General features: G+C 42.5%; 1 long non-coding RNA gene and 1 pseudogene across 1 annotated transcript; both read right to left on the bottom strand.

Moving 5' to 3' along the window:
- Positions 1 to 14,460: 14,460 nt before the first annotated feature.
- LOC102903749 (glyceraldehyde-3-phosphate dehydrogenase pseudogene) lies at positions 14,461 to 21,432 on the bottom strand (annotated as a pseudogene).
- A 2,468-nt stretch (positions 21,433 to 23,900) lies between these two features.
- On the bottom strand, positions 23,901 to 48,811 carry LOC143269612 (uncharacterized). Its single transcript, XR_013046162.1, has 3 exons — positions 48,748 to 48,811; positions 31,341 to 31,435; positions 23,901 to 30,253 (listed from the first exon to the last, which is right to left on the bottom strand). It is a non-coding gene; the product is annotated as an uncharacterized LOC143269612 (long non-coding RNA).
- Between the last annotated feature and the right edge of the window lie 12,137 nt (positions 48,812 to 60,948).

Raw genomic sequence — 60,948 nt, 5'->3', positions numbered from 1 at the left:
TCTTCTGAGAGACCAAGGAAAACCTACAGAGGAAGGCTCCTAGGTAACAGGAGCATTGAAAATTCTATCTGTCTGTCTCTCTGTCTGTCTATCTATCTATCTATCTATCTATCTATCTATCTATCTATCTATCTATCTATCTATCATCCACCTACCCATCCATTCCTCCTTCCATCCATCCACCTACCTACCTACTTACCTTCTTACCTATCAATTTATCTGCCCCCTTCTGCCATTTATCTCTAACGTTCATTTGTTAGGATAATCTACGCTGGTTATAAACTTCAAGCATTATAGGAATATATGATATAGAAACTAATATTCCCATTTAACGCCCTCTATCCTTTCATATCTAATAACATGCACTTTTTACCAGCTTCTTTCTTCCTTTCTGCAACCAATATGTTCATCAAACTATAAGACACTCATGTACAAGTGTGAAAATGTCACAAGGAAATACACTGTATATTTACTGAGGAGGTGAAGACTGCCAAAATTATTACTGAATATTTTGCTTCAGTTTTATGTTATGTTGCTTCATTTATGTTTTCTAACTATTAAATTCTGTGGCTAAAACCTAGTTTAAAAATCTACAAATGCACTATTCTGCAACTCTTTAATTTTTACATTCAGTATAGCCTATTTTTCCTTTGTATATCTTTAACAATGAAGCTTAAGAATCTTGTTTTGACATGCTGATCATTATTATATGTCCTAAACAGCAAATATCATAGTAGAAATTTTAGAATAAATAGCAAAGAATAACTCCATGGTTGACAAGGAACTGGAAATTCTGAGACATGGCAGTCTGCCCATTGATTTCCACAAGCCAAGTAAGACATGAGATATGAATCTTCATGATTTTTTTCCTTACCAAAATTTGGTTAGTGCTCAGTGAATATACTGTCTTTGTTAAAAAATAAGATATCTTGCTGGAAATGGTGGCATACCACACCCTTAATTCCAGCACTCAGGAGGCAGAGGCTAGTGGATCACTGTGAGTTCTAGGATAGCTGCCTCCATTATATAGACTTTTCCACACTCACATTTCATGGAGAAAAGCCTTCCTCCCTCCCTCCCTCCCTCCCTCCCTCCCTCCCTCCCTCCCTCCCTCCCTCCCTCCCTCCCTTCCAAATGTGGCTACTAGTAAATCTGACCTTCTTCAGGTGTCTTTGTGGCTTGTGTTACAATTCTCTTGAACAGCTCACACCTAGCAACACCTCAGCTCTGTCCAGCCCTTATTCTGGGGTTACTTTAAACACCTCTCTATGGCATGTTTGTTACTCCAACCAGACTAAAAATGATATCATCAGTCATAGTAAAGGTGAGAGTTCTGTGCAGACTTGGGATGAGAAGTGTCTTGAATTCTGATCACTGGTAGGAATGCCTTCGGTGTGATCAAATCAAGGGTTTCCTGCAACACTGGACGGAGTAATGATTGCAAACTAATCACAGCATGCATATTGCACTTGGCTTTGCAGTAACAGCTTCCCACCAGCTGTTTCCTTTAGCAGTTGTTCATTTCAAGTAGGTACCAATGTGCTGGAGTGTGAGATGCTAGAACGTAATTTCAATTCTTTGCTTAAAATTGAGATTTGTCTTTTTTTTTTAACTTTTTTTTTTCCTCAAGGGCTCTTCAACATCTACACAGCTCTAAGGCTAATCTCATCGCACCCTTTCTGGTCTCTCTCTCTCTTTTTAAGGAAAAAGAAAGTCTTTTGAAGATTACATGCAGAATGGTACAAAATCTCAAGTTTAATTAAGCTTTCGCAAAAATATCCTTCAACCATTACATTTGTTTTTCGCTTTATTCCCTCATAGCCTGCAACTCTTCTGAAGAACACTTTCAAGTAGATATTCAATAGAGCCATTTAGAGTAGTCGTTACTGTAGATTAAATAACTATTCCCATCTGGCTCATGAAATATATAATCTGTACTCCTCTCTGGATAATAAATACAGTAAGTAACTACTTACCATCCCCGAGGCCATCACTTTTGTCTCTTCCTGTGAGTTTTTCTTTATTATCTATCAATGAGTCTTTGCATTAACTCGTTCTTTGCAAGAAACATACTCTGTGGGCTTATTGTTACAGGGAGTAGCTGACCTGGATTCCTTTCACCCCAGGAGGATTCGGGTGACTGGTACTGATGCTTGGTGTTTATTGAGTCCTTGTTATGTGGTAGGTGCAAGAAATAGGCACAATGTTTAATGATTCATAAGCATAATACCATACAAATTATTTCCCGGATTTTTTGAATGGCATTACTATTCCTGTAGAGTCTGAGAACTGGAGGTGCAGATTGCCAGAGACAACATGAGGGGAAATATGGAACTCTGGTCTGAATTTGTTTAACTCTAAGAACCAATATCTTCACTGTTAATTTGGGGGCATCACCCAGCTGTGAGTACTTCAAGACTTGTGCTGAGTGTGATCTACTGGTGTCTCTAGGATACCATATTGGGATGTTTGTTTAGATGTGTCTTCCCCTCTTGGAATCATTGCTTATATGTGTTTTATATTATAGACCAGTACAATGACATATGCATGAGATAGCTGCAAAAGGTTACACACATTGGAAATACACATTGAAGGTACCCCCCCACCCATATGTTATCCATCACCAACATCCTCCCAAATTTTGTCAGAGTCTTGGAAGAATGAATGACTATTCCTGCACAAACTGTAGTCCAGTAAGCGAATGGACACGATCCAGGGCACAGAGCTTTCCAACTGATAGAATGTCTTGATAAGAGACTACTTGGACCTTCTCTCTACCTTCACCTTAAGAAGAAGCTCCAGGATCACGAGGCTCTCTTTCTCTTGCTGTTAACAGACATCTTCTCACCTCTCATCCCAAGTGAATTGAAGGCGTCAGCACTCAGCTACTGCTGCCTGTTAATACTACCTATTTTCAGCCTGCTTTGAATCTCTGCCTCCTGTACTCTTGGTGTGTATGTCCCGGAACTGTCTGATGAATGGCTGCCCGTCACACCAATCATGCTGGTTCCAGGGAAGCCATGGAAGCCAAAGTGACTTTTACTGCCTTGGCCTTTAATTATTCCCCACAAAGGACACATAGTTATTGTCTGTACAACAGCCTATACTGAAGGTTGGTGTCTGAGGAGTATGGTCACTGCAGGGAATGATACTGTACAAAACAGTAGATATTAATCATCACCATACACCAAAGAAAAAGAGATGGCTTCCTTGAGGTCAGAATCAACAGTTTCTCCTCATTCATTTCCTTAAAAGTTGTGTCTGAACACAGGTGTGCCCTGTGCTCATAGGGATCAGAATGCCAGCAAACTCCAGAAGGCAGGGGAAATGTAATCCATCACAGGAGCGAGGATTCCCAGAGTGCGGATGACAAGATGACAAGGGTGGTCAGAGCAGTGATCGGGTCTTCCAGTGGTCTGCCACCACAGGGAATCAATCCAGACCAGAGCTGGTGACACAGGGTGCCAACTGCAGCAACTGGATACCAGCAAAGAGGATCCAAGAATAATGTTAGTGGCCCAGTTAGGAGAAACGAGGTCCCCAACCCCCTTCTCAAGAGTCTCTTCTTGAGCTGAGGCTGGAGATTCATGGTACAATGTTTGCCTAGCATGCACAAAACTGTGAGTAAAAAAGGAAAATCTCAGGGCTGCAGAGATGGCTCAATGCTTAAAGGGCACTTTGTAGCTAGAGTTTTCCTGCCTTGCCCAGAGTCAAGAAAAAATCTTTGTCACCTGCCAGTCCCACAGCCGCTCAGACCCAACCAAGGAAACACAGAGACTTATATTGCTTACAAACTGTATGGCCGTGGCAGGCTTCTTGCTAACTGTTCTTATAGCTTAAATTAATCCATTTCCATAAATCTATACCTTGCCACGTGGCTCGTGGCTTACCGGTGTCTTCACATGATCCTTGTCCTGGCTGCGGCTGGCAGTGACTCCTTCTGCCTTCCTGTTCTTTCTTTTCTCCTCTCTGTTAGTCCCGCCTATACTTCCTGCCTAGCCACTGGCCAATCAGTGTTTTACTTATTGACCAATCACAGCAACACATTTGCCATACAGACCATCCCACAGCAGCACTTGCTGCTCATATCACCGTAATAGACACCCTTTGGTAAGCTGGGGTCATTAAACTTCAGGAAGCTAAGAGTCATCCTGAGATTGGGTGACCAATTTGTAGGTCAAAATGTTGACGGTATAGGAAAAGATCAACTTTGTTTCTCTCAAGAAGGAAGGATGAGATAAAAGAGAACAGGCTCACATGTTTGTTCAAGCCACAGTTAGATCCGAAAACTCACTAAGGCCCTGCGATGCAGCCTCATTTGAGTGAGGGAGTTCTCCACATATGTTTTCATTTGATCTGTGTATCGGTGTGCTTGTAGAAGGGGGAACCACCCTGGGGAGAAGGGATATTGTTTCATATAAAGCTAACGAGCTGAAGGTTAGCATCACCATGCTACTACACAGACAGGACATGTATCATGAATGCAGAACACTACAAAGTTCAGTGTGAGGTTTGTGAGATGCATACATTTTACAGTCACCAATCCTACACATGATTTCGATTAACACTGATGGAAAAGCCCGTGGCCATTTGCCAGCCCTGGAGGGTCATGTAATAGGTTTGACTGAGAGCGAAATCATCGCCGAATTTGGCAGCTGGGAAGCCGCTCACTGCTCAGTACTTACTCTGCAGCCACTGCCGTCCGTGAACCAAGAAATAAATACGGGTTAGTGATGTGGAGAGCAGAAAAGAGCACAGAAGGACCGAGAATGGCTTTAATTTCCTCCGCACTTGCCCAAAAGTCAGCAAATGTTCTTGAGCTCCTTAAAAAGGGGCAAACGATGTGGGAGACTGATGTTGGCTGCTGATGCCGTTCAATTTGATTCTCCTTTACTGATTGAAAAAAGTCCCCAGAGTGAGCTATTCATGTGAAAGCCAAATGAAAAATTAATATAGCTTAAGGAATCAAATTAATTTCTTTCCGTCAGTGTTGCACTCACTCTTAACTCTTGACTGAGCCCTCTTCCCGCCGTGTCTCTCTTTTTTGCAGAGGGATCCCATTAAGCCATTTTATTTATTTATTTATTTATTTATTTATTTATTTATTTATTTATTTATTTATTATTTATTTATTTATTTATTTATTTTCCATCACAGGCAATTTATTTTGTTCTATTCATTCACAGTTAATACAGAAAATACTTGGAAACATTTCCATATAATGTTTGACACAGAAATCATCAAATAGAAGTATACAATGTTGACAGGAGGCAGTACATTTATAATTTATAACCCCAAATGTATTTATATATTAGAAATGGAAAGATCCACAAATGAAATTATGAAGGTTCACCAAAGTCATTTAATCTGTCAGTTTCTCATTCATTTTTATGTCTTAGTAATATTCTATTGTATGAATAAGCCACATTTTATTTCTCTCCAGTATTTGATAGCTATTTGAGTTGTTTTAACTTCTTTACTATTAGCAACATACTGCTATAAACTTTCATGTACATGTTTCATAGGTGCCCATTTTCAGTAGTTTGAGGATATATTCCTAAGGGTAGAATTGTTGAGTAACAGAGTAACAATGTTTTGCATTTTGACCAACCACCAAACTGTTTTGCCAAAGTGGCACACCATTTTACAATCTCACCAAATCCTTGTTTTTAAGGCTCTGATTTTTGTACAAAAGCATTCAATCATTCTGTCAGACCAAACCAGGAAAAGTAAGCTATAGTTCAGAGCTGTTCTATTCCATTTACTATGCAAAGCCATTCTTGGCGTTTGCAACTCTCAGCCCTTTTGAGTATTCTTGCAGTGTTCACCTTTTCCTCCACCACTTTTTTTTTCTTCTTTCTTTCTGGTTTATTTCTATCTATTACAAATGTATAAAAAATCCTCCATCAACGCTGCTGTTAGCAGCAGAACCTTGAGAAATATACCTTTGGTTTGCCTCAGAAAAGGAACACATATTGCACTGTAAAGTTTATAAAATTGGCGCAAAACATTGTGATAATGTTACAATACCAGTTTTAAGAGTTCAGTGACTAATGGGGAGCCGATGGGATACATGCAGAACTGTGAAAGCGATCTCACTTAGCCAGCTGTACACGTAGACTGTAAATCTACATTCAGATCATTTCTGAACTAAAACTATCAGCTCAGTTTATCTGTTGAGGTCAACCAGGAAACCCAAGAATATACCTTGATTTTTGCAAAAAACAAAATAGGGGGAGGGGTTTCTTCAGCATTTCAGTCCACGAGTAACAGTATCCTAACAGGCAAAGTGTTCTCTTGCTGTCAACATAGAATGAACTGCTGCTGGAGGTCAACTTGGGTTTTAATTTGCATTAGCACTTACATGCATAGTAGTCCAAGTTGTTGACCTCATGACTTTAAAAAGTAACTCTAAAAAAGTAAAATGGCCCTTCTTGGAATACTAAAGAAAGACATCCAGCCACAGTTGTAAAAAGTCTCATCAAAACAATATACCCTTTTATGAATTACGCCTCAATTAAAAAAAAAAAGTAGCCCCAAATAAGAAGCAGCTCTGAAAAAGAAAATATAACTTAAGATATTTGAAAAAAACAAGGTGAATACAGGTTCAAAAATAATTAAGATACATTTTCTTAAGGCTACCTAGAATTAGGCTTTAAAGAATTCTACCATTTCAAGTTTACCACTAGTTACTAGATACCTATTTACAAACAAGATGTTCACTTTTATTGTTCCTTTATCAAGAGAAAAATCTACCTTCAGACTATGAGGGTAGTGATGGGGAGGGACTAGAAAACAAGATTCAAAAAATCCCATGCAAATATCACATTTTTCAAATGGAAGAACTCCAAACTGCACTAGAAGTTCCAATCACTAAGACATTTTCCATTGAAATGATTTAAGTACAACTACATGGCACCAAGGTTTAGGCCTAATATAGGCCTGACAACCAAGTCCTTGTTTTCTGGAAGAAAGGCCTCAAAAGTCCCACTCAATTCCACATAACAATACTTCAAAGATCAATTAGGTTTTCCTTTCCTTAATATTTTTGTTTTTGACTTCTAATCTATTTATTTATTTTTAATGAGTTCTCTGTTCTCTCCTCCCTTGGCCACCTGTGCACAGAGCTGGTGCCGGTCCAGCTGTGGGCCTCCTTTTTCTTGGTCATGAGTTACATAAGTGTGGACATACAATACAATTTTGCCTGGGAAATGGGGCAGCGCGCGCGCGCGGGGGGGGGGGGGGGTGCGGTGAAGGTGGGGTGGGGATGTGTGGAGAAGTCTCCTCGGTGTTTTGAAGGAGTCAGGAAAGGCCGGCATGCAGTTGTAGCTCCATAGTCAACCACTATGGATCGTGGAAGGGATAAGAACCAAATGGAAAGATGCCCCCAGGAGCCTGTGAAGACGTCTAGTGCTGGGACGTAATAAATAGCTTTGTGGTGACCATTACAGCAGGTTTCTTACTCCTTGCAGCCGATGCACAACTGTTACCTTTGGCTCCCTGGCTGCACACGAGAGTCAGGCCCTACCCAACGCTCCCCAAGATGTAAAGATCTTACAGGAAAGCCAAGACTTCACAGCACCCCACTCAGTTACTGTTCTTGATAGAACTGGTCCTTAAATTTAAAAATAACTTCCTGTCCTACATTTCCTCCTTTGTTTTTCTTTCCATTTAACTTAATCTCAGCAATTATCTTGACAGGTTTAAAGTAAAGTACTTCATTCACGTAATAAAATTTGATTGACACTTTTAACGTGCGGAAGAGGTTATGATGTCGCTTTAGCGTTAATAAATCTCTAAGCTTTGCATAGCAAAAGCCAAACACGCATTTAGAAGAGTGGATTCAAAACAAACCATGAAAATATCCTTAAGTATTACCAGGAAAACTTGGGCTTAATTACTGCAAAGGTTTATTTTAAATTTCTCATATTTGTTTTAATAGACTTTGAGGTATTATATATGTGGTAAGACATACATTATAAGTATACAGTTCGATAAGTTTTAACAAATGTATGTATTCATGTAACGATTAACCTAATAGCTTACTGCAGAAAATTCATTTTGATTCTTTTGGGGTCGGTTTCTTCTCTCTCTGTCCCCTCTAAGCAGTCTGATATCAAGCAGCAAATATAATCTACCACTGTAGGCTGGTTAGGCTGGTTGAATAAATTCATTATCACTAAACAGGTACTACTTTTTATGTCTGGCTCATTTTTCTCAGCACAATGTGACAGAGTCTTTCATGTTATCCCAGGTCACTGATGTTGTCAACTTGAATTTGTTGGGTCGGGAAGACATCCCTCCGTGTGAGTGACACCACTCGCTGGCTGGATCCTGGACTGTGTAAGTGGAGAAGGAGACCTGAGCAGCCACCTGCATTCATCCCTTTCTACTTCCTGATTGTGGATAGGATGTGATGGGCTGCTTCAGGCGAATGCTGCCTTGATTCCATACAACAATGGACTGAATCTGTATCTGTGAGCCGCAATGAAATCTCTCTCCTTTATGTGGCGTTTGTCAGAGTACTCTCTCTTGCCACAGAAAAGAATCTAATGTGAGTGTATTATCAGTTTGCCACTTTAAATTTAGGACTAATATTCTACTGTCTGAATCAACCCCTGTTCACGTAGCCACTCACTTAATAAAGGATACATAGGCTTTATCTAGTATTTGACTATTATAGACTAAATTGGTATACATTCACAAATAAATTTTTTGAGAATGCTTTTTTCTTGGGTTTTATCAGTAATTGTGGTCTGGGCTGCATGTTTCCAGGTTCTGGCTTTGTATCAAAAGATTTGAAATAAGGCGTATACAGATTTGCAAAAGAAGCAAGATAATTGTATTTGGAGCAAAGCAATGATACATATTTAAGAGCACTACACTGTAAAGACTGACTGCTGCCCAGATGAGTATGCATAATCATGGGCCTAGGCTATAGCCTGAGGTCTCTTTTTGTGGAGTCAAGGGAAGAGGGGTCTGGTTACTAAGGGGTATAGTTTGGGTGGTCCTTGTTTCAATTGATTACGTTATATAATCATTTCTCTACTATGCATGTCCTTTCCCATAATACATTTGATTTCAATCATATGCACACCCAACTATTCATGGGCATAAGACTGTGTACAGGGGATTCTCTCTAAAATATTACACAGTTTTACCTCACCACAGATGCACCCTAAACAGTTCAGGCTGGGTCAGCCTTTCTGTTCTTCAGGCCTGGGTGTGCTGGAAATACACATGAATAGAAACTGCCTAAATTTGACTCTTACCAGGGATGGGGAAACTACATACTGTTGTTTAAGGATGAGAATGTGTGTCGCTTGATGCAGGTGGGGATGGAGGTTTCAGAGAGCTAGGTTCATTGTCTGAAGAAGAATAAATGCACACAGTATGTGCAAGCAAAGGAACTATGTTGCTGGAGGGCTTCTCTCCAGGTTCCCCAAGCCCCACAGTCCCACAATCCACTTATAAAATAATCACTCAGACGCTTATATCACTTATAAACTGTATGGCCGTGACAGGCTTCTTGCTAACTGTTCTTTTATCTTAAATTAACCCATTTTTATAAATCTATACCGTGCCACATGGCTGGTGGCTTACCAGAGTGTTCACATGCTGCTTGTCCTGGCGGTGGCTGGCAGTGTCTCCTTCCTCAGCCTTCTGCTTCCCAGAATTCTCCTCTCTCCTTGTCCCACCTACTTCCTGCCTGGCAACCTACTTCCTGCCTGGTCACTGGCCATCAGTGTTTTATTTATATAGAGCAATATCCACAGCAGAACTAGGCTATCAAGTTCACTATTATGAAAAGGAGTATGTGCCTAACCCAAAGCAAATGGAGGTTCTAGGGCACTAAACCATGTCCTGCCGCTGGGTCTAATGCTGTAGAAAGCTGTGTACTATTTGCCACAGTGGTCCTGCCATTTTTATTGCCATCAGCATGCTAGTCAGGTGCTCTACCACTGAGTTACAAGCCCAGCTTCTGGGTCATTCTTTCTAACAGCAGCTAGTCCAGTGAGTGTGATAAGCCCTCTCATTTCAATATCTCCTCAGAGGTCAATGGTGGTGGGTTCTTTTTGTCTTTTAAATTGGCTGTTCATTTTTTTTTTCCATTCTGGTCTTCATTAAAGTTTTTTCTTTTTTGAATTTGAAGGCCACAGATGTAAATACATTAATGGATAACATAATTTTTAAAAAGAAAAAGCAAGGTTTAAAGAATTTTACTGCATGACTTTAGAGTTTATTATAAACACTTCTGTCAAGGAAGAATGGTGTCACTCTAAGGGTAGACCAGTTGGTCAATGGAACAGAACTGAGATGCCAGATATCATTTCCCACATATAGGTAAGACTGGGTTTTGATGAAGGAATCGACATAGTTCAGTAGGCAAAGGACATTCTTTTCAGTAAATGGTGATGAAAAATTATGTTATATATTAATGTATTTACATTTGTTATAAAAACCACCTCACTAACTAAAACAAAGACTCACCCTGGGATTTTGAATGGAATTTACTGACTACCAGTTAATATGCAAAGATGTGACTTCTCAGCAATATTGTCTTTTAATCCATGAACTTTTTTTGGTAAAGTTTATTTCTCCCTTTACTTAATCCTTTTATTTCTATCATTAGTCATTTTTATTCCTTTCAGGATACAAATTACTTTTGGTGAGTAGTATAAATTTTAAATCTTACTATTTACTGCCTTTAAGAAATGTATTTGTGTATGTATGTGTGGTATGTGTGATGTGTGTGTGTGTGTGTGTGAGTGTGAGTGTGGTGTGTGATATGTGGTATTTGTGTGTGTGTGATGTGTGTGTGTGTGGGGGGGGGTTATGTGTGGTGTAGCTAGAGTTTTTCTGCCTGGCCCATGGTCAGGACAAATCTCTCTTACCGGCCAGTCCCACAGCTGCTCAGACCCAACCTAATAAACACACAGAGACTTGTATTGCTTATAAACTGTATGGCTGCAGCAGGCTTCTTGTTATCTAGTTCTTATATCTTAAATTAACCAATTTCTATTAATCTATAAGTTATCACATGGCTTGTGGCTTACCAGTATCTTTTACATATTGCTTGTCATGGTGGCGGCTGGCAGTGTCTCTATGACTCAACCTTCCACTTCCCAGAATTCTCCCCTCTCCTTATCCCGCCTATACTGCCTGCCTGGATACTGGCCAATCAGTGTTTTATTTATTAACCAATCAGAGCAACACATTTAACATACAGAACATCCCACAGCAGTGTGGTATTTGTGCATGTGGTGTGTGTGTGTGTGTGTATGTGTGTGTGTGTGTGTGTGTGTGTGATGTAGCTCTGTGTGCCACAGTGCATGTGTGGAGGCCAGAGGACAACTTCATGTTCTTCTCTCTCTCTTTCCAGCTTCATGCGGGTCCCTTGGATCACACTGGGGTGCTCAGGTTTGTGTCTTCAGGTGCCTTTTCTCACTGAACCATCCTACTGGGCCCGTGATGTATTTTGACAAAAACCTTATACCTGTGTTCTCTTACATGCCTTCAAAGTCAATTTCCATTGCTCTCACTCCTACCCCTCTGAAACTGCTGTCCTTTAAAAAAAAATTGCATTATTTTAACCTGTTTAGAACAGTGTGCAAGCATAACTGTGCAGTGTGTATTCTTTACATATAGTAAGTTTCTTTCAGGCTGCGTGATGTTTTGAGTTCCATCCACAATGTTGGAACCATCTTTCCAACCTTAAAAACTGCTGATCACATTTTGCTTCTGAATATATCTCCTATGATTAGCAGATGTGTTGTTTGCAAACTTTTGTCCCATGAGTAAAACTAGAAACATTGTTGTATGAGTAGTGTGTGTGTGTGTGTGTGTGTGTGTGTGTGTGTGTGTGTGTGTGTGATATGCGTTCATATCTTTTAAGCAAATAACTCAGAGAGGAATTCCAGGGACAGGTCTATGTTTGGTTGTGTGAGAAACAGCCAGGCCATTTCCCACAGCAGTTTTCACATTCTGCACTCCCACCAACCCCGGGAGGAATTTGAGGTTGTGTTACATCCTTGCCAACATTTGGTGTTGTCGGTCTCCATTTTTAACCACTTAGTGGGCGTGCGGCGGACCCCGTTTTGCTGTGGTTTTCCTTGATCTCTTCGCTGACTCATGTTTAGTTCTCTTCTTGTGCTTTTCCATTTTTACCAATTTGATTATCTTTTTGTTATTGAATTATTACCAGACACCAAACCTTAATCAGATACATATTTTCCAAATATTTTCTTCCCATTTTTAGCTTGCTTGTTGTTTTGTTATCATTTGATGAGCAAGATTTTAAATATTGGTAACAATGTCTAACTTTTGCATTTTTTTCCTTTATATTTATTTTTGTGTTTAATATAAAAAATTCACTAGATTCCAAACCATAAACTATCCCTATGATTTTTTTCCCCCTGGAATCTTCTTCTTATATTTTGTTTTTAGGTCTGTGACTTATCTCTACTTTTGTATACAATAAAGGAGGAACTGAATTTTTCATGTAGATGTATATATGCTGAAGCGTCGCTTGCTTGTTCTTCTGTTTCCTCAATGGCTGTGCGTACACACACTGCTTGATGTCTGTATTTCTGAATGAGTTTGACTGCCAGCTGGGCCCTTTCTGAGTCAACACTGCTGAGACTGGGTGAGATTGCACTTACTTTGTGGCTCCCATGGCACCATCAGTCCTTGCACGGTACTTACACCAGGTCATGTCCACCATGCTGATCAGTAGGGAAAGAACTGATCTCAATCCTGGGTCTTCAGATCCTAGAAGAGGCCTTTCTGTCCAGTTAGCAAGAGCTCTTTCCATTAGCTCATCAGCACGTTGCATTCTTCAGTGGACAAGTCTTTGTGTCTTCAAAACAAAACAAAACCTTATTTCTAAGTATCGTGTGTGAGTGTGTTGTATACATGTGTGTCTAAGTGAACACGTGGGGGCCAAAGGTAAACACCAGGTATCTTCTAGTGAGTTCCACCTTCTACTTTTGAACAGGGTCTTTCTTTGAACCTGGAGCTGACTGTCAGCCTCAACTGCCTGGCCAGCAAGCTCATGGGATCCCCTGTTTCTGTCCCCCAGTGCTGAGGTTACCATTTTTTTGTAGGGTGCTAGGAATCCACACTCAGTTATTATGCTTGCATTAGTAGAACTTTCTACACTGAACTCCCACTCCAGCTCTGTGTTTTTTATATTTGCTATTATTTAAATAATTTTTTTATTAAAATTCACTATAGCAATCACACTGCTAAATTTCTTTACTAACTTTTGTAGGGTCTGTCTTCTTTATTTTGTTGTTTTTTAAGATTCCTTAGAATTTCTGTACAGTCCTCATCTCATTGGTGAGTAAAAATTTTCTTTGCTACCTGCCTGTATGGTTTTATTTCTCTTGACCTAGTGCACTTCCTGTGATACCAATGCAATGCACGATAGCAGTGAAAATTTATACAACTTTTCACGATAAGAAAAAGTGCAGTTTCTTGTCAATAAGCATTATGTTAGCTGAAGTTCTAGGGATCAATTTGTTTTGTAGACACACCTTTTTCTGTGGAGGAGATTTGCTTTTATTTTTTGTTTTGTGAGTTCTTATGAAAAAATGTTGAATTTTTTTTCAAGTACTTTTCCTGAAAATATTGGGACAATTATATGTAGGTATTTTTTCCTTTATTCTTTTAAAAAAAAAGTGGTTTCCAGTGAATGAATTTGAAATGCTAAACCTCTGGTGCCTTCCTGGGATAAGACCGATCTTGTCATGCAGCGGCACCTTTTTGGTTGTTGCACCCCATTTGTTAGAACTCTGGGGAGTTTTCTCTGCTAGCTTTGCAAGTGAGTGGCACTGGCTGAAAGACCTGCTCATGTGTGTGCTTTGGTGACATATGGCTTTCCTCAGCTCCTAGGATCTACACAGTGGGCAGGGTGCGATCAAGTTCCTTTACTTTGTTACATGATATGTGAAGGTGGTGTGACTCCTTCCTTGAATATGATGAGCTGACCTGGGAAGTAAATTAGACATGGGATGTTTTTCACTCGATGACTTTTGACACCAATCTAGTTATTAGATAGATATGCCAATATTTTATTTCCTCTGGACTTGGTTTGGGATAAGTCGTATCTAAAAAAAAAAAAAAAAAGAAGAAGAAGAAGAAAAAAAATTATCCAGTTCTTCTGAGAGAGAGGTGCAAGAAAATAAATCATGAAGATAATAACAAAATCAATAAAACAGAAAACAGATGTACAAACCGTTAGAAGATTAATAGACTTAACAAATCAGAAACAGAACATACATTATGATTATATTAAATGAAAGGATATTGCTCCAGACTTATACACATTAAAAGAGCATTAAGAACATATGATGGATTGTGCCAATAAATTTGACTTAATTTTATGGTTAAATTTTGGTCTTGTTCCATTTTAAGTTAAAAATTTATATAACATAAGTTCATTTAACTGCATGCAGTTACACAGCCCCCCAGCATCACCTATTGAAGAGGATAGCCTTTCTGTGTTTAATTGCTTTGAATCTTCTGTGAAATTCAGTTGACCCTACATGTGGTGGTGTGTTTGAGTTTCCTGTACCATTCCAGTGGTCTCTGTGTCCCACTTTGTGCTGGTGTTACACTGTTCTGTTTACAAAAGCTTCATGAATTCATGATTGGGGAAGTCTGTGTGCTGTAATCTGGGCCTTTATTTTCAAAATTATTTTTAATCTGTTCAAGGTCCTTTTAAAATCCACATGAACAATAGTATAGACTTTTTTTCTTTATTTTATATATTTTTGTACAGTGAACTTTATTGATGGTATTCAAGAGAGTAGGGCTCCCTGTGCTCCTTCCCTTCTTCGGGGAATCTGAGATAGAAACTATTAGGGGAGATGCTCTATGTGGGGGACCGAGCTCAGAGACGGACTCAGCAGCCAAGGGCCTCTCTCTTCTTTTCATGTTCTTGATGGAGTAGGGTCTTGATGGTCCAGGGCTTCTTACTCCTTGAAGGCTATGTAGGCCATGAGGTCCTCCACTCTGTTGCTATAACTCTAGTCATTGTCATACCAGGAAATGAGGCTTACAAAGTTGTCACCTAGAGCAATGCCAGCCCCAGCATCAAATGTGGATGAGTGGCCGTCACTATGAAAGTTGCAGGAGACAACTGGTCCTCAGTGTAGCCCAGGATGTCCTTTAGTGGGCCTTCTGATTCCCGCCTCACCATCTTCTTGATGTCATTGTACTTGGCAGATTTCTCCAGGTGGCATGTCAGATCCATGAAAGACACACTGAGGGTAGGAACATGGAAGGCCATGCCTGTGAGCTTCCCATTCAGCCCTGGGATGACCTTGCTCACCACAGCCTTGCCAGCACCAGCAGATGCAGGGATGATGTTCTGGGCAGCCCCATGGCCATCACATCACAGCTTCCCAGAGGGTCCATCCACTGCGTGGCAGTGATAGCATAGACTGGTCATGAGTCTTTCCATGCCAAAGTTGTCATGGATGACCTTGGCAGGGGGTGGGGTGAGAGTTAAGCAGTTGGTGGTACAGGAAGCATTGCTGACAATCTTGTGTGAGCTTTCATACTTCTTGTGGTTCACACCCATCACAAACATGGGGCCATAAGCAGAAGGGACAGAGATGATGACCCTTTGGGCTCAAACCTTGAATTGGGTCCCTGTCTTCTCCATGGTGGTGAAGATACCAGTACACTCCACTACATACCTGGCACCAGCATCATCCCATTTGATGTTGGCACGATATTGATCCTGGCAGATGGTGATGGCCTTCCAGTTGATGACAAGTTTCCCATTCTCATCCTTGACCATGCTGTTGAACTTGCCATGGGTAGAGTCATTCCAGAACATGCAAATTACGGAGTTGAGGTCAATGCAGGGGTCATTGATGGCAACAATATACACTTTCCTATAATTGAAGGCATCTAAGATAATCCTGCTGTCTGTGAACTGAAATAGCTAGACCTAGAAAGCAGCTTTCTCCACACTTCAAAGGCTGTGCATGAGAAACTCACGGTCAATGGAATGGCCAATGGGAAAGTCTGAAAGCTTTTCCTTAAAGTCTGGGAACAAGACCAGGACTAACTGTCCCCACTTTTCACCACCTGTGCCGAGTACTAACACTTCTATCCTGAGCAATTAGGCATGAACAAAATCTGTAAAGGGAAATCCACTTGGATTTAAGTTGGTCATCTTGTTGACTGTCTTAATCCCTCTTTTAAGTTGTGTTTCTCTGTTGATTCTTCATGTTGAGTTGATCACATTTTTAAAATGTTATGTTGCCCACTAGATCCTTAGATCTATGAATAGATGAAAAGCTCTCCCCCAGCAGAGAGGATTACGGAGCCCCTCTTGTGAATTATCTAGCTGCCAAGGACCATAGTCCTGCACTGCTCATCCTCCAGTCTCTCGAATGATTGTCCCTTTGGTGGTTTTAGGGATGGCCTGGTCTCATCTATAGTACTCAGCTGGAAATGAAAGCTCTGAGTTAAGATTCTTAATCCCTCATTTCATATTTCAAGCATCCCATTTGATATATATGAATCCATCTGTTGTGAAGGTGCAAAGTACAAGTTACAGGGCTAGCACTTAGTAGGTATTTGAACAAGACAATTTTAGAATTTTGGAGGTAAGAGGAGTGTTATTGTGCAATCATTGATTCTAACTTTCTGTAGTGAATGAAGAAACAAGTCCAGAGAGAGCAAGTGATTTACTCAAGGTTACATAGGTTGTTGGTGATTAAAAGCACCTTCTTGGAGAGGCAATAAATACCATAAAACTGTACCATGGTGGTGACCTGAAGCTGCTGTATCTTTGCTCTCCATATGAAGAGGAAAAGGATTCAGATGCCAGGCAATTTATGAGTGTAAAGACTGCAAAAGGAACGCTTAGCCTGGCTAAACTGCTTTCAAGTTCCTCAAATCCCTTCAGTCACAGTCTTTTACATAAAGTATCCGCTGTGCTAATTATAAAAAATGTCAGGTCTGTGCACCAAAAACTCTCTACAAGGCAGAACTATAAGAAAATGAAACTTCCTAAAATGGAGCTCTTAAATTTTGGTTTTTGCCTATCAACCATCCCCTCAATATAGTAGACACAGTTATTCTGACACCTGAATTTCACACAATTTAAAATCCATACCATTTTATAAATAGTTATTTTGGTTTTTTTCATCAGTGTTTAAATAAATACATTTAAATTTTACATTATAAACTAGTAATATGTCTTCATTTCCATTTTCTAATTTTAATTTTAGTATTTATTTTATTAAATTGCTTGTAGAACATAATTTAATGTATCAGTAGGCTCTACCTTTAAATATGCTTTTATCAGTGTACTATGTATTACAACGTATAAGTATCACTGCAAAATGAAGGAAAAGGAAATGAAGAATATGGATTTAGGCTGAGTTCTGAAAATATTATTCTCATGGTGGTGTAGCTCAGTGGTAAACCATTTACCTAGTATGAACAAAGTCTCAGGCTCAGTCCCCAAACACACACACACACACACACACACACACACACACACACACACACACACACACACTACCCACAGATTAACTGCTCCTAAAATAAAAATCTTAAAACATAGACACATTAGAAACAACCTCCATGACTTTCAAATACCCACTGTGTGCAGGGACCACAATGCTATTTTAGAAACAGAGAATCTACTAAACAAGAGAGAACATGGCAAAATGTGCACTTAGGAAGCACAATGGAAAATAAATCCTACTTGATAGTAACCCAACCCTGTAAGACTGACTTGAAAGTGGGTGGGCCTCTCATGGTGAAAGTACCCTACAGAGAGACATTAGGAAAGAACTAATCTCATAGATGAGACAGCTCAGCATCATATCAATGCCAGAGCCCCACAACTAATTTTTAGAGTCAACAGGATTCTATATAAAAATCACAGTGCAATTATCTTTTGGACTTTATCTTTTTGACATTACCCTGAGTTTAAAAACAAACTATATTGCCATCAGTAAAAAAGAAAGGACAAACCTGGAAGAAAAAACAATTACATGGCATTTGATTAAGCATTTTAAATTCTTTAGGAGTATTATTTAATTTCAAAAAATGTGTACAAGTAAGTTACAAAACAGCTAAATATCTTACAATCTAAAACAACAAATTAAATGATAGCATAATGGAAAAGGTTTGAATTTCAAAATCGGTAAAGGTGAAATCAAGGAGCCTCAAGCCAGCATGGGTTAGGGACAGAGATTCTTTCATTTTTTTTCTGCCTGGAGTGTGGCAGTGTGACAGTGAGCTCATTTCTCCCACGCTCTCAACTTGGGGGACTTATATTTAGGGAATATCCACAAGTACTCACTAACGTAGTGCTTACACCAGAGGTACTGCACGGGAAAGATGCCTCAGACAGTAAAGCATGTGCTCTGAGAGCTTGGGGATCTGAATTCAGATTCCAAGGACCCGCATGAAGAGCCAGGTGGGGGTGGGGGGGGGCATGCCTGCAGTCCCAGCACTGGGAGGCGATACAGAAGGATCCCTGAAGTTTGCTGGTAACCCTGATGAGTCTGTGAGTTCTGGGTTCAGTGAGACTGTCTGAAACAAACAAACAAACAAACAAACAGAAATGGTTAAGAGAGATTGAGAAAGACAACCAACATTGATCTCTGGCTTGAACATACTACCGCTCACTAAGGGGCACACACACCTGAACACATACGCATCCATATACTTGTCCCCCAATGCAGAAAAAGTACAACAGACAAATTTATAATGAAATTTACAAAATATTGAAAAATAAGTATTGATATATTTATATGTGGGATATACTTACCTGTTGGAAGGCTAGACAGTCTTTAAAGTTATTTCAAAGTAATGGCATAAAAGATGCTCTGTTTCGCCTGTCTGTTTGAGACACGGTCTCACTATGTAGCCTTGGCTGTCCTGGAACTCTCTAGGTCGATAGGCTGGCCTAGAAATCCTCCTGCCCCTGCCTCCCAAGTACTGGGAATAGAGATATGGGCCATCACACCTGCTAGACAATGCTCTTAATAATGTTGTTTGCCCAATGTTATTTCTATTCTGAAAATATAAAAGACAATATGCTTTCAAAACTGAAAAACCCCTCAAGGTACTGACTGCATGGTCTCCAAGGGGCATGTTTATGGATTTATTTTCTCATGTATATCTATTAACTTTCTAATTAGCTAACGTTTACTAAGAGAGGAGGGCAAATGTGTGAAAAACATGAATTTTTATCCAAAGAACAAAACTATGGAAGTATGTATGCATAATTGCAACTATAGATATTTACATTTTGAGCAGATGTTTATGCAGACAGGGCCACTTCAAGTAATAAATCTGAAGTAAGATGCAACATGGTCCTCTTGGACATTTGTCCGTGTCTGAGGACATTTGGGGTTTTGTAAGAAGGGGATGAAGGAAGTTGCTGTTGACACCTAGTGAACAGAGGCAAGAGATGGAGCCAAGTGTCCTGTAAATACCAAGTTAAAGGTCTGTCCAGTATTGATGGCAGCAGTGCTTGGACCAAGAAACATGATCAAGGGAGGGTACCAAGCATACCTCTGAGAACTGCAGTGCTCTCTCGAGCCATCCAAAGCTTTCTGATGGGGGAAACCCGTTGTAATCCTGTCTTTGTGTTCTCTCATGCATAAACTACAGTTAACACTGCCCTTAAAGGGGATGGATGACCGAAAAGAGGCTGTGAGACCAGGTGGAGATGGCAATTGTACGAAGGTAGTTTCGAAGTAAGTTCTATTTGACATTGAGCGGTCATTGCTAACACGATTTTTTTCTTTTCTTTGATTCCAGTGTTGTATGAAGGTTTTGAAGACTGTAATGCATCCCTTTTGCTGTGCATGAAGTACTGACAGGGGTGTTTCCAGCAGCATGGCCATTATAATGGTCACCGAGAAGCTGTGACTGATTTCAAATACAAATTGTCCTTCCCTTTCCATGGTCTTTCCTACTGGGTTATTCAGATCTTTTCTTGTCCTTTTTGTTCTAAGATTCAGCAGTTCCCCGTGAAACTAACAGCACTTGCTTTTTGTAGCAAGGAGTTGCTAGAATTTTAATAAAATGCTTAAGCTATTTATAAATCTAGATCCAAAATATTACAACGTGATGTTGTATGTATAGAACAAAATAGTAGGACATAATACTTTATGTCTTGACTTGCTCCATCTAATAAAGTTTTTTTCTTTTATTTAAAGTGGATAAAGCACTTGTCATATAAGCAGGAGGGCATAAATTTGAATCTCTGGAACCCATGTAAATCTGGGTAAAGTAGAGTGTTTCTGTAATTCCAGTATTCATATAGCAAGATGGAAGATGGAGACAGGAGGACCTCCAGAAACTCACAGGCCAGTTAGTGTGGCTTATGCAACAGTCAACCCCAAAGGGATACTGTAGCAAACAAGATGATGGATTATCCTCTTAACTCCACACATGTACTCTGGCATGGGCACACAAACACACACACACACACACACACACACACACACACACACACACACACACGCATGCACGCACACGAACGTATCATATACCTACGTACATTTGCATACGTCATACACATATCCCCATAACATTTACTTCATGGTCATCTGTAGTCTGTCCAATAATCCAAATAGATATAGGTCAAGGTGTGACATTGAGTTCTCAAGCATTTCACTTGCATGACCAGATTCCAGCTTCCAGTGAGATCTCAAAAGTCAGGTCACTTTTTGCCCTCTTTTTTCCCCAAGAACCACATTTTCTCTCTGACTAGGGGAATCCCTATTGACTGTTCAGGTATCACACGGAGGTCATTCCTCTAAGATGCTCCACACCCTCATCCTTAGGACAGGCTTCTGTTGTGTGTAGCCCTAGTATTTCCTGACCCACACCAGCTTTATAGCTGTGCTTTTCTTTTCTGACTATGACCTCAGGTGGAGAACAGGGCAGGATGGCATCATATGCATCTTATTCAGTCTGGTACATCCAGTTCTTAAATCTATGCCCACAACATAATTGGTGCTGATAAATACTGAGTTGAATGAAGGGTCTTAGACTATCACCTTCCGAAGAGATGACTGGAAGCCAACTTTCTCCAATAAAAGGAGGGATTACAATACCGCCTTGTGCTACCTGTAACATAGATGGCATGTGAGTGGGTGCTATAGAGTATGAGGGATGTCAGGTAGGTTTCAGGAGCCCCGCCAATGGCCAGAGGGAGAGAGAGCACTGGCTAGAGAAAGCATGAAGAGGCAGCTGGATCTGTGGGTTCCCTCCGGCTTTGCACTCTTCAGGCTCTGCCTTACTCAGAGATCACACCAGAGATAATGAGTCTTGTGGCTAAAACAGCATGCCAAGCCTCAGTACCTCTTTGATGAACCCATTTGCCATAACTTTGATGACACTGATATATTTTATGATGCCATTAAAGAAATGCATTCTGGAGATCTCTTCAAATAGTTTTTTGAAGTGAAGATTTGTGTAGGCATGCCAACTAAATGCTTTTGATAAGGACTAGAATGTCCAAACTAATAGTGGCAGTGTATAGCCATCTTTCCTTTCTGTGTTTAAGGACTGGGCAGAGTTCAGTGATAGAGCACTCGTCTGGAATGTACTTAGCCTTGTATTCCATCTCCAGCACTGAAAACAAAATAGTTTCTACATGCATATGTATGTATATGAGCTGGGATTTTTAGTGATAGCTGCCATCGGGACCAAAAAAAAAAAAAAAAAAGGGACTAGGACTATACTGTGCTGATTTGGACCTCAGCATTATCTTCTGGTGTTTTTGTTTGTTTATTTGTTTTGTTGTAATTATATTTGTCATGGTTTTACATTTCCTATGGTCTCCTACAGTTCAGGCTGGCCTTGAACTCATGATATAGCTGAGGATGACCTTGAAGTCCTGATCCTCCTACCTCTTCCTCGCAAGTGCAGACATTACAGAGGTGTACCATCAAATCCAGTTTATGTGGTCTTGGGGGTCAAACCCAAGGCCTTCCACAATCTAGGCATGGACCCTACCATGTTGAGCTACAACCCCAACAATTCATCATTGTCTGATAGCACATAGCACAGAGATATAAGCTTTGCTTGATGACTAATCTGACACATACCTGCTCTTTTCATGGAGAAGTTTAACTTCTACACATGTGTGTTGAAAAATAAATACTGCTTTAAACATTTTTACATAATTATTTTATTTAAAGCATGTCAATGTTGACTTGACTATATACCTATAGCATGTAATTTTTTTTTAACCTACAAAAGAGTAGGAAATTTCCATTAAAAGAAAGTACTCAATAATACAAATGAAGACTATTGGGGGGCATTGGAGATGGCTCAGTGGTTAAGAGAACTTGCTGCTGTTGCAGAGGATTTGGGTTCATTCTCAGCCCCACATGTTGGCTCACATGGCTTGCAACTCCAGTTCCAGGGGGACCTGACACTCGCTTCTGGGTTCTGCTGGGTCTCACATTCATGTGAGGCACATAAACTAATGCAGGATTATACACACACACACACACATAAAAATAATAAAAAAATAAACAAGTTAAAAGGATAATTCTAAGTGTAGTGGTATGCTAACAAATTAAAAATTGGCATTGGTAGATACATCATTTAATTTAAAGCATGAATTGCAATAAACGCCATACCATTGGAATTAGGAATGGAGTATTATGAATTTTTTGTGTTATAAAATATTGTTTTGGCTTGTCAACAGTGTATTTGAGTACTTTATCAGGAAGCATTCTAATAAGTACGGGTCCTCCTGCTGTTTGTTGCAAGTCTTAGGAGAGGTGGAGTGATTGTCTTGAGAGAGATCTGAAATCCCGGCACAGCTGAACTTTGAAAGATAGTGTCCTGCTTGTGTACCCAGCCAGTGCACCATTCTTCCAGTTCCATTTTCATAGTGTTAAATACACTGGCGGCACCACAAAGCACACACATACAGTGCGACAGTGAAGTGTTGGACTCTAGAGTCTTCATTCGAATCCTGACTCTCTGTTTGACTCTCTGGCCTGTGTCAAAGCCTTTCACCTCTTTTTTTTCTGTTGTGCTTCATACACATTTTAATTCCTTCCTTCCTTCCTTCCTTCCTTCCTTCCTTCCTTCCTTCCTTCCTTCCTTCCTTCCTTCCTTCCTTCCTTCCTTCCTCCCTTTCTTCTTTCTCTCTCTCTCTCTCTCTTTCTTTCTTTCTTTTTCTTTCTTTCTTTCTTTCTTTCTTTCTTTCTTTCTTTCTTTCTTTCTTTCTTCCTTCCTTCCTTCCTTCCTTCCTTCCTTTCTTTCTCTTTCTTCCTTCCTTCCTCCCTCCCTCCCTCTTTCTTTCTTTCTTTCTTTCTTTCTTTCTTTCTTTCTTTCTTTCTTTCTTTCTTTCTTTCTTTCTCATACCGATCATAGTTTTCCCTCCCTCCTCTCCTCCTGTTCCCTCCCCTCCCCTCCTTTTTACTGCCCCCACTCAAATCCACTCCTCAGAAAGGGTAAGGCCTCCCATGGGAGTCAACAAAGCATGGCACATCAAGATGAGGCAGGACTAAGCTCCTCCCCCCTGCGTCAAGGCTGAGTGAGGCATCCCACCATTGGGAATAGGTTCCAAAATGTCAATTCATGCACCAGGGACAGATCCCGGTCCCACTGCTAGGGGCCCCACAAACAGACCATACTACACAACTGTCACCCACATGCAGAGGGCCTTGTTCAGACCTACATAGGCTCCTTAGCTGTTGGTCTAGAGTCCGCAAGCTTCCACGAGCTCAGGTCAGCTGTCTCTGTGGGTTTCCACATCATGATCTTAACCCCCCCTCCGCCCCCACTCCCTTCTTTATATAATCCCTCCTCCCTCTCTTCAACTGGACTCCCAGAGCTCGCCCAGTGCTTTGCTGTGGATCTCTGCATCTGCTTCCGTCAGTTACTGGATGAAAATTCTATGATGACAATTACGATAATTGTAGCATGAATCTTAACAGGTCTTATTAATAAAAACAAACCCAGGGCCAGGTATTGGGTTAAAGCTGGAAGATCAGAGAAGCAGAACAAGCCACAGCTTCCTCACCTTGCCAATTCCTCAGGTGATCCTGTTTCCTCATGCTGGATGCCTCTCACCTGAACTGTGCTGCTCAAAAGCCTAAAAGCTTAACCAGCCTGTAGTTCCTTATCCTCACGCCTTAAATATCTTTCTGCCTCCTGCCATTACTTCCTGGGATTAAAGGCATGAGTCACCATGCTTGGCTGTTTCCAGTGTGACCTCGAACTCACAGAGATCCAGGCGGATCTCTGCCTCTGGAATGCCAGGATTAAAGGCGTGTGCTAGCACTGCCTAACCTCTATGTTTAATATTGTGGCTGTTCTGTTCTCTGACCCCAGATAAGTTTATTAGAGTGCACAATATTTGGGAAAACATAATATCACCACAGATAATCACCAATCTAATTACAGGAGAAGGCCAGTTCAGGCACCTTCTCCACTATTGCTAGGAGTCTTAGCTGGGGTCATCCTTTTGGATTCCTGGGAGTTTCCCTGGCACCAGGTTTCCCCCTAACTCCATGGGAAGTAGCCTTGAATGAATTGGCACAGGAGACTACTTCCTGAATATAACACCAGCAGCACAGACACTGAGAGCAACAATTAATAAATAGGACCTCCTGAAACTGAGAAGCTTCTGTAAGGCAAAGGACACTGTCAATAAGACAAAATGGCAGCCTACAGAATGGGAAAAGATCTTCACCAGCCCCACGTCTGACAAAGGGCTGATCTCCAAAATATAAAAAGAACTCAAGAAACTAGATGCCCAAATGCCAAATAATCCAATTAAAAAATGGGCTATAGATCTAAACAGAGAATTCTCAATGGAAGAATCTCATATGGCTGAAAGACATTTAAAGAATTGCTTAACATCCATAGTCATCAGGGAAATGCAAATCAAAACAATTCTGAGATACCATCTTATACCTGTCAGAATGGCTAAGATCAAAAACATTGATGACAGCTTATGTTGGAGATGATATGGAGTAAGGGGAACACTCCTCCACTGCTGGTGGGAATGCAAACTTGTACAACCACTCTGGAAATCGGTATGGCAGTTTCTCAGAAAATGGGGGATCAGTTTTCCTCAAGACCCATTGACACCACTCTTGGGCATATACCCAAAGAATGCTCAATCATATCACAAGGACACTTGCTCAATTATGTTTATAGTAGCATTAGATGCCCCTCAACCAAAGAGTGGATAAAGAAAATGTTGTATATTTACAGAATGGAGCATTACACAGTAGTAAAAAACCATGACATCATGAAATTTGCAGGCAAATGGATGGAACTAGAAAAAAAATCATCCTAAATGAGGTAATCCAGACCCAGAAAGACAAACATGGTATGTACTCACTCATAAGTGGATATTAGATGTAAAGCAAAGGATAGCCAGGCTACAATTCACAGCCCCAGAGAAGCTAGTTAACAGGCAGAACCCTAAAAGGAATGCATGGATCTCCCTGGGAAGGGGAAATAGATGAGACCTCTTGGGTAAAGTTGGGGGAGGGTGTAGAGGGAAGGAGATGGGGGATGGGAAAATGAGGGATCTGGATGGCTTTCACATCTTAAAGAAGGTTCTCAGTTTATAAAAGGAGGAATAGGTCAATGTTTCCTGATGAGATACTGTGGGCATTGGGAACATACCGTCTTAGTTGTCGTGACTATTACTCAATGTGATAAATTGAACTGTGTCTTTCAAAAAAAAAGATGTATTGACGTACTAACCTTCCATAACTCAGAAAATGACTTATTTGAAGAATCACATATGTGTAATTAGTTAAGATGAGTGATTATTGGGGCACGGTGGGCCCCACATTGATGTGCTTGTATTCTTGTAAAATGGAAAAAGATGGGAAGGCATAACATAGGAAGGATATAGTACTCTGACAGTGACAGAAATGGGTGATACAAGTGACAAGCTAAGGAATCCTGAGATTTCCAGTCCAGAACAGGACCTTGGAAAGACAGTAAAGATTTCTGCTTGAGTCTGGGAAGAGCAGGGTCATTCTGAGCCCTCAATTCTAGAATTCCCAGCTTCTAGAATTCATGAAGAATAATTTCTGCTTTAAGCCAGACAGTTTATAGTCCTTTGTTATGACAACCCAGGGAAATCAAACATACAGATTTTCCTTTTTTTTTTTCCTACCCAGTACCAACTTGGTTACAACTGGGTTTATCCTCCACCACTTTCTTCATCCTGATTTTATGCTATCTTATGTATTTTCATTGTTTAATATGTTTGGAAACATTGTTTTATACCCAGAGCTACAAACATTGTTTGTGTGTGTGTGTGTGTGTGTGTGTATTTTTAAAATCATCAGCCAAATAACAACAACAACAAAAAAATCAAAACACAAAAAGCTAAGAACCAATCTTGGGAGAGGTGGCAAAGATAATTTAGTTCCTTTCGAGCGTCTGAGAAAAGACTAGACAAGGGAATAACAGGAAGGTAAATAGAAGTTGGCCATGAAAACCATTATTTAGACAAGGGCTCAAATGAAGCCTTTCCTTGCCCGAGTCTAGCAACCCTGTGTTTAAGTAGGGAATTTTTGTATCACACTTTCCACATTCTCAATATAGGAGAGAAACTAAAATCTTTGTTTTCCATGACAACTCCCAGGTTGCTCACTTGCCCTCCTTTGGAATCCCAGAGGTTCGTCCTCACAGGGTTAATTCTTACCTCACTTGTGAGTGAACATGTGAGGGTGGAAGTTTGCTTTTGTCTGTCTCCCCCAGAAAAAGAAACCTCAACCAAACACCAAGACTTGCAAGGAGGAGAGATGGCAGATGACTCGTCTCCTTCAAGTCCTGGGGTGTCTTTATCTTCCAATGTCTTAAATTGAGATTAGCAGCCTCAATTTCTTTGATATCTCCTTAATGCCACTAGAGGTTTTTTTTTTAAGAGCCAAAAGGATGGATAATATAAATTTAAAATCATTGTACATATTTTCATACCTATACTTATATATGCTGTGTTAATTATTTGGGACATGCTGCTATTTAATTCAATTTGAGTTAGAATTTGTTGAAAATTAGTCATTTGATTTATTTCCTTCCTTTTCTTTCTTTCTTTCTTTCTTTCTTTCTTTCTTTCTTTCTTTCTTTCTTTCTTTCTTTCTTTCTTGTGCTTCTCTTCTTCCTCCGCCCCACCCTCAACCTTTTATTTTTCAGATAACGACGACGGGGAGAAGAAAGAGAGGCAGAACATACAAGCAGATAAAGGAGCTCTGCCCTCTATTATAATTGAAGCAAGCACCTTTATGTTCCAAAACTTAGCAAAACATGCCACAACCCTTAATACAAATATTTGTAAGGGCATTGCCTATGATCGCACATGGTTGAGTAAAATTGCCTTATGGCACGGTTATAACATAGTTTGTTTATTTATATTTACATTGTTAGGGACGGTACCCACGGCCTTTTTTCATCCTAGACAAACGCAGGACCATTGAGCAGGACCATCCTCACCCTCTGATATTCTAATAGATGTTTATTGTTCATTTCTTAAAAGTCAAGTGTAGGTTGAACAGAGAGAGGGCTTGGTGGGAAAAGCAGCTTGTGGCCAAGCCTAAAGACCTGAGTTAGATTCCCAGGACCCACAAGGTAGAAGGCCAGAACTAACTGCTACAGGGTGTCCTCTGGCCACCACCTGTGTGTCACAACCCAGATAAATATACAAATGAATACAAATAAGCAACTATAAAAGAAATTTAGAAAAGTAAAATATGTGGGTAAGTACAAGAATTTAAAAACTAAATGATCCCCATTTTAACATCTTGACATGGGACACAGACATGATGCATATCTTTGCCTAAATTTTTGGAACTGTTGTGATTTTGAAAAATATTAATTTACTTAATAAACATGTATCTGACACTTCCTGGTTGTCGGGCGTTGTTTTAAGGGCTTTTCCAGTACTTACATATTTAATCCTCCTCTAGGGCTTAGGCGGTATCAGAATTAGTCCTAGTTTAATAAAAGGAGGATGATCAGAGGAGTCTAAGTACAAGGTCATCACAGGCAGTCTGGTTTGTCATCAATGTTATAAACCACGGAGCGATTACTATGCTTCACAAGTGACATTTTTGTTAATAACACTTTTTTTATATGTACTTTCTCAGGTTACATATCACGGTAAAAGTGAAATGCAAAAGTCCACTTTGTCAAGTGAATTTTTGTCTTGCAAACTTATCTTGTATGAAGAGTCTCTAGAAACAATTTTTTTGCAAAATAAATTCTACGCATCATTTCAAAAATTGTCATTGTGATAGGTACAAAATATAAACATATGAACTTTCCTCTTGAGAAAAAATGATTTTGGTAATCCTTTATCTAAGAAGCTTTCTACTATAAAACAGTCGTAACCTTATATATGAAGTTTGTATCCAAAGCTGCACTCTTGCTTTGAGTCAAATAAGATGTCATGTTAAGTGTTGATTCTTTGGTCTTCAGCACTAAAGAAGGAAGAGAAAAGGAGGAAGGGGAGAACAAGGAGGTAGAGGAAGAGGAGAAAGAGGCGGGGGCAGGTCCTTTATTTCAAGAAAGGCAGCCTTACCCACAGTTTTGAGGTTTTCCTTCTCCTCTAGGTTGTGTTCCAGGGAAGGAAGCAGGGACCATGCAGATTGTTGGGCAGTGACAAGGAGAGCCGCATCACACCCACCCACCAACTACAAGTGGACTTGATGAGAGCCAAGGTGTCCTTGGGGACCAGCAGAGTCTGTTGTTACATACCACCTGAATGCCCAGTTCTACACGCAAGGTGATTTTTTTTTTTTTTTCTGGTTTGTGGTTTAACTTCTGACACTGGAGGCAGAGGACAGACTGAGGGTGGACATTCAATCCAATCTCATCTCTGCATGAAAACCTTTGCCTTGAGAGAATCATCAGCTCATTCCTACAGCTTTCGTGTATTTTCTCTGCCGTGATTAACACAGATGACAGTTCTTGGAGAAAGTGTGGGCCTTGAGAACAGGCATGGCTTCTTTTATTTCATGCTATTTTAATGACTGCAAAGTTTTCGGAACTACCGAAGATTTGTTTGGGGCTAGAGTACTCTTCGGAGGTAAAATGGAGTGATGTTATACATGCCCCAGCAGAACTAGCCTTGCGCATCCAGACTCGGATTAAAACAGAGCCAAGCGGAGAGTGACTCCTGCCTGCTGTGCCCCCTCCGAGGAAGTGCATCCAATAACCACAAACTTTATCTCCACTCCCAGAGGACTGTGGGAGTGAGACGACTCAAAACAACGTCTCAGAGAACAAGCTGTTTCTTTTAGACGCAACAAAGGCACGGTAGCGAATAACAATACGTTCCAGTGGCAGAGGTGATGCCATGAACAGATGACCTCATGCCCATTGTGATATTCCTCCAGGGCTTTCGGGGAAGGTCTAAGAAGCAGATTAACCTGAATGGCTCTTCAGTCCTCTCCAGAAAGCCCTGTCTATTTTACCTCTCCTTTTTTTTTTTTTTTTTTGAATGGATCCCTAGCAGATGTGGAACAAGTGTGGGAGCGTGTTGACTCAAAAAATGTGAAAGCTTTCACAGGAGGATGGTCCAAGCACAGCCGCCCTGCTGTGAGCACCGAGAACTATCTGCTGGGTATTTGGGAATGTGTTGTTTGTATGGGTTCGTGTGGGTGTGTTCACCTGTGCTAGAGTATACGAAGGAATACGAGCCCGGCCGTTTCTCTATGTGGTTGCTGCGGATCCGAATTTGCATGACGGGCACTTTACCAACTGAGCCTTCTCCCCAGCCCCTGGGTGTTTTGAAGGAGTTTCTGTTTTACAACAAGCAGCGGTGGTGTCGCCAGCTTATGCAGCAGGCAGCTTCTCCAGGATTCTAGCCTGTGGAAGATCGCCCCTCCAGTTGGCATTTACCCACTAGGAACCTGCTTGCTCCGGCTTCAGCAGTAGGCATGGGCCGAGTGATTGGTTACACTGGTCTAGATCTGAGGCATCAATTTCCAGCTGCAGACAGGTCCAACCATAACCTAGCCCCAGGTAACAGTCTCCCCTGTTCTGAGGTTTTTGCTCATTGGATCATTTGTGTCTGAAAAGTGGAGAAGTTCATTTCTGAGGAACGCTGGGAATGCTGGCCTCCAGCGTTTAAGGTGGGTCTTTCCACTTCATAGCTTTTAGTCCCCCGTGGGCAGGCTGAGGAGATCTGCATTCCTAGGGGGTCTGCTTTAAATGGTCCAAACATGCTTACATTTGGGCTCTTATGAAGCCTCATCTGGAAAATAGAGAGATACTTTTTCAGTCCACAGTAGTTCTTCAATCTGGGAAACCAATCCTGGCCACTTTTAGTGCTGTTGGCACCCATTTCACAGGTGACTACTACACACACCAGTCTCCACAGAATGCTGACATGGAGGTGAGGTCAGCAAGTGGCCTGGACAGGGACCTGGACAGGGAAGGGAAGATAGAATTTGGAAGGAGTGGAAGGTCATAATGCAGTCTCTATAGAGACACTCCAGTCAATGGTAAGGGGGAGTCAGAGGCTAGAGGACCTTTCAGAGATTCTGCGTTGGGGTATTAGTGGGGCTGTGGAACTCTATACCAATCAGTCACTTACTATTGACTATGTGGGGCAGAGGCCATCAAACCAAAAGTATCAAGAGTTGAGTCTGTTGACGCTGGACCGTATGTGTGGTGGGAGGTTACATGCAGTAGAATGCAAGATGGAGTTGATAAGCTGAGCAGAGCACATACCCATGTTTTCAAACGAAGTCAAAGGGGCAGAATCAGGGAAACTGGTCATGAGATGCAGGCACACAAACCCAAAGGCCCTTCTGTGGTTTGTTGGGGTGGTTGCTGAGAATGTGTACATCGTGGGAATGTTTGATGCACCTGCCTGAACTTGGTACATTCTCATCAGAACTGAATGTCCCATGTACTATTGTCCCTCTCTTTTTACTGATGGGGAAGCTGACACAGGGCTAGTGGATGGTGCAGCTAAATTACTCACTGTAAATTTGGGTCCTTGGTCTGTGCACTTGACCACTGTCAGATCCTGCCTTTCTGAATATGATTTCCCCCAGTTGGTCATGAATTGTCTTCAGTGTCACATATGGGTGGACTCTGTAGGAACTAGGGAGGGTTAGCAGTACAAACAGTGATGCAGTAGGACATCTGGAATAGGACTAAGACATAATGGGAAGGTTGAGATGGGAACCAGAAGGACCTCATAGTAATGGTTCAGAATAGGGATGAAGGGCTTCACTGTGTAAAGGTCAGAGGGAGTGAGGCCTGCTAGTTGAGAGTGAAGATGGGTCTTCTTGTCTTCCAGGCACCCTGGGATGGTCATTTCTTTCACTTACATTGCCATCACCTTCATCCATAAAATTATTCTTGGTCAGTTCTGGAGTTAGCAATATCTTAGGTTTGAATGCACAGCCGTCTGAGACTCCATCTCCTTGTGTATAAAATGGGAGAGGATTGAAAGTCAGTGCATGTGAGATGTCTACCGTTGTCCCCAGGGACACCCAAATCCAAATAAATATCTGCTTCTTCCTTCTTGTAGTTTCTCTACCCTTCCCCATTCTGCCCTTATCACATAAGAGGTAAGAGATACACAATAATTGTTTGTTAATTGGGTAATGTAAGTCTAGGCTTACACTAGTGTGCATAGTCTTTGAATACAGTTCTATTAGGGAAAATGAGCAAACTGACCCATTCTCAAGGGTCCCCTCATCACCTCCCATTCTAGAACTATGGGGAACTGGCACACTGAAGGCAAAGGCCACCTAGGTGCTGACAGACACCAAGTCTGCATGGGCTCTCAGAGCACTGTCAGCTCCGACATTTAGTACAGAGAGCAAACAAGTGTAGTGGAAGATGTCATCAGAAAGGGTGGGCAGCACAGTGAACAAGTGAATGACCAAGAAGAAGTGGATTGCTATAGAGAAACCATCCAGCAGATACTATCTGCTGGATGCAGCTGTGGACAGGAGACCTCACAGCCTCCCTGAGACTTCCAGGCCTGTCTATATACTTTCTGTAGCCTTAAGAAAATCCCTTCCATCTTCTTTGGGCTTTAGGCTCCATTGGTAACTCTGACCATTGCTGAGTAGGTATCGTGTGGCAGGTATCGTCTGATTTTAATAATAGCCCTAAAAAGTAGATACTGTTATTCTCCCATTGTGACATATGGGGAGACTGCCTTGAGGAACGTTGGCTAAAACTGGGATTCCAGTCAATATCCTTTCATTCTGCAGTTTATATATGCTGAGTTTCATTGTCTCTTGTACTCTAGAAAGATGAGGAAAATCTCGTGAAATGCATGAAGCAATGATGTGGAAGCTTCAGTCTCATGCTCGCAGTACTTGTGAGAAAGTGGTAAAATACTGCAATTACACTACACGAAGCATTGATTGACTTTCTCAAATGCTTCTCACTAAAAGCATAGCCTCCACCCACACATTTCAGTTTGTTAGATGAAGTGACCTAATATATCCTTAATATTGTCTTGGAAAATTATGAGTCAGGGATTCATTACAAGCACGTATTGCTCATCTCAAACTGGCAAACACCCAGAACAGTTTTCTATATTCTCACAAGGCTACAAACTAATGGAGCCGGCCCTCCAAGCCACCCAGGAGAACGCGAAAGCGTCAAGACTGAGTACAACACCCGTGCACACCTGCATGTCATCAGTGAAGTCATTAAGTGAGCCGCCTGCCATCGTGTCTGCTCATTGTCAGCACGGAAGAGGAATTGACAGTGTTGAGACAGGCTGTCACGGGAGCAAGGGCGCATCATCCGCCAGAGCCTCCATCCCAGTGCAACCCCAGTCCTTGAGGAGCTACAGCAAGGCCAGTCGCACAGAGTGTCCGAGGACGTGGGGAGTTCTCCACTCTGCTCGCTCCCACACCAGAAGTGTGAGCTCATGGAAAGCAGACCAAGGACCGGATGGTGACACTGATGAGGAAATGGCCGCTGTGCTGAGTGCAAAGTTAGAGTGTGGATGGGATCAGGTTCTGTTTGTGAAGATAAGAACTGACTCTTACTAGTCACCTATAAGCATCTAGTAGGAATCACAAATAAGCCAGATTTGGACCCCATAGGGTCAAGCAGCTCGTCTCTCCATAAGGACACATTAAGAACTCACAGAAAATATGTAAATAATTTCAGTGGACAAAACTAGAGAAGATAAAACAGCGTGTATATGTGTGTGGGGGTGTGTGTGGATGTGGGTGTGGGTGTTTGGGTGTACATGACCACATGCCTATGTGTGCGCCTTTATGTTTATCTATGTGTCAGTTCATTGTGGCGACTTGCATGAGAACAGCTTTCAAAGACTCAGATTGGTCCAAGTTGATGGAACTATTTGGGAAGGATTAGGAGGTATGGTCTTTTTGGAGGAGGTGTGTCACTGGGGGTGGGACCTGAGGTTTCAAAGTCCATGTCACTCCCAGTTATCTCTCTTTCTGCCTTGTTCTTGTAGGAAAAGATGTAAGCTCTCTGATACTGCTCCAATTCCACACCTACCTACCTGCTGTCATGCTCCCTGCCATGATGGCCATGGACTCTAACCCTCTGGTACCATGAGGTTCCAGTTAAATGTTTTATAAGTTGCCTTGGTCCTAATGTTTGGTCACAGTAAAGAAGCTAAGACATGCAAGTGTGCCTATGTGTATGAAATATGCATGTGTGGTGTGTGGGTATGTTTGTCGGAGAGGAAGGTGTGTGTGTGTGTGTGTGTGTGTGTGTGTGTGTGTGTGTGTGTGTGTTTGTGTCTACAGGAAAGAATGATGTGTTCCTGGAATGTAGTCCACATTAATTAGATCCGCGAGGAATCCATAGTAGTTCAGCCATTTCAGATCTTGTGGGAAACCAGCACCTATCCCATTTACATTTTGGAAGTAGTGGATGAAATTTTTAAACACAATGACATGGTCTAGATACACAGTCCATGGGTGAAAGTCCAGGACCAGTAGAGCCTGAGGTAATAGAATCAGAGGCAGGTCATGGATCTCTAGCTGGGGTAGAGCATTGGCCGTGATGAGGAATGAGCGGTGGCTCTGGATGGGACAATAATCTTTTAGGGGTGTTGGACAAGCCAGACTGACATCATAACAGGTGGGACTATTACAAGGAATGTTAACAAGAAGCATGATGAAAGATCTTCAGCAATTAACTCCATGGGAAGGAATTAGTTTAAATCATAAACAACATAGTGGGCAGAAGATACGTTTCCATTTATCCAATTAAGGAGGGCAGGACATGTTTGCCCTGGTTACCTCAAAGCCTTCCTAATTCCACCAGGATTTGCGGTGTTCATTGAATTAAAACTTGAGCTTTGCCTTTATGCAAAAGACGGGGTGACTATTCTCCCATTGCTAGTCAATTGCTGACTCCATCACTTAACTACCCATCACTATCAGACGTCTGCTGATGGTCTTTCCAAGAACAAGGACTAATTGTGTCAGTATGATCGCCTTGGTATTGAGAGCCAATAAAGTATGACAATAAATGGCACCTGAGATGAATTAGATGACATCTTGGCATTTTGTCCTGGCTGCCTGTATCTTTTCCTTCTTTGGTCCCTTTCATCTCTCTTTTCTCCCATCTTCCCTTCCTCTTCTCCTTTTTCTTCTGTGTTCTAATTTTTCTGCCTTTCTCTTAATTTTATCTGATCTTTCTTCGCTCCCCTGCCAACCCTGCCTGACTTCTGCCTGTCTGGAAGCTTCTGCTGGCATCGCCTTTCACATTGTATCTCCGAAGTCACCCGGGCCAAAGCATTTTGTTGGATTTGAATTGCTTCATGTAGAGATATCCCTGTCTTTGAAGCCCCAAACTTGTCCTTTCCGTAGCACTGACCATCTGAGATGGGCCTACGGAAGGATGGGAAAGCCGCTCCAGATGGTGGGACCCCTTCCCCACTAGGAAATGGAAGAAAACATGGGCAGATTGGACAGCTGGGCTGCTAAATGAAGAATGCCTAACAAACACATACAGTGTGTCTATGTGTGGATGTCTGTTTCCTGAAAAGAGGAACACATTTCTACCTCAGATTCAACCTGAAAGATTTGATTTTGTGTGTGTGTGTGTGTGTGTGTGTGTTTATGTGTGTGTGTGTGTGTGTGTGTGCACTTATGTATCCATGCTTGTGTGTGTTTATCTGTAGGTCAGAGAACAACATGGAGTGTTGTTTCTCATGTGGTTTATTTTGGGGGGGGCGGGGGATACAGTCTCTCATTGGGAACTCATCAAATAGATGAAGTTGGCTAACCAGAGAGCCTCGGGGATCCACTTGTCTCCCCCTCCCGCATTGTTGGTTTTGGACATGCGATGCGTATTGCAGCATTAAGCTTTTATGTGGGTTCTGGAGAGATGAACTCAGGTCTTCATGCTGACACTGCAAGCTTTTACCTACTTCTTCTCCTCGGCCTTCGGAGCACAGGGACTATGGGTATGCACCACCACACTTAGTACATTCCTGTTGTTTTTTCATTTTCCTTTAAAAAGCTGACATAGTCTAAATAGGGAACCACTGATCAAAGGGGTCTTTTCATCCCCTGGTATGTGTTTGGACCTTTGCTATAAAAATTGTTATTTCCACCAAGAACTCCAGCAAGCAGATTTTCTGAAGTGAGTTTCATGGAGCCCCAGCCCTTTGAAATGCTAGAAAAAAGTACACCAGTCTTTGTCTATGGTCTAGGAAAGCTTGTTCCTTCACTCTGCATAGACTCCAAAAAGTCCCACAGTGCAGAGGCTGGCTAGTTGAGTACTGCCCAGTCCACTCTGCCTGTAGTTTTTAGCTGTCTAAGTTCACAGCAAAATTAAGTGGGAAGTACACAAAGGTCTCATATGCACAGAATCCTCAGGTACCAACATCCTCCACCAGCAGGTCTGTTTCTTACCACTGAACATTCTTATTCCTCAGAATCTTAGTTAACCTGGGGTCCACTGATGGCATCTCACAAATGTATACTGGCACATATCTACCACTGTTAGCATCATATGCTATAGCTCTGGTGCCTTAGAAATCTTCTCTATGGCAAAGTCAAGGCTGGTGGTGTAATTCCAGCACTGGAGAGCTGGGACAGAAAGATTTCTGTGTAGCCAGCCTAGCCTACCTATATACTGAGTTCCAGGCTGACAAGAGACTGCCTCAAAAAATTAGATGGATCTATCAATTCTGCTGTGAGATTGTGCTGTTCAGCTACGATAGGGAAGCTACATACATGAAATCTAATCATGGCTGCCTAAAGAACAAGTGCACAACTTCCTTGAGAGTTGACCTTCCAAAGTAGATGGGGCAAATATTGGGCACCACCTATAACTGAAGAGCTACAAGCAATTAACAACTGATAGAGAGAGAATTAGTCTTCCCCAGGGATGAGCTCCTTGATTGGTTATCAAACACAGAGTGGTCATTCATAGAAACATGTCCATTCAGGCAACACTGGAAGGACTCAGCAGATTGTATTTGTATGTTCAGATGTATATGTAACAACAACAATTAAAGAAGAGGGGGCTTTGAATTTGGGAGGAGGTTGGACATGGGAGGGGAAAGTAGGAAAGGAAAACGAAAATGATATAATTGTACTTTATTAAAATATAAAAAACAAAAAACAAGGTCAGTGGCTTTTAAGAATGACAGCTAGGGCAGACCCCTGGTCTCCACTCACATGAGTACACAGACACAATCCTCTATGTTCTGCATTGTCCCCTTTTAAACCATGGGGGTTGGCGCCATCCTGAACCAGTGTTCTACATTTGAAGACTACCAGTGAGGACCTGCATTCTAAGTGTGAATGGATGGTTTCACATGGAATGGAAAGCATGGATGGATTCCACTGACAAGAGCAAGAAGGAATCTGGGGCCCAGAATGGGCAGGTCGTGGAGGCCCCATATGGCAGAAGCGAATTTGTCTGGGCTGCCTAGGCGGTAGATAGAATCCAGCTCTGTTGTTTCCTGTCTGCTTTTCCTGGGGCAGTTGCCCAAGTCTTAATGTGCTTTAGTCTCCTCCTCAGTAAAATGGAGCACACGCCAATGTGAGTTTTGATTATTAAGTCAGAGAGGGAAGCACAGCAGAGGAACCAAGTGAGGCTTCAGAATGTTAAAAATCGGAAAGCCAGCTAAATGTTTGCGCATGTCCAGTGTTCTGTTAGCAATTGTTCCTTCCGTGACTCACTGCTCAGACCCTTCAGGAGTAAACCAGGACTTAACTGTTTCTCACCGAAACTGCATCTCTGCTGGACTTCCAAACTCTGGTCTTTAGTAGTGTCATTGGTCTGGACACTTAATCTTAACGTCTCCGTCGTCTGTAAATTCTTTGCAGTTCTGTCTTAATCAGCACACTGTCTTTCTTCACAGTCATCGGGACATCCACCTTCACATTACATTGACGGTGCTCTCGTCCAAGGGTCAGAAACATCTTCCCACCTGGACTGCTGGAACAACTTCATGTACATTTTCTCCTCTCCGAGACATCCTCTCCACTCAAAGCAGGTTAATAGTAGCAGTAAACAGTAGCTGTCTGAAGAATCTCACCAACCCCCATCATTTCCCGGCGACTATGTGAGTAAGGCTTAGGCCCACTGTGTGCCAAGACTCAGGTAAGACCCTGAAGTAAGAGCAAGGTGTGGTGAGATGTGGTCCTCAGGGACCTTCCACCAGAGCAAGCGGACAAGCACGTGTGCTAGCACACGACGTGCAATGCTGAACTTCCGCAGCGTGCTCTATGAGGGACAGAGGAGGGCATGGGCAGAGGGTTAGGTGCGTCCTTGGGTGTCACTGCTTTTCTCTGATGATGGAAGACTTCCAAGAGGCGCCATTTAACTTACTTAGCTGGTCAGATGCACGTAAGTGGCAGAAGAAGGTGAGTTGGGGCCCCGTTCTCATCCCTCCAGGGGTCTGGACCTAAACAGGTTAACTGGGATCTCAGCGGCCTCTCCCACAGGAATCTAATTATCCTGCTCTTCATTTTCCAGTTCTTTGTTCACATCTTGACCTTTATCCTTCCATTTGCTATAATGGCATGATTCTTTATACATGTCCTTATCATTCATTCATTCTTTTTCTCTGCCCCCTCCAGTGTTTCCATGGTAAATTCGGAGCACCCTTCAATGCAATTCTAATGAATAATTCGGAAGGAGGGGAATAGCCATCTTTAAACCTGTATGTGACTTGTGTTTGGTGACTTGTATGTTTCCTCTCAAACTCAGACTGACATTTGCTTATCCAAGTAGTAGTGTTGGGGTGGTGGTTTGGTCATGAACTAGGTCATGACTTTACCCTGGGAGTAGGAGTTACTAGGAAGGAGGGTTTGTTGAAGTCTAGACCACTCTTTTCCTCTCTCTGTCTTTTGAGTCCTCACTTGCCTTTCTGCCAGGCTGTAACAGCAAGAAAGCCTTTATCCAAAGCTAATGCCATGTTCTTGAACTTCACCAGCTTCCAGAAGGGTAAAACAATTCAAGTTCTATTGTTTGTTTTGAATATATGGTCTACAGAGTTCAGTTGTCCAAACAAACAAACATGAGCAGGATATTCTCTGGTACCAAGAACAGCAGCCAATGGGGGAGAAGGCGGGCAGTGACTCCTTCCACCTTCCTGTTCTTTCTTTTCTCCTCTCTGTTAGTCCCACCTATACTAGTCCCCTGCCTAGCCACTGGCCAATCAGTGTTTTATTTATTTGACCAATCAGAGTAATTTGACATACAGACCATCCCACAGCATCAGTGAGTTGTGTAGGTGTTGACTTCAGTAATAGGACCTTGCCATCAGTTTGTGTAGGGAAGCCTATCACCTTTGCAACAATCTGGGTTGTTTGGGGGTTCCCATCTAACTGCTTTGCCCAAAACCTCAGTTAAATGTAACCCATTCCTTCATCCAGTGACAAGAGATGACCAGTTAGGACTCTATCTCTCCCATTATTTTGTGATTTTTATTTATAGTGCTTTCATGTATGTAAATAATTTAGGAAGCTTCTACTGTATGAGGTTTCCATACGACCCCTCAAATGGCCCTTAATTTTATCTGTCCTTCCTCTCTCTGTGTTTATCTGCCACTCCTCTTCCTCACTTTATCCTCTCATTCTACTCCCACTCCCCCTCCATCCATGGCTATCTATTCTATTTCTCTTTCCTAGAGATATCTCTGTCCCACCTAGCCCCTCCTCCATGTGGTTCTACAGATTGTAACTTGCTTATATTTGATTTAACAACTAACATCCACATATAAGCAAATACACACCATATTTGTCTTTCTAAGTCTGAGTTACTGCATTCAGGATGATTTTTTTAAATAGTTCCATCCATTTATCTGCAAGTTTTATGATTTCATTTTTTAAATGAAGAAAAAATATTCCACTGTGTAAATGCACCACATTTTCTTTATCCATCCATCCGTTGATGGGCATCTAGGTTGTTTCCAATTTTTGGCTCTTATGAGTAAAGCAGCAATGAATACAGATGAGCAAATGACTCTGTAGTAGGATTGGTGTCTTTGGGGTATATACTAAGCCCGATCTTTATGGCCTCCCTTGGCTTCCTTGTGGTAGAACTTTTGCATAGAGGATTCCTTAAGCCACTCAGCGAAAGTGAAATGTCTCCCAAGAGCCCGCCTGCTCCTCTTTGACAATGCCCTAAGTACTGTGGAATTCCTATTTAAATGATCCTGACCCCATTTGTGGATAGGTATGGCTCTCTTCTTTGGGGTAATTCTCCTGCAGGCAGAATGTATTTCTGGTGTGACACCTATGGGCCTGAGAGCTGGCCAAGGGAGACCGGACTGTCATGATAAGGAAACACAGATGCAGGTGACTGTTTCGTCTGAGGACTGGAATATCGGCATGTCTGTGAGTCCCCTCACTTCTGAGATTAGAGTTGAGAATAGGTGCATGTGGGAGACAGAGCTAAAGGAGATTGGGCTCCATTTTCCTTCCCACTGGGTACAGTGGACCGGACCTGCTCATTGCTTGGAACCTGAATGACTTCTATATCTTAGGTACACTGGTCAAAATGGGAAAACAGGAAGCATCTCTGTTCAACAGTTTAATCACTCAGTTTATTATTAAGGACATTTAGATCTGTTGACTTGTGACCATCCCTTTGAAAGTCAAAGGCAGATTTCATGGATAATGATCACATTCACACACAACCATACTCAGGTCCATGTGACCAGCACATCAGGCAAGAGAGACTGGAAGATGTCCTCCATCCTCTTCTCTCTCATGGAAATAAACTGACCGGATATTGGATATTGGATCGACAACCAGCATTCAGTAGTCTAAGGCACTTGTTTTTATGAGGGAAATTGGAAAACATCTTCATTTACCCTCAAAAGGACTGATGTTCGCATCTCTATCTGCATTGCAAATACAGAAATGGAGAGTTCAGAGAGCTGACTCTGTGGGTAATTTTTAGCACACAGCAATTTGGCAACAGGCTTCCCATTAAGGAAAGAGTAAATATGAACCAGGTAAACAAGCGAGACCAAGGTATCATTCTTAGAAGGCGTGGGAGTGAGTGGAAAGTCAGAGCTCACACTCTGAGGATCCGGCCATGCTGTGCCTTCTGGATGTGGCCACCAGAGCCACATCCAGAAGGCACATTCTAGTGGTCCAAATTTGCAGTTACTCCAAATGGGGAAGACAGGGGTGGAGACAATGGAAGGGGTCTGCAGATCAAGGAAGACAATCCTTAGATGTTAAATATACTCCTGTTTGGTACTTAGAAGTTAGTACAGGGAGAAAACATTTTCAAACAAAGGGTATCTTAGATACAAAAAGGGAGCATTTTGATGTGGTTTTGGATAGTTAGCATAGAATAATTTTCTTCCTCTCTGTTGATCCCTTGGGTAATGGATGCTAACAAAACAGCTCAAGAAGATGTACAGTCTGCAAACATCAGTAATTAACGTTTGTGATCTGTGAACACAGTGTTAGAATTGACTAAAAAGAACACATTTCTCTCCCCCCCCCCCTCTTAATGCTTGCAATGTGTGTGGTTTTTTAAAGAAACATTCTAAGTAAGAAAGACAACCTCTTTCTGTACTTCTCGGTGGGGAAGACAGAAGCACAAAATACCAACAAGGGCCCTGGCACTGGGGAAGTGGAAAAACGAAGTGTCTACGGGGTGAGGATGTGCTTCTTGCATGAATAACTTCCTAACAATTTGCTGAAGGAGTGCTTTTGCTATCAGGCTGAAACCCCAAACCAGCATCATTTTCATTTTCGGAGCACCTGTGAAGCAATCCAGCTGCACAGCCATGGGAAAACAATAGGCCCAGGGACAGTTCATTAACACAAACCAGCAACCAGATCGGTTTGGAAAAGTCATTGATAGAGAATTCCCCCCAAGGATGCAACGGCGTTCCTGGAACAGACCAGCAAAGCAGCTAACCGAGATTATAGATGTGCACACATCATCTGAAGCTGAATTGTAATTTGGAAACCATTATGACTTACTATGTATGTCCAACAGAATAACAAATACATAAAGAGCTGCAGTTGCTGCAGGAAAGTTATGTGTGCCTTCTCTCTGGTTGCTTAGTTTTTTGTGCATAGGTTCTTTTGTTCTGGGAGATCAAGGCAATGATGCTGCCTCTAAAATGACTATTCCTGTGCATATCTATAGAAAGAAACCAGGAATTTACATTCTTGTGCAACTCTGAGCCTTAATAAGAAACGAAAGAAGCTGTTTGGTACAACCAAGTCCGCACAAACTTACGTCCGTGGTGGCCCTGCATGCTTGAAGTATGGCAACTCACAAACAAGCCGGCCGCATTGAGTGAAAAGTATTGACAGGTCTAGAGGATGGGAAATGGATCTACCAACCACTCACTTTTAGAGCAAACTTTCAAATGTAACCACAGGAAACGGGAGGAAACCATGACTCTTCTCTTTTGTACCGACGACAACATCTGGGAACCGCTCGGAGTCTGGCTCCAATGCAAAATGTTCGCTCATCGAACTTGTTCACTGCTGTGAGATGCACGGAGCCACCTGACAAACTGGCAGCTGATGCAGACCATGTTTCCCCTCTCTAGCCTTTCTTCTCTGAATATGCAGGAATGGCTGGGGAGATGGATGGCTCAGTGGGTAAGGGCGCTTGCCGACTCGAGTTTAGACCCCTGGCACTCATGTAAAATCTGGGCATAGTCACATGTAACCCCAGTGTGGTGGGGTACAGAAACAGTAAGATCACTTAGGGTTTGCTTGCCAGCCAATCTAGCTGAAATGGCCAGCTCCAGATTCAGTGAGAGACGCTGTCTCAAGGGAATAAGGTCTAATAAAAAAAAAAAAAAAAAAAAAAAGAATGGCCAATAGCAAGGGAGGAGTTTTAGGAGGACTTCTGGGCAGGGACAGTAAGTAGGAGGAGGAATTTAGGCTTGGGAAAAGAAAGAAAAAGAGACACCAGGGAGATGCCAGGGAAATGCCAGGGCCCAGACAGACAGACATAGAGGAAGCAGGAAAGTGGGACATACAGGATGAAAGAAAGGTAAAAAGCCCCAAGGCAAAACATAGAAGAACAGAAACAGGTTAAATCAAGTTAAAAGAGCTAGTGGGACAAGCCTAAGCTAAAGCTGAGCATACATAAGTAATACTAAGTCTCCATGTCTTCATTTGGGAGCTGGCTTGGCAGCCCAAAGAAAAATCCAACGGCAGCAGGACTAACTTAAGAGTTTGTCCCCTGACTCCACACCAGTTCAGTAGAACACAGGTGCACACAACACACATGTGCACTCATACACTCCTTTAAAAGAGAGAAGACTTAAAATTGTCTCATTATTTTTTTCCTTTGGTTTTTTGAAACAGGATTTTGCTGTGTAGCCTTGACTGTCCTGGAACTCATTCTGTAGACCAGGATGGTCTGGAACTCACAGATCCAACTGCCTCTACCTCCTCTGCTGGGATTAAAAGCGTGTGCTACCACCACTCAGCTTTGTCTCTATTTCTTTAAGGTGATAAATGTCTTAATTTTTTAAATCCCAATAAAAATAAAAATAAACTCAGATCCAAATCCAGTAAGTATGTAATTTGAAACAGAAAAATTTGGCATTTAGATCAGAGATGGGGGAATCAATCAAAAGACTATTCAAATGTGTGATTCTAAGGAGTTACTCATCTTGAAGCACAGAGAATGGAACATTAAATTATTTGTGGTACAAAGTTCTTAATTTCAACATCACTTTAATCTCTCTTTAAAATTCTCTGATTCTCAAAGACTTTTGAGTGTTTGGAGTTGCGGATTCTCTGTGTGGTGGGAGAACATTTTAGGTCTGGTTCTCATTTTGCTAAATTCTCTAAGGGTGCTGCCCCGAAGCACCACCTCTATCCATATGTTGGGATTTTGTTTGTTAAAAATGATTTTCACAGCCGGGCGGTGGTGGCGCACGCCTTTAATCCCAGAACTCGGGAGGCAGAGCCAGGCGGATCTCTGTGAGTTCGAGGCCAGCCTGGGCTACCAAGTGAGTTCCAGGAAAGGCGCAAAGCTACACAGAGAAACCCTGTCTCGAAAAACCAAAAAAAAAAAAAAAAAAAAAAAAAAAAGATTTTCACATCATGATTGGAAAACATTTGAAAATTAAGAAACAATAGCAAAATTCTCCAGGTTCCCATGTAACAATCATGCTAAAACACTCATATCACAGCGGATAATGGAGAGAATAATTGATCTATGTGTTTCTGATAATAGTGCAGTCCCCATGTCACCGGTGTGCTTTCACAGGGTCAGTATAGAGCTGCCGTGTGAACCACAGCCACAGCCATGGGTTTTGCTAACACAGTCAGTCACTCCCCTTTGGTGAGGGCAAACTTTTTGCCTGCATCATGAAAGATCCAAGCCCTGGACAAAAGAAAATCATCTCATAATTGTTGGTGTCAAGTATTCCAGGAAAGAAAACAGGATGAAACTTAGTAATATAGAAACCAAGATTGTGTGAAAGTGTTGTTATTATGTTAGACCTATCAAAGGAACCCATTTCAAAGTTTGGAATTTTCCATGAAGTTCATTCTCTGTCTGGGGAGATGGTTCAATGGCACCCGCTGCCCAAGTATGAGGACCTGAATTCAGATTCTCAATACCTACATAAAAATCCAGGTGTGGCTACACAGGCCTATAACTCAAGTGCTGGGTTTGGCTTAGGGTGGAGACAGGAGGATCACTGAGGCTTCCTGGCCAGACAGTCTCGGGGGAAAAAAAAAAAAAAAGATAAATCTTGGGTTCAGTGAGAGAACTTGTTTTAACCTGTCAAGGGATAACGTGATAGAGGATAGCCAACATCCTCTAGCCTCACGTGTGCGTGCATACAGAACACACGTGCACTTGTGTATACACACACACACACACACACACACACACACACACACACACAGTCTGATTTCTAGGTTTACTTGAGAACATAAAATGTAGAAGATGGGGCACTTGCCTCTACCATCATTCATGGTAACTGAAGTGGAGAGGGACACTGGCTCACTGGTATTCTCTCCAGGTGACTGATGTGCTGTGAGATATCTGATTACACTGTGTAAAGATATGTCACTCTGTTTGGTTGAATAAAAAGCTGGACAGCCAATAGCTAGGCGGGATTTCCAGGCACAGAGGACATTGGGAAGAAGAAGGGGAGTCACCAGCTGGACGTGGAGGAAGTATGAGGTAACAAGGCATGAGCCACTTGACAGCAAGTAAATGAATAGAAATGGGTTATTTTAAGCTACCAGAGCTAGTTAGAAACAAGCCTAAGCTAACAGCTGAGCTTTCATAATAAATAAGAAGCTTCTATGTGGTTTTTTGGGAGCTGGCAGGCAGGACAGAAAAATTCATCTATACTGTTGGGATTTCATTAATTCTTATTCCATCTGTTTATACTTCCTAATGGGACAGAGAAAACCTAATTCTCATGTATCCAACGCCATCCCAGTGCTCACACCAGCCCATATACGCAATAAGTGAGACCCATGCACAAGTGCAAACACTGAGCCTCTCGATCCATGATGTCAAGAATTTCAAGAGGACAGCAATAGAACTTGAAAGCAAGTGTGGGGCTATTATCATTTCGGGGCCCTATGTGATGATGGCATGAAGCCAGCCCCACATGTAAGACTAGCTTGGATCTCTCTCATAGCCCAAGAACTGTGTTGAGTGGTTGGATGGCATCTTAGGTAAGGTTTTATTGCTGTGGTAAAACACCATGACAAAAATCACCTTGGGCATAAAAGGGTTTTATTTCAGTGTATAATTTTCACATCATACTCCATCACTGAGGAAAGTCAGGGCAGGGACTCAGGGCCAAAACCTAGAGTCAGGAGACAAGCAGAAGCCATGGAGAGTACTATATAGTGGTTGCTCTCCATGGCTTGCTCAGCCTGTGTTCTTGTACCGTATAGGACCACCTGCCCACAGGTGGAACCACCCACAGAGGGCGGGGTCCTCCCACATCAATCATTAATCAAGAGAATGCCTCATAGTCCTGCCTACAGGTCAATCTGATGAAGGTCTTTCTTAGTTGTGGTTCCTTTTCCCAGATAACTCTAGCTTGTGTCAAGTTGACCAAACCAAACCAAAGAAACAAACAAAACAAGCAAAACAAACAAACAAACAAAAACAGGAACCAGGACAGATGGCAATAAGCAGATAGATGTATTTTGACAATATTCAAGAAAAAAAAGCAGAGCTATCTTAAAGTCTTTAAATTTGTTTGTGGGAAGCTTTAAAACTTAAGTAAATTTCATAAAAAAGAAAAATTCATTGTGAAGTATAAAGCAGTGCTCACATTTGAGAAAACGCAATAGTACAAAATGTTCACAGTGAAAGTCTCCCGTCTTTCTCAGAACATCATTCAGCCCTTGAAGAAGCATCATACTTGTGTCTAATATGTTCTTGTAACAAACCATTTCTTACAGAGACATGTAGAATTTTAATTACTGTTACCTATGAGTGTGAGTGTGTGCGCATGTGTGTGTGCACATGTGTGTGTGTGCATGTGTGTGTGTGTCTGTGTGTGTGAGTGTGTGTGTGTGTGTGTGTGTGTGTGTGTGTGTGTGTGTGTGTGAGTGTGTCTGTGTGTGTGAGTATGTGCTTCTACATGACTACATACTCAAGCATGCCAAGGCGGGCATGGAGAAGTCATGAAGAGCACAACGTTCAGGAGCTGACCCTCTCCTTCCACCATGGTTCCTGGGACTGAACTCAGGTTATCAGGCTTGCATGGCGGGCACTTTCCCCTGCTAGCCATGTGACAGCCCTTGGTTGTACCATGTTTAATATTCGAGTGTTTTAAAAGATAATTTTAATGTAACCTCGAGAACAGGCGGCTGTCAATACACAAAAATTACCTTATGCTCTTAAACACTTAAAAAAAAAACTGGAGAAATGGGTAAGTGGGTCAGAGTGCTTACTGTGAAAACAAGAAGACCTGAGTTCAAATCTCCAGCACTCACATGAAAAGTTCAACATGGCTGCAAATGCCTATAACCTTGGCACTGAGGGGCAGAGACAGGCAGATCCTGGGAGCTTGCTGACTCCTTAAAACCTCAATTTTCAGGTTTGGTGAGAGACCTGGCCTCAAAAAAATAAAGTGGAGGTGGTTGAGGGCACGCACTGCTCTCGTAGGAGACCCACGTTCTGTTCTCAGCACTCATATTAGACAACACCACACATACATACACACACACAAAAAGAAAACCACACAACATAAATCTTTAAAAAAATAAGGAAGGCAGAGAGCAATAGAGGAAGACACTTTTTGTCTCTGATCTCTGCATACACACCCATGAGTTCATGCACACATACACTTGTACAGACACTACTGGCAACACACAAATAAAATGAACCAAAATGAAGTCAACAGTTTTCCTCTTTTCCCTGCTCTCAGCCACCCTTCCTCAGCGTCACCACTGAACATCACTTGTGACTCTAACGACACAGACTTTGCCAGCGGAAGGAAAGGCCCTTCGTCTCTCCTAAAAGGCTGTGTAGGATGAAGGCTCCGTCTGGGGTCCTCTATGCTTGATTATGTCTCCAGACAACGTGGCAGCATTGAGACCATAGAGGACGTTCTCCATTCAGTCCTCTCCCTGCCCTGCTTCACTGGCAGGCCCTGGGGGGCTCTGAGCATGCCGCTGCTTCAGATAAGCAATGAGAAAAGACAGTAGCCAGTAGACCCAGTGTCACACCCCCACCCCACCCCATGGAGGAAGTGTTTTGTGAGCCCATCTAGGGTTTTTATAGCTCTGTGTTATCCATGTCTCTTTGAGGTCTTGGCAAACAAAACCACAGAATTTTATCAGGAGTCATAACTTTTTATGCCTGGCCTGTCACCTAGACTATGGCTACTAGAGCAGAGACTCTGTGTGCAGGAGCACGGTCTCTTCAGGAACAAGTGATCTTGTCACCCGGGATGCTTCCATTGGTCAGGCCAGGCTTTAGAGCCCATCCTAGGGTTTTGCTCTATGAGCCTTACCCTTTCCTAAGAGGCTTGGCATTACTACATGGTTTAACTGTTTTTGGTAAATGCTGTAATGATCAACTCTATGTTATTTGTGTCTGAAGCCAATAGAGAGTCAGGGGTATGATTAGCATTTCCTAAATTTCAGTCCTGTGGTAGTATGGATGAAAATGGACCTCATAGGCTCATAAGGAGCAGCACTGTTACCAGGTCTGGCCTTGTTGGAGTAGGTGTGGCTTTTTGGAGGAGGGGATGTCACTAGGGGTGGGCTTTGAGGTCTCAGATACTCAACTCAGACCCAGTGTTACTCTCCCTTCCTGCTGCCTGCCAATCCAGATGTAGAACTCTCAGCTCCTTCTCCACATCTGTCTGCACATTGCCATGCTTCCTGCCATGATGACAATGGACTAAACTTCTGTAAGCCACCCCCAATTAAACCCTTTCTTTTATAAGAGTTGCTGTGGTCATGGTGTCTCTTCCCATCAATAGAAACCCAGACGACGACAAGCCTCAAATGACTTTTCTTCACTACTCTCCTATGCAAAGCTTCAGTGTCATTTTAAAAAGAAGGACCTGGAGGATCTAAGCAGGAAGTGATTCTTCCAGGTCCACAGCTTCTAAGAGTCGGGATGGACTTGACCATCTGTCTACCATAACCTTCCAAGCCTTTTGCAGCCAGTGAGGTGGTGAAGAGAGCCTGCTGAGCCAGAGTGTGGAGGCTGGATTCTGAAATCTGGCTCCTTGAACTTGAATCTCGGTTGGGCTACTACCAGCTGTGGACCTTGAGCAATTTATTTAACTTTTCTGTGTCTTAGTTTCTTATCTGAGGTGTGGGATTAATAATAGTGCTCATTTGGTAGTACTGAAAAACAATACATACACTCACAGGGACACACCGGAGCCAATATCCACACTGCTGACGATAATGACTGCTAACTTTATCCACCATTAACTAACTGCTGCCTCTTTGTAAGAGGTAGGAGAGAGCTGACGCAAGGATCTAGGTGACTCAAAAAGTAAACACAGAAGACAGGAGGATGTAGGACAGGGTGTCGCTGTCCGCTTGCTTCATTATCTTCTTGCTCATTTCTTGTTTGTGAGAATCAAGTTCTGTTCTTTTGACTTTCTACCCTCACCTTCTCATGGTATTGAAAAAATGCATTATCATGTGCAGAAATGTGATCACTGGGCCGTTTCCGGACTGTCTTTCTTTCTTCCTTTCCTAAGCTTGTACATACACCCATAGCACCATACAGCACATAGGCACACCTCCACATAGGGGTTCTTTGACTTCCACGAGGGTAGTCCCTCCTCCTCCCCTGACTTACCCTCCTGTCTGTATTTCCTCTTCTGCCTCTTCTTTTTTCTTCTTCCTGCTTCTTGTTCTCCTCTTCCTCTTCCTCCTCCCCCTCCTCCTTCTTCCCCCGTCTTCTTCCTCCTCTCCTGTGTGCGGGCATCAATTCCTCTCTTGTTATCCCAGGTGCAGTAGCTTGCTGTCATAAAGTTAAATATTTGTCTCCCTCACAAACTCCTACACTCTCAGGGGTTGGGAGTGCCATAAAAGTCACCTGCTCTAACCACTCCCCTGCTGTTTGGATTGCTTCTTAAATGTTGTGGCTAGCTGGGACAATGGGCCCTAGTGGACATTTCTATTGACAAGAAGCTCCTCTGGCTGCCAGGAAAGTCAGTTAAAGCCCATCTTGTTAAAGTCCAGGGCCAAAAATGACAGCGAGTCTCACTCCTCCAGTCTGGTAAGAAACACATACTTTAACTAATTAGAGATATTTGTGATAGCACTAACTTCAAGGCACCCGGCAAAGGACGAACGTCTCCAGTCCACAGAAAGATTTTCTTACAAGAGAATGGCAAGCTTCCCAGGGGGAGAGATGGCAAAGGCCTCCCATAAGCAACGTGCAAACCAGTGAATCCCCAGTGTTCAAACGTGTGTGTGAGACGCTCAACCTGCACCATAACCACAGCAGTGCCAGTCACAGAGGCAACAACAGGTCCTTTGTTAGAGCTCGGCTTGGTGAAGATTAAACAGCCTCTGACGATAAGTGAAAGCGTAGGTGGAAGAAGGGCCTTTACAGCTGTGCGTGATGGAGACGAGGTTGAAAGTCTCATAAAATGGAAAATCAATGAAGTATGGCTAGTGATCAAGAAATCTCCCTCATAGGAACTTACTTAGGTTTTTTTTACAGCTCTTGAAGAATTGCACACATAAATAAGTGTGTGTGTGTGTGTGTGTGTGTGAGATGTATGCATATAAGCGTATACACATACATAGTTGTTGCTCCACTATCAACATCTGAAATGGAAATAGATTTGTTGCTCAGGTGCTGTGTTAGTTCAGCACACACCAAGTCCTGGCTCTTCTCAACAGCACCGCATAAACGTTTGTGTTACCATTCCCGGAATCCCAGGGCTCTGGGAGCTGAGGCAGGAGAATCCAGAGCTCAAGGTCATCTTTGGCTAGATGGCTAATCTGAACACAACACGGACTATTGGAGACTTGGTCTCCAAACAACCAAAAAGGGGCTGGGCGCAGAGCTCAGTTGGTAGATTGCTCGCCTAGCATGCATGAGAAACAGAATTCCATCCCAGCACCACGTCAATCCAGCACTGTGGCCAACCTGGGCTACCTAAGAACCTGTCTCAATGTTTATTTATTTTTTTTAAATGATCTCATTGCTTAAGTAATCATAGGAGAACTATGAAAAAATACAGCTTCAGTATCCAATTTGAGAGGATAAATTTATCAGCAAGAAAAAATATTCTGGGTCCCCTAAAGCATACGTAGGATTGGCTTAGTTCCATGATCTCTCTCTCCCTCTCCCTCTCTCTCCCTCTCTCTCCCTCTCTCTCCCTCTCTCTCCCTCTCCCTCTCTCTCTTTCTCTCTCTCTCTCTCTCTCTCTCTCTCTCTCTCTCTCTGTGCACGCGTGCGTGCGTGCGTGCGTGCGTGCGTGCGTGTATGTGTGTGTGTGTGTGTGTGTTCCTGCAATGGCACATATACAAGGTCAGAGGACAGTTTCAGGATCCTGTTTTCCCTTCCACTCTCTGCTGGCTAATAAGCAAGCTTCAGGCAATTCTCCCGTCTCTACCTTTTGGCCACCCATATAAATACCGGGATGACATACGCATGACACGACACTGGATTTTTATGTGGATTCTGGGGACCAAACTCATAGCACAGCAGCCAGTGCTGTTTACCCAGGAAGCCACCTCTCCCAGTGATCTTAAGGTACATCCCACTTCTGCATGGTCAGAGGCAGGGTCAGTTTCCTTATGAAATACTGAAGTTAGTGTTACAATATTGAAGTGAATATTAAGGCACGTCTCATCACCAGCCGTCAGTGTCTTCATTGCAAGCCATCTTCATCTGCTTCATCAGCTTCTTCCTTCCAGATCCTTTAAAGATGGCTTTCTGCTTTACCAACACATTTTTCTGAAGGTTCAGAGTTTTTTTTTTTTTTTTTTTTTTTTTTTTTTTTTTTTTTTTTTTTTGTCAGCGGACAACTACATGCATTACTGCTTTTGTTTATGTTTTAAACTTTTATCTTTGGCACTCTTCAATTCTAGACCAACTTGTTTTAATCCTTTTAAAAATCTACCTTCATGAGTATCAAATTTAAAGTATTGATATTATTATACTGATCTTTTTAAAGAGCCTCCTAATTCTTCTGAATAATTTAGACATTTCCATGTATATGGGGTTTTGTTTGTTTGTTTTTGTTGTTTTTTTCTTTTGCAGGTGCTTAGTGAATGCAACATACTATGCCAATTGGTCCTTATTAGGAACTCATTAGGAAACATTTCTTTGCATTTCATAGAATTTACTAATTTAAAATACTCCTTTTTCATAATGCTTGCTGCAACCATGGGGCTTGTACTGTCTTTCTTGAAGGTCTGGGTTTCATTTGGTTTAGTTTGGACTACCTGATGTCCACAGCCATTATTTTAACAAATGGTTCTGCAACAGGTTTGCCAGACTAGGATAGCCAAATGCCTATGTTATTGTGGTTCAAACTACACACACTGAGCATCCCCCATGAGCCTGAAACACGAAATGTTTATTGTATCAGACAGATTCAGCAACTTTTTTTTCCATTTTTACTTTATTTTTAAAAAATAAAGGACATTTTTTACTTAAAAAATTCTTTTTCTTTCTATTTATGCATATATATGTGTCTCTGTGTGAGTGTATCGCATACGTGTGGAGGGTACTCCTGGAGGTGGAAAGAGGATGTCATATCCCCTGGAGCTAGAGTTACAGGCCGTTGTGAGCTGCTTGACGTGACTGCTGGAAGCTGAATTCTCCAAGAGCAGCGAGCATGCTTCACCATTGACACACTTCTGCGGCTCCGGCATCATAGCTTTGTAATGTAACCTTCTAAACTCCTAGCTTGCTAGAAGCTAAATGACTGCTGTATGCCTTTCTGCTGAAGACATTTTTTCAGTGTAATCTTTGGAAAAGGTTGTGATGCTGTGGCTCCTTAGGTTAGATTGTTTGTGGATATTATCGCTTGCTCATCATTAGTTAAACTGAATAAGAATCATGTCATTCATAGATAATGTCCTCTGCAGACACAAAAATAAGTCAGGAAACTTGGGCGTGCAATGTACACCTGGGATCTGATCACTCAGACAGCAGAGGCTGCAGGATTCTGTGCTCAAGGTCAATCTGGGATATTTAATGTGAATCTGTCTCAAGGAACCAAAAGCTGTGGATGCTTGCCTAACTCGCTCTGTTCATGGCCTTGGGGTTTTTTTTCCCCCTGAGCTCTACGAGGCAAGCAAGCAAACACACAAAACCAACAAAATGCAAATCATATTTACTTCTCATCTCAGTGAAAAGTGTTCCCCTTTGCATTTGGCTTTCTACCATGTGAAGGCTGATGATTATAGAGACAAGGCTCCAGTAAAAGCCAGTGTTTAACATGGAAGAACCAAGAACGAAGCTTCATGCTGCCAGAGGATCTGCTGCTGTGTCCCAACAAAGTGTCAGCCACGTGAATGACAGCAAGTTCCTGACCCAGGACAAGCCATAATCATCACAGTGGCTGTAGGCTGAAAGCGATGAGAATAGACATGGCATTATGGGCTGTGTTTCCAGAAAATGCCTGGAGATGTAGACAAGGCTACTCAATTCTGATGCAAGCAAGAAAGGAGAGTCCATTCACTCCAGAGATCTGTGTGTGGGTCCAGACTCCTGCACTGATGACCCCTGGAATATAGACTATGGCCACCTTTAGACATGGAGTCCTCAAAAACACAATAAAGATCATTAAATTAAGATCATTAGATTAGATTTGAATCCTAATTCAAACACACGATGTGTGTTTTTATGAGAAGAAGAGATGGGGACAAAGACACAGATTGAAAACAAGTGGAGACAGGAACAGACAGCCATCACAGCCAGAGAGGGAAGACAACCTACCAACTCCTTGACCTTGCTCTTGCAGCCTTCAGAACTTCAGAACTTCAGTTGCTTCAGCTCCACGATAGTACTTTGATATAACAGACCTAGCAGTCAGGGGTCCAACCTTGACTTCTAAACCTCAGTTGCTATGATGTAGAATTCCTAGGGAGCGGGGTTTAGGCATTAGTTACAGGTAATCTTTTATCTCTAGGCACAGAGTAGCACAACTGGTATCTTTTTGTTTTGTCTTCTCCTAAAAAAATGAGTGAAACAGAGAACTCCAGTGAGCCCGTTTTGTGAAGATTTGGGGGAAATGATCACGTGGTCTACCATCCATCCCATCATGCCAATGACTCAACCTGAAGAAGATGCCGTTGCCAGAACTTGGTGGTCCTGTGGACATCTCCGGGTACCCCAGCTATAGTCTTCAGTTCAGGGCCAAGCCAGCCATTGACAGTGTTCGAAGTACTTGAGATTTGGGCTCAGCACCATGGTGGGTGACATTTTCCTCTGAAATTCTGCAACGTGTAACCCACACACCACGAGTCCCTTCCACTGTGACACGGTGGTGAGCCTCTCTGACACACAGCCGCTGAGTGCTAACTACAGAGCTATCACTCTATAGTTGATCCGAGAGTCACGGGAAAGAGTTGAGGCACAAAAAGGAAGGAAGGAAAAGGTATTTTCAAGATCCAGGAAGTTTGGTGTAATATACAGATATCACAGAGGTAGTTGGCTGGGCGTTCTGCTCACTAAATATAGTGTTGAGATTGTGAATGAAAAGCCAGAGCGAACAAGGAGCAGACAGAGTTATCAACGTGGGCCGAGACAGCAAAGCTGCACTAGGGAAGAAAGGATGCATGAAATAGACATTTTAAAGGCTTTTCTCAGAGGCAGGAGGAAGGGAGGGAGGGAAATTGCTGCATCTTTAAAGGACAATGAAGCGTAGAACCACATGACAGGAACCACGGGAACAGCGTGCAGAAGACAGTAGAGCCCGGAGCACAGGCATGGAGGGGATTCCAGGTTTCTGCCAACCTCTGACAGTCAGTCAGGTGAGGTGATGCCCGTGGGGGCTTTGAGTGAGAAGTTGGGAAAGGTTTACTTGAAAGAACTAAGAGAAAGAAAGCACAGGGACCAACTGTATTGTCCCAGAGTGGCGATGACTCCAGGGACTCTGTCCTTAGAGATGAATAATGATGATAAGTGATGGTGTCAGTTAGAGAAAGAAGCAACGACACAAGCATGTGGTACTGAAGGATACAGAGCGGCTGAGATGGCTCAATGGGTAAAGATGCTGCCTGCCAAGCCTGACGATCAGAGTTCAAACCCCAGGACCCAGGATATGACAAAACAGACTGACTCCGATAAGTTTTCCTCTGACTTCCGTGTGTGTGTGTGTGTGTGTGTGTGTGTGTGTGTGTGTGTGTGTGTACATGTATAAACACACAAAATAAGGATGAAATTTAAAAGAAATGTTAAGACAAAAAGATAAAAAATTTAAGACAAATATTAAATGAAAAAGAAAACATTGTTGAAAGCAGACCAATATGAAGGGAAGCCTTTTCTCTTTCCCTTTCTTCCTCTATTTCCCACCGCCCCCCCCCCACACACATGTTAACCCCCTCACTCTTTTCTTCCCGCACTTTCCTTTAAAAGAATCACTGTATTCATAATCACCACACCCTGCCAGCCACATACACGCTCAGAACTAGTAAATTAGAAGACCCACTTTGGCTCCCCAAGAGTGGGACGTATTTTTAAGGTGCCAACAGAGTGTGCTTCATTGAGGCAGGATAGCGTCAAAGGGCTGGAGACTGCAGATGAGTTCTTGTGGCTCCTCCCAAGGACCTGGCTTCAGTTCCCAGCACACACGTTGGGCAGCTCACAACTGATTGCAACTCCAAATCCAGGGATCCAATTCCTTTTTCTTGCCTCTGAGTACATCTGCATGTTTGAGGTATACACAAACACGGACACACACACACAAATGAATAAGGAAATATTTTTAAAAAGTAGGATTTGGGGGCTTAGACTTGACCTTGAACAATAAAGGGGGAAATCAGGCTGACCCACACACTCAAAAACCCACCTGCCCCTTTTGACCATCCTCTAATTTAATTGATATTAGCCTGCTGTCAACCACCAACCTGATCAGTAACTTACATAGGTGAGTGCCGCACATTTCAGAGTTGGATGCATTACAGAGAGGTAAAGTGTGAGGAGCGTAAGAGATTGCTCTTTACTGTGATGTGCAATTTACTGGAGAGAGAAATCATTCACTCGGTGATGATTAGAGATCGTTCCAGTGTCAGAGCTCACCACGGTGCCAGCAGGAGGACACTTGTTGCAGAGACACGGGGCACATTAGAGTTGATTTTAGGCTGTTGAGTATTAGTACTGCACCCTTCCATGTGCTCCCAATTCCTTCACTGTTCCCAGGTACAGCATGTAGTCTGTCCTACATTCATAGGTTGTGAAAATTTAAAAATTTTTCATAATAGTTTCCTGTAGGTATTTTGATAGCACATGATGAAATGGACGGTTATCTACACATATTTTGTAGTGACCCACCTTTTACTCACTTTTTCAATACTTCTAGGCTATGTGATGTAGCTGAGTTTTTAAAATTGTGTCAAGTCTTCAAAAAATATTTTTAAAAACCCAAAAAACAAAAAACAACCTCCAAAAATGGCATGTGTGGGTGGAACTTTGAATTTGAGACCTTATTCAAGGGTCAACATTATGTGTGTTAGATGGACCTGTACTAATCCCTGGTATTCAAGTTTTCATTTCAACGTTTATTCAAACCACCAAGTAATGATTCATTAGACGATATTAATGAGGATAAGTGTTAAACTCATTCATAGTTCCCGAAGTTTGTCTCCCCTCTCCGCTAGGTATAGGGGGCACTGGACAGCATTTTCTTAAACTGTCCTGGCATCTGTCCCTGTCTTCTGTTTTTCAGCCTTTGGATGAGGTTTTCTGATGACACTCTGAGGCCTTGACAGTCAGCCATGTGGCTTGTTTAGACTGGAGATTTGTAGGTGTGCTTCCACCACTGTTCGGCCGTTGTCCTGCTCACTCAATGATACTGTGTCCCTTCAAGGTTGGCTGTCGTGATCTTGTACTGAGCGCATGAGTAAAGCAGGGCTAATTAGGTTTGCTTTGAGCGGAGGCGTTTGCTCAGAATAATATTTAAACTATGAACGGCCCTATGGCACAACTCATGGGATGAAAGAACACTCAGAATAGACACCGTGACAAGCATTCAGGAGGCTGGTGGAGGTGCTTGCTGCATGGACACCAGGATGCTGTTGCTTTACAGGGACACCTAGGGGCCTCCGCTCTTTCTTGTCCGCCGACTATAAACATAGTGTGCCAGGGAGTCACCTTGCAATGAAGTCCACCTTCTGGTGGCAGCCTGCTTGGCTCTGGCTTATGTTTTTTCTATTTGTTTTGATTTCCCGAGTAGGTTGTTCACGTCCTGAAAACGCAGATTCTCTGTTGCAGTACTTCTCATCAGTCTGGCTCACAGCAACCTACGTTTGCTGTTGAGGGTGGATACGCCTAGGATAGTTCAGATGACTGTTTTGTTTTTAATTCTAGATTTTAATTAATTAATTTAACTTCATTCTAGAATTATTACTTTTAAAATTGGGTGTTAGAGCTTTTTACTCTTGGTCTTGCCTGAAAAGCTCTTTGGATACAAACACATCTTTTCTATTGGTATTCTTCACTTCCCCAATACACATACTCCTCCCACCCCCCACCCCCCACCCCCAAATTACCATCTGGCACTTCCTTTACCAAACACTCAAGAATTCAAGAGACAGTTCAAGATCATGCTCTCATTATTCTCTGGAAACTTGGGCGGCCTGGATTTGGAGATCATGGTTAATTTCTGATGGACATTTAATATTTAGGGAGGCTTACTAAATAACTCAGACACAATGATAGAGCTAGGGCTCAAAGAAAGACATCGGGTCAGGTCATCGAAGTGGAAAAGAGAAAAGCAAAAAGCCCCAAACAAAGCTCCAGATGAGAAGCTCAGCCTGGTGTGTCAACACATCCATCTCGCCGAAATGAAAGGTTTAATAGCTTCTGCAATTCAGGTCAGCGGGACCGGCCCGCTGATGGGCTCCGGCTGCTCTGGGCTGGGCCAGCGGGTGAGACACCTGCTAGCTCGGGTTCCAGAGGTTTCCCTGAGTCATATCGCTAATACATTCCTGGGGGATTGCATGGAGCTGCTTTGCAAGCAGTTTGTGCACGGAAGTAATGGGTAAACTAGCTATTTTGACACACCGCAAAAAAAAAAAAAAAAAAATGTTTTTGAAAGGAGAAAGGTTCTTGGTGAAAACAGACAAATGACTGAGGGACATTTTCTTGTCGCTGAACTCACCGTCGATGGTAGGTCTTTAAACAGCCAGCTCCCAGCTTGCTATTTAAATACCTATGTACGGAATTAGTTATTCACAAGGGAGAGATGTGGAAGAGGAGCAAAAATGATACAATTAAGTTACAAATACAGGCCCTACCATCCAAAATATCCCAACTGTCCTCTTTTTCTTCTTTAACGAGTGTCATTATATTTTGATGTGTTTAATAATACAGCCGAGGTTAAATGAAACATGAAAAAGGGATGTACATTAAAATTGAGATAACTCTTCCCTCACTGAAGTGGAACCCAGCAGATGTAGCGGCGCACTGTAATTGCTGCCTGTTTCCTGTCAGTCTGATTAAGTTGCATGGTCCCAGCTCCAACTGTAAGAATCAGTGGCTTCCCATAGGGCACAGCATGGGACGGCGGGCTGAGGCGGGGGCATAACTACAGGCACCTCCTGCTTCTCCTGGTAATGGCGGAGGCATACAATATACGTTGATGACATATAAAATCAATAGGCTGTGGAGGGGGGAGGGTGGTGAGGCGAACACGATGATCCATCTTCTCAAAGTTACTCCCAGGAAAACCAGATAAACAGGAGCACTTGGGAACCAGAGGTTTTGGTGCAACAAGTAACGAAGTCTGGGGCCAAGAACTCAAACAAGCATTTTTTAAAAAGAAACACACAGATTTAAATGAAATCTGCATTGCCCCATCCCAACTGTGGACCGTGTCTCCTGAATCAACCAGTCAATCGGTGAGTCTTTACTGGGAAAGGAAGTCCAGCCCGGTGCTAGGATTTGGAAGGGATAGACACCAGACAGCTAATGATCTACTTGGGGAGGCAACACAAGTGTAGCATGAAGCAATTAGAGAACTATTCAGAGCCACACTGGGTGAGTTAGAGTTCAGAAAAAGGACAGCGGGGTGAAGCCTGCAGTGGTGAGGTAGTTTTCACGCGAAAGGCCTTGAGGCAGCTCTTCAAGACGAGGAGGGGAAATAGAAATGAGGGGAAGCAGGAAGACATCAGTGGTTCATTGACTGTCAACTTCACAGGCTTTGGAATCAACTAAGAGATCTACCTCTGGGTCGGTCTGTGAAGGAATTTCCAGGAAGGAATAGCCGGGCCAGGGAATGCTTTCCTCCAGAGGGGACCGAATCTTTTGGCAGCAGCTGAGCTATGAAGGGGCGAAGGGAAAAAGCAGGGTGGCTGACTTGTCCATCTTCACTTCTTGTAGGTGAGCATCTCCCCTAGTGTTTATTCCATGACTACCTTCAATTGCTTACCACCAGAACCCAACAGCTGGGTTGCTGAGATGGCTCAGAAGGGACAAACACTTGCCCTGTGTGCTGGACAGTTTTCTGTCAGCTTGACACCCACCAGCTATGGTCATCTGAGAGAAGGGACCCTAGTTGAGAAAATGCCTCCTCCATAAGATTGGGCTGTAGGCAGACCTGTAGGACATTTTCATAATTAGTGATTGATGGGAGTGGGCATCCCATTGTAGGTGGTGCCTATAATAGGGCTGGAGGAGATGGAGGTCCTGGGTTCTATAAAAAAAAATGAGGCTGAGCAAGCCATGGGTAGCAAGCTAGTAAGCAGTACCCCTCCATGGCCTCTGCATCAGCTCCTGCCTCCAGGTTCCGGCTGTGTTTGGGTTTTTGCCCTGACTTCCTCTATGATGAACTGTTGTATGGAATTGCAAGGTGAAATAAACCCTGTCCTCCCCAAGTTGCTTTAGTCACGGTGATTCATCCCAGCAATAATAACCCCAACTAAGACACTGAGAGAGCCTGGAGACCCAAGTTCAATCCCAGGAACCCCTGGAGAGGTAGATGGAGAGAACTAACCCCACAAAACTGTTCTCTGACTTTTTACAAGCATGCCATAGTTCATGTGTCCCTGCCCCCCAAACATCAGACATGTGATACAACACCAATTAGGATTGAAAAGGCACCTGGCTTCTTTGGTATTCTAACATGGGATGGAGACCACCAACTCTCCAGGGACCTTCCTTCAGCACCAGCCTGAGACTGTGGGGCATACAGCTTCTTTGAGCAGCTCAGGGATCCCAGCCTTCCTAGCATGCAGACGGCCATTGTGGGTTTACCTGGACAGTATTTGTTGTGAGTTACTCCGGTAAACCCTCTTTTATAATATAAGCATACATTCTATTGATTCTGTTTTTTTTTTTTCCTTTGAGAATCCTGCCAAATATGACATCCCATGCTATGTAATCAGAGTGACCCAAACGCTCCAGGTTGTCATGAGCTTTGGAGACTTGGTAGACAGCTAAGTCCAGCTGGACTGAGCAATTCAGGAATATAGTAAAACAGGGGTTTGTTTTGGGGTAGTCTAATACAGTCACCTACTCGACAGTCCTCTTTAACCTATGATAGGAATAGATCTAGTGAGAGCCACCAACCTAAGCTCCACTATGTTCGAGTTTCACCTGAGAGGTTCAATACACATTCTTGTACTTAATTAAGAACAAAGCATTGGTAGGGGCTGAAAAGATGGCTCGGTAGTTAATTGCACTCGCTACTCTTGCAGAAGAGCTAAGTGGAATTTCGAGCACTCGTGAGCAGTTTACAACTCCCGTTAACGTTAACTCCAGCTACAGAAGATCTGACACCCTCTTCCAGTCTCCTAGGGTACCCCCATACATGTGCCCCCCCCCCAATTCTTTTTAAGGCATTGTTGGCATCAGTAGTGGCCAAAAAGAGGAAGAAAGGCTATCAGTTGATTTGGAGATTTGATCTACATGAAGTGATTTGACTTTTTTCTCCTGACTGTGATAGAGAGATAGTTTGTTCTCATATAGGTATAGCCAACACAGACATATGGTAGGAGCGTCAGACTATGCTAGATCATGTAAGCTGTAAACAGTTTGTATTCCTCACCTAAAAGAGGACATTGGGGAATGACCTGAGAGGGCATTCAGTCCTGGAATATGTCCTCAATATGCTACTTTGTAAGGCTAAGAGAGGAGATGGGAGCCAGTACAGCATTGACAGGATCACGAGGGCAGTGCCCAAGGAGATGCAAGATGGCTTCCAGCTGCCAGCAATCACATACCATTGCCAGCACACAGGCTTTGCTCAAGTTCGATTTTAGGATCATGTCCTTCTGCGGTGTGTTTCAGCTGGGAGCCCTGCAATCAGATCCTGTATGTCAACAAAACTCAACTTAAAAGTGTGTAATCTAACGAGAAAACCATCAGGCTTTGTGAAGGGGGAAAATTATCAGCCATGCAACCAATTGCCAGGTTTCTGTAATCTCTTGAGATAACTCTGGAATTGTTGTGGTCTTATAGGTGTGCACAAAGGGAACACTTCCTTTGAGTCTTTGTAGGCACAAAGTGACTCACTTGAGATTGAATTGACTGGCCTCAAGAGAACAGAAGCTTACATCGAAAGAAGCCCCGGTGACTTTGATGTGTTTTCTTGATGATAGCCTGTTCTGTGGCTCTCACTGTTTGTCATCCTCTTGAGGGACTAGAGGGATTCCAAGCACCCTTAGCAATTTCTCCCACTACATGCCCAGTGGCGCACACCTATGCTTATACATACAGTCCCAGAATCCACGTGGAATCTGACTTTCTCTGTGTCCCTGGCTCCTGGGTCTGGACTTGTGTTTCCCAGCTGTGGTGATGTTTTATTTGTATGTTAATAAACGAAGTTTCCCTGGAGATCAGAGGAAATAGCAAGCTATTAGCACAAGT

Source organism: Peromyscus maniculatus, chromosome 19 (genome assembly GCF_049852395.1).
Source record: "Peromyscus maniculatus bairdii isolate BWxNUB_F1_BW_parent chromosome 19, HU_Pman_BW_mat_3.1, whole genome shotgun sequence".
NCBI classification, from domain to species: domain Eukaryota; kingdom Metazoa; phylum Chordata; class Mammalia; order Rodentia; family Cricetidae; genus Peromyscus; species Peromyscus maniculatus.
Note: the sequence above shows the minus strand (reverse complement) of the source record. Positions and strands in the feature narration are given on the sequence as shown.